Consider the following 72089-nt stretch of genomic DNA (forward strand, 5'->3'; position numbering starts at 1 on the left):
TGCAGTTATTGTTTTTGTTTGTTATATATATATATATATATATATATATATATATATATATATATATATATATATATATATATATAATAAAAAAAATCTTTTCTTTCCAGTCGGATTCTGAGGAAGATGAACCAAGCAAGAAGAAAAGTGCCAGTCAGGTAAGTTTGTATTTTCACTTTACTTTAGTGTAGCAAACAAGATGTATTGTGTATTCCCCCCCCGTTGTTTAATACAGAAATGTTGTTTACAGGCATCCAAGGAAGGGTTTGGATTGTCGTCCCTACTCCCTCAACCGAAAAATGCCTTTGGAGGAGATTCCAAACGTCAGCTCCTTCCCTACAGCTTCACAAAGAAATCGCCCGACACTCCCAGCGAAACAAAGGTGCCCAAGAAGATGGCAATGTCCAAACCCAAGCTCACCTCCAATCCCGAAGTATCAAACACCCCATCTCCGTCTGCCATCAAAGCAGCGGCAAAAAACGCAGCTCTGCAGGTCACCAAGCAGATAACACAGGAGGAGGACGAGGAAAGCGACGAGGAGTTCCAACAGGGCAACTTTTTCTCCTTGACGGAGAGCAACGACGTCCCTGCCGCTCCCGCAGAGATCTTCGTTTACCCTCTGCCCGCCGTGAATGATGACGGACCTCCCGGAGTCGATCCTATTGAGTTGCAGAATGATGCAGCAAACGCGCCGTTAGAATTCAAGACTGCAGCGGGTCCAAGCCCCAACCAGCAGTGGTCGGGGACGTCCAAAGAAGACTACAGCGACCAACCGTTCAATCAGTATCCTGAGTACTCCGACCCCGCTGGAGCCCCTTACTATCAGGTATGTGTGTACCATGACACCTGGTATTAAAATATAAATGTCTAGTGTATTAAAAATCTAGTAATGGCGCTGTGGCCATTTCCAGGAGCTTTGGCCATCTTTCCTGTTATTACTCTGTGTATGATTGTATAATAGTTTATTGACCTTGGGTGCTGATCTGTCTAATGGACATTTATCTAGTAACATGTCTGCTGTTAATTAACTCTCGTCCTTTCATCGTTGCGTTATTTACAGCAGGATTATTACAGCAGCAGTTATTACCCAGAATCGGAGCAGTCTCCTACCGCGCCTCGAGACATGTCAGCCAGCGACTCCTTCATGGATGATGAAGCGGTAAGGCTTGCAGACGGTTTTTACTTTCGGAAATGGGACAGACGGGGGTGACTTTGTTTTCTGCTCACGGGTTGGAGACTTTTAGTGGCTTTAGGCAACACCATCTTTTCTATACAATATAATTATTTATTCCTTTCATCCTTTAAGTAGAGAAGTGGCTTGAAAGTGGCAGGATCAGTCGTTCTAAGGAAACATTTAAAGTCTGTTACAAACCTGCCGAAGTTTCCTTAATTTTCAAATAGTAAATTCTATGTACTTTAACGTCTGTCGAGGCTTGTGAATAGTTTTTTCTATAAGCGTTTGCCACCGATTGACGACTTGTGAATCGCCCAAGAAATATGGCGGGTACAGGGACCCATTGAACTTTTTCGAAAATGGCTCTCGCACATTGTGAGCGGCCGTTAGCTGAAGAAACATTGCCGGAGCTGCTTTACAGTCGGCAGATATGTGGTTTGACGGTTGAAGCGTCCGCGACCAAATTGTAAACCGTACATTGTTTTTCTTTTATTGTTACAGTTCAAGCGTCTGCAGGGGAAACGCAACCGGGGGAGGGAAGAAATTAATTTTGTGGAGATTAAAGGTGACGACCAACTGAGCGGCAACCAGCAGTGGCTGACCAAGGCCCTGACGGAGGAGAAAAACATGAAGTCGTTCAGCAAGGTAAAGTCTTAAGAGCAATCGGCGAAAGCGTCGCTCTTTCCTTGTTTTTAGGGATTATTTTCAGGTTCATATAGGGTTGGGGAAATGACTGAAGGTACGACCTAGTAAGATGTATGGAGAGTCCTAAAAGTTTTGCATATAGACACCTCCGATTCCAGGAGTGGAAGGGGGACGTGGGTTAGGCAAGTGTCTCGTGTTTTCTGCAATCGGCCCTCAAACCTCATTAGCCAATTGACTCCAAAAACGTGTAATATGTCTTCTCTTATACCTAGCTCAGCGAGACAGGACAGAGAGAGGTTGAGTGTGAATAGAAACTAACTTTGTGAAACTTTCTTTTGCCTCCTAATTTTATGTCTTCTAGTCTGCAAAGTCAGTGATTTTGTCCCGTGGCTGTTTCGCTGGTAGTCACATTCCCGTGACTCATATCACCGAGATAGTAAATCCCTACAAAATAAGCCCGAATCTAATAAAAGCGATAAATAAAAAAAACAGACTTGGTACATCCCGGACATGTCCGCTTCACGACTGGTATATTTATCCATTGATGAAATGCCGGGACTTGGTATTGACATCCGTAATGTGCACAACAGTTACATTTACGAAATTAAAGCGGCAATACCATCACTAGCCGCATTTACCATCTAATTTAAAGGTTAGGGATAGAGATAGAATGTAGAATTTTTAATGTAATATTCCCATTCCTAATTAAATGCAAAAATGCAGCTAGTGATGGTATTGACGCTTCAATTCCGGACATTTCACTGGCGCGCACATTACGGACGTTTATACCAAGTCCCGGCATATCCTTCAATCGATTAAATCTAGCAGTCGTGAAGAGGACATTTCGGGATGTACTCTGTCTTTTTTAAGTTAAGTCTGAATTTTTTATTTATCGGGTTTATTAGATTCGGACTTATTTTGTAGGAATTTACTATGTCGGCGATGTCAGCATCGCTGAAACGAGGTTTTCGTACCTCTGATATGATGAAATAATTCTGGTCTAACGGAAGTGTCTTGAGAGAAGCATCTCCCAGATCTTTGAATACCTATGAAATCAGTGACGTTTAATTTTTATGTAAAACAAATAATTTCTGGTTTTTTTTTTTCTCTCAACATTCAGAAAAAAGGAGAACAGCCGACGGGACAGCAACGGCGAAAGCATCAAATCACCTACCTGATCCACCAGGTAAGTGTTTTAAAGACCATAACCCGCTAGTCGGCCTAGTCTTGGTGGTCACTACTGCTTCTCATTGTGAATTCTGTATGTTCTGGTCATTTGTTCTGTTCCCTGTTCACCCCCTATGGAAGGGAAGCTTCCTTGGAAATGAGATGGACAGATTCAGCAGACCTTTCACTGTTTGTAACAAAAAATCTGCCCGTTATTTAGATTTTAAACGAGCATTTAACCCTTTAATACCAGCATGGCCGTCCAAATTTAAAATGCTATTATAAATCATGCACCAGCAGACACCCACAATCACCAGTTTCTTGGCTACGACCAGAAGAACTTGGCTTACATTCAGGGTATTTCCATGTAGGCACAGAGATCTGGCTGTGCCGTAATCTTCTGCTGGGAAAAGCACGATGTAGGACATAGAGGTCCTTGGCCTTGTGAGACTCTGGTCATCTCTTCCACAGCGCCCCCTACTGTGAGAGTATATGTCAATATATTACGCAATAATTACAGAGAATGTCAGTCAGTCAAACTGCAGGAATAATAGCTGATACTGTCCTTCCTACACCTGATTAGTGCTTTTCGGTGGTTGTGGTTTTTTTTATTTTCTTGCAAGGAGGAAGAGTAGTAGTGAGCACTGGCCTTTATTATTTTTTTACATTACTTTGCACCTCAGTATCCACTTAGAGAGAGAGCTGAAGCGGTGCCCTAGTGTGTGGCAGGAGTACTGTGTACCCCCTCCATCCACCTGCTTTTCCACCACTGAATACTATAAATACTATGCTACGATATATACTATGCTATCAACCTTCCACCCCTGTTCGCGGGTTAAGCTGTGGGTCGGATGGACCCGCCGCCTGCCTAGGATTCAATAACATTCTCTGCTTTGGACGTTCCCGTCCCTCAACGAGTTCCTGCCACATGAGTGCTTTAAAACAGAGCGTACTGAACAGTAATTCAGGCAGTGGGATACGGAAAATATTTGGCATCTTGGACATCAAGAACAGATGTCTCCTCATCGGAGAGATCCAGCAGTGGTTTCTAAGGTTTGGCTTCCAGGGGCATCTTTCCAATTTCTAGCGCTCTTCTGTGGCCTGTGGTGTGCCCCATAGGTTCCTTCAAGAGTCGTGGCCTCCGTAGCAGCCGGTTGCACCTCCAGGGGGTGATGATCATGTCATACCTGGAGGACATTCTTTTGAAGGACCGTCTTAAACAAGCTATCCAGACCCTTAAAAGCCATTATTGGATTACAAAGAAGTCCAAGTCCCTTGTTCCATGGACACATCAGAAGGTGTTCTTTGCCCCAGGACTAGGTACACTCAGATGTTAATATACAGTCATCAGTCATGAACAACCTGTGCTCCACAATAAAGTATTGGATGAAAATGGTCAGGGCTATAGTCTCCACTTTGAGTAGTTCCATATATGGCCCCTGTATAATGATATATATATATATATATATATATATATATATATATATATATATATATATATATATATATATATATAATGGTATAATGGGTGGGTGGGATACAGTGCTTTTGCACCATTGGCTTTGGGGCCGTGGTCTCTCTAGGAAACCATTCTACCCACCAACGCCACCCTCTCCCCTCTGCTCCATCTATCCTGAGTTCTTCGGAAGGTCATGGTGGAAGGTTTTCCAGTACTTGTCTTTGTCCTAGGCTAGATTATAAGGTCCTGGTACACATCTGTTTCACCTGTCCATCGATCTGCATATCACGATGATGATCATTGAATGGGCTTGGACGCATTCTACAATACTATCTACTAATGGCTCCAAATGTCAATCATGTGACTTTGCGGTGGAGAACCAGTGCCATCTCGTTTTGGGGACATTTCATAGTGTCTTTGACCCACTACTACAGTAGTAGAACAGGATTGATTTATATTTTGTACTTACAAGTAAAACCTTTTTGTCTGATGCTTGTTGGAGGTCAGATCGGCCCACCCAGAAATGTACCTGCTGTTTTTTTAAAAAACAAAAACAAAACAAACAAACTTTATTTAAGTGTTCAAATATAACAAGACATAATCATATATACAATTATATAGAGAAAACCCAACCTTTGACCTAAAGTTTCCAATATGGATCGGAAATATCCATGAAAAGGAAAACCTGTGTACTGTGGAGAAGCATACCAATATGCAGGTTACACAACTGTAACTACCAAGTAAGGTCAGATTCCGCTTGTGGAATTTCAGTCAGTAAGGCATTATAATAGTACTATAGTTTGCATATTTGGGTACATTTGTGAGTTTTATTATTCAGGATATTGCAACGTTGATAATTTGAGGCAGCATCCAAGCCCTCGATCAGCAGCCCCAAGAGGAATGACCATGGATATTTTTTCTAGAGGTGGGAGTTAAGGTAACGTTGGTTATAAGGATGGCTATATTGTCCCAGAACGTTTCCGTCTTAGGGCATGGTCACCAGATGTGGGGGAAAGAGCCTCATTCACCGCATCCTCTCCAGCAGTGAGGAGAGGTCGTGTCAAACATTCTTTGGAGCTGAGTTAGAACGAAGTCTGACCTGTGATACATTTTATATATATATTCTCGTTAATAAGAGTGGAGAATTTTGAGACACTTTCCCTAATTATTGACCTTCGTCTGGAGGTCTGCCCAAATCATTTTCCCGATTGGTTTCATCTTTAGTGGTAGGTGATTGCTTAGCATTTACTAATAGATTATAAAGAAGAGATCTTTCTCTTTGAAAGGGGATGTATAGAACAACAGGCCCCAAGGCCTGGCAACTAATGTTTTAGGGAGAGAAAAGACGTCTGAGTGAATGTATCAAGCTGCCAGTTTCCGGCGGGTTTGAAAAGTGGAGATGTTGCCTATAGCAACCAATCAGATTGTAGCTGCTTTGTAGAATGTAGTAAATAAATGATAACTAGAATCGGGTTGCTATAGGCAACATCTCCACTTTTCAGACCCGTTGGAAACTTGCTGCTCAATACATTTACCCCCTAGGGGTAGATTCAGTTGTGTGCAATGTCCCTAAGAACATTGCGGAAGCGTTTTTTTTTTACTGTTGCCCACCTCGCGTGGATATTTTTAGAGTTGAATTCCCCCCTTCCCCCTAGTGCCTTAATTGTAGATATTCAAAGAATCTCACCAACCAAAGCCCATCTTTATGTCTCAGCATTTCTAAAGTAGCACAATTACCCTGGTTCAGAACGTCATGTACCACTCTGATGCCACTGGATGACCAATGCGTAAAATAGGTGGAGGATTGGCCTGGAACAAACTCAGGGGTTTTCCCAACGTGGAGGAAGAAGAGATGGGGCCAAAGTGGTATTAAAGCAAGTTTTGCAATTGTCCCAGATTCGGCAGGAGAAGTGAACTAATGAATGGGAGAGCGCTAATGGTGATCTACCTCCTAGGTGGTTCAGTCATAACCGCGTTTAAAGAAGCAACCTGATAAGAGCCAGCTTCTAGTGTAACCCACCTAGGAGGTTGGTTGGTAGCAAACCAGGCGACAGTCTGGTTTGAGTGAGAGGCAAAGTAAAAGAGGTATCTGGAAGGCCTCTGCCGCCTTTAATGGGGTGTTTCTCGGGTTCGAGAAGCTGGTTCTCCTGCCTTATTTTCCAGACAAATTGTGTTTCCCATTTATGCAGTTGGGTCAAGGTACATCTGGGGACGTGGGTGGGCAGAGTCTGAAAGAGGTGAATTAATCTAGACCGTATGTTTGTTTTGAGAGGCACAAGCCTTTCGAGCGAAGAGACAAACAACAATCGCCACCTGAACAGGTCAATTAGATAGTACGTATAACATAGGTGAAGTTCTCGCTACAGAGCAAATCATAGGGGCCAGTGATAAAACCCCCTAGATATTTTATTTTACGTCTCCATGGAAAGTTGTAATTGGTTTTGAGGAGATTAAGGATGGTAGGGGAGAAGCGGAGGGGGAAGAGCCTCTGTTTTGTAAAAAATTGATTTTGTATCCCACTAGATGACCATCAGAGTTGTAAAGCGCTACCGAATTTACTGGCGCTATATAAATAAATGATAATGAAGAGGATAAGACCTTGGAAAATTTGGGGAGTAATGCATGTGGTGATCTTAAGTTGAGCAAGACGTCAACGGCAAACAAGGAGGTTTTGTGTTTATCTGAGCCCATAGAGATGTCCTTAATGTCCGGGGAGAAACAAATTGTCGCGCTCAAGTGCTCTATGACAAGTGCAAAAATCGGGGGTCAAAGAGGACACCACTGCCTGGTGCAATTGGTTGCAAAGGTTTCAGTGCACCCCATTTATCCGAGACCCTGGCCGAGGGAACTGAATAAAGAGCCTGTTGTATCCCCTGCAAAAAAAAAATAATCTCCCCCGAACCCAAATTATCAAGCATAAAAGGTCAACCGATTCTATCGAATGCTGTTTTTATGTCGAGAGAAAGTGCTAGCGTAGGCGAAGCCGGAGAGTTTATGGTACAAATGAGGCCAACCATCCTCTTGGTGTTATCGCAGGCTTGTCTACCACGAACGAAGCCTATATGGCTGTTCCCTGTCTGAAGGTGGTTTTCCTAAGTGGGGAAAAAACGCATTCAGACGCTCCGCTAAGATTTTCGCCTAGAGATTGGCGTGTGTGTTCAGCAGAGAAATTGGGCGGGAGTTGGCGCAGTTGGACGGGTCTTTGCTCTCCTTCGGGATTACTATTAGCTTATAGTGTGTACCTGCGAGGTCGTGGGCAGGGAGGGGGAGGCTGTCCTGGTATTTCTCTTAAGTGTTGCTCTGTCTCAAGCCATTTCTTTTCCCCTCTGCAGGCCAAAGAGAGGGAGCTGGAACTGAAAAACACCTGGTCAGACAACAAGATGAGCCGACGGCAAACACAAGCGAAATATGGGTTTTGATACCCCTTTCCCAGCAGGGGGCGATATGGCTTAAACATCACGAGAGTCGGCTGCAGTTGAGAATCCAAACTTATCATTGCCAAGTGCACAAGGACAGACCGACCCTTGGACCGCCCACTCCCGCCTTGTGTTATTTAAGAACTTTGACTCCAGAAAAGCTTTTGACCTGTATTAATGTGATTAACGTTGACTCTGTCGATGCCAGTTGTTTTTTTGCAGGGGGGGGGGGGGAGGGGGTTTCATAAGACTGGTAATGAAGAGGTTTTCTTGTAAAACGTGTCAATGAAACGGCCCATCCTGGACAGTTAAAGGACTTGTACGTATACATTTTTTTTTATAGGCTTGTCTACTTAGCAGTTGTGTGGATTTTACGCCCGCGCCTTCCATCCTTGTCACTTCTTTTTCTATTAAAGTTGAGCTATGACCAACACGCAGTGGAGCAGCTATTTTGTGGATTCTGTTCGCTAGGAATGGCTTCCTCCACTGGGTGCCGGTGATCAATGCACTATACGGCGGAAACCGCCCAGCATACAGGCCTGTTCGTGGACACTATCGCAGCCAAACGTCTAGATCTAGAGGCCACGACGTTAAAGTGGATATTTAACTTTTTTTTTTTTTTTCCCCTGTATAAATGTCGGCTTCCCTCCCACCATCACCACGAGTGGGACAATTGGACTGTTTTGTAAACTTTGCCAGAGTTGGAGACAGTAAATGTGGCACAGGAAACAGCACCCGCTATAGGCACTGGACAGGTACTGCAAGCTGGGCACAGTCTTCAAAAAAAACCAAATTGAAAATTACACATTTTAATGAAATACATTAAAGTATGTTTAAAATTCATTTTACAAGTATAATTTAAGACAAACAAAAAAAATAAGGTACAAAAAATGTTTTTTGTAATATTTCTCCTCTAAACTAGGTTGTGAGCGACAATGTTGTGCCCTTTTCTAAGGCCACGTGCAACCTACTGTTTGTAGAATGTGTGACGGAATTGAATCATTTCTCATGGTTGGACTACTGTGACGGAGGAGATTCGCCTCTTGGTAATCTTAACTAAGAAATCCTTGTATCACCTCAAATCACCATTCATGGACGACGACAATATTCCTGGTCAACGTGTTCTTTCTACCACATCCATTGCAAGATAGCGGCTGCAGGCCGGCTTGGCGTTTGTAGAGCCGCCAAGTCTGGCCGGTACACGGCGAAGGTGAAAGGCGCAGATATGAAGGAACGTGCACAAGGCACAGCTGGGCTCCGTTTTCTTTTGTGATCTCTTCTCTTGTAAATAATGTAAACTGTATATATTTATATATATATATATATTTTGAGTTGAAATTGTTTTTCTTCCTTGTAGCTTTTGTCTAATACAGAGGGTTGAGTTTCTGAAACGTGTTGTGGCTTCAACGTTTACAATCCGCGTGTAGGGGGGATGTTCCGCTAATGAAGAGGTGCCGATATTTTTATTCCAGTGATTGACCCAGACTAGATCTTGGGCAATAAGTTGTTGGTACATCAGTGGAAGTGGGTGTCGTTTAACTTGATTGCTCAGCCAGCCGGATCCTGGCTGAAAGGCCTTGGGTGTACCTGTCTTTTTTGTGAATTTTTTTTCCTTTTTCCCCATTGCAGTCACTTCCCTTCTGCAGCGATATACTCTGGCTGAATTGTATTCTCATTCACTTCTGTATCCCCTCTACTGCCTCTTTATTTACCATTATGTGTTTCTCTCACTCCTGCTTATCCACCTTCCCTCCTGTTACTGACCTCCGACCTTTCTGGCTCTAGTTTAGCTCTGCTCCTCTTGTATCCTGTAGCGTTTCCGTGCCTCTGTGGTTCTGTTCTCCAGAGCTGAGGAGTCTGGGTACGTTCACCAGAGGTCAGCTGTTGGCCTGACCATTCAGTGCGTCCAATACAACGATGTCTGGAACTTGATCCTCGCTGGCCCTAGTGAAGGCTTGGTGGGAAGATCGAGATCTGAGCCTCTTTGACCGCTTTCGGGGTCCGCTAATGTCCACTTTATGATCAATTAATCTTACTGCCCAACCTGGCTCCCATAGTATCATGACACTTATATTTAACTTACATTTAATTTTATACCACAATACACATTTGCCAGGTGCTAGCTGTGCTGTTCGCTGCCACGGTTAATGAATCTGACACTGAGCCAGTAAGCCAGACAGAAACCCCAGTAGCTCAGCCTGTCCCTCCGGCCACTTAGTCTGCTGCTGGTCTGGGGGGGGGTGTACTCTACTTTCAGAGACGTCTGTTCTGCTGCTTTCCATGTGATGTCCTAGATATCACAGACTAGTTAGTAAAATCATGTCTCCTCTCTATCTAGCACCTGTATTCAATCATGGATGGTTACTAGGACTTTCGGGCTGTCAGTATGTGACTGTGGGAAGCAGAATCTGACCTCAGTCATGGTACCTGGTTACACAGTATAACGTCCGTAGCCTAGGGTCGGATGGGACCTGCTAGAACCCCTGCTGCTCTCTCCCCAAGCATTTGGTACTTCCACCCATTAATATTATCCACAGCTGGCTCAGTGACACAAACACCAAACAGTGCACGTCCTGAAGTCAAAGACTTGGGAGGTTGCTCAGCAGAATGAGAGATAAGGGGTGCCCAAAATCTGTTACCACTTTGAAAGCAAGAGAGTAACCTCATAACAATATACAGCATGTGCGTTGTAGAGATCGGCTGCAGTACGTTGGGTTATTCTACAAATAGGAAGCTGCACCTATATACTCTTTAAGAAAATAGAACTGGACGTGAGCCAGACAACCAACTTAAATACAGCATGTTGTGTTGTTAAGCAATCAGTAACAGCAGTTTGTTGTTAAGATGCAGGACTTTTTCAGCAGTGAGGAAAACACTTGTTTACAGGCGCGTTTCCATAGTTGTAAAACCACAAGCGTGATACATCCTCAATCGATTACATTATTGACGGTAGTAACCTAAATATGCCACTAGATGGCAATACAGATCCAATAATCACACATAGGAGCCCATTTGGTGTTGATATTAAAAGGCCTATTTATCAAAACACAGTGCTAAGAAATCTTCATTTTTAAAACACATATCGCCGTGATTTATCAAAAAGATATTGCCGCAGCCACTGAGCGATACTCTGCTACTCCAGTGACATTGGCCTGGCCTAAATACCATTATACATTGAAACATTACAGTTGTGGCCAAAAGTTTTGAGAATGACACCAATATTAGTTTACACAAAGTCGTCTGCCTCAGTTTTTATGATGGCAATTTGCATATACTTCAAAATGTTATGAAGAGTGAACAGATGAATTGCAATTAATTTCAAAGTCCCTCTTTGCCATGACAATGAACTTTATTCCAAAAACAACATTTCCACTGCATTTCAGCCCTGCCACAAAAGGACCAGCTGACATTAGGTGAGAGTGTTGATGAGGACAAGGCTGGAGATCACTCTGTCATGCTGATTGAGTTAGAATAACAGATTGAAAGCTTTAAAAGGAGGGTAGTGCTTAAAATCATTGTTCTTCCTCTGTTAGCCATGGTTGTCTGCAAGGAAACGTGCAGTCATCATTGCTTTGCACAAAAAGGGCTTCACAGTCTTCATATTGCTTCTAGTAAGATTGCACCTATATCAACCATTTATCAGATCATCAAGAATTTCAAGGAGAGAGGTTCAGCAGTTGGGAAGAAGGCTTCAGGGTGCCTAAGAACGTCCAGCAAGCGCCAGGACAGTCTCCTAAAGTTGATTCAGCTGCGGGACTGGGGCACCACCAGTGCAGAGCTTGCTCAGGAATGGCAGCAGGCAGGTGTGAGTGCATCTGCACGCACAGTGAGAAGACTTTTCCAGGATGACCTGGTGTCAAGAAGGCCAACAAAGCCACTTCTCTCCAGGAAAAACTGATGTTCTGCAAAAGGTACAGGGATTGGACTGCTGAGGACTGGGGTAAAGTCATTTTCTCTGAAGAATCTCCTTTCAGATTGTTTGGGGCATATGGAAAAACGCTTGACCAGAGAAGGAAAGGTGAGCGCTACCATCAGTCCTGTGTCATGCCAACAGTAAAACATTCTGAGACCATTCATATGTGGGGTTGCTTCTCAGCCAAGGGAGTGGGCTCACTTACAATTTTGCCTAAGAACACAGCCATGAATAAAGAATCGTACCAAGAGCAACTTCTCCCAACCATCCAATAATAGTTTGGTGATGAACAATGGCTTTTCCAGCATGATGGAGCACCTTCCCTTAAGGCAAGAGTTGCTTGGAATCTAAACATCGGAATTTTGGGTCCATGGCCAGGAAACACCCCAGACCTTAATCCCATTGAGAACTTGTGGTCAATCCTCAAGAGGCTGGTGGACCAACAAAAACCCACAAATTCTGACAAACTCCATGCATTGAGTACACAAGAATGGGCGGCCATCAGTCAGTATGTGGCCCAGAAGTTGATTGACAACATACCAGGGCGAATTGCAGAGGTCTTCAAAAAGAAGGGTCAACGCTGTAAATATTGACTCTTTGCATAAACTTAATGTAATTGTCAATAAAAGCCTTTGACACTTATGAAATGCTTGTAATGTTACTTCAGTATACCATAGCAACATCTGACAAAAAGGTCTAAAAACACTGAAGCAGCAAACTTTGTGAAAACCAATACTTGTGTCATTCTCAAAGCTTTTGTCTATGACTGTACTGTAATTATAAAGCATGTTTTCCATCTGTTTTCACCATCCTGAGACAGCGATAGCAGCAAATCCTGGATAAATAGGCTTTGCTAATTAACAGCCGAAAAGCACATTAACCAAAATATCTCAAAATTGATGTATGATTTGAGTAAAACAAAGTGATACATTTATAAACCCACCAAACGTACTGTGCAAAATCAAAGTGGTTGACAATGAATGGGCCATAATACTTAATTAGCAAAATGTTTCTTTACAAACAAGTACGTTTGTCAGACATTGCTTCATTTAAAATCATTGTACCTCTGGTGTCGGGTATTTAGCGTCTATGGATGCACCTATCAATAAAGTTAAGCAGGACATTAGGGACAAATGGCCACTATTATGGCTGGTTTGTAAAGCATTTGTAAAGGATCAACGTATGGAAGACATGTTATAATCACTAACACGCGTTATTTTTTTATGCCGTGTTACCCATTTTCCCAGCGCATATATATTTGAACAAGCCATAAGGTGCTATGAATTCTAAGATACATTTTTGTAAAAAAGCACTTATGGACAGGCATTTTGTGGGTTGAGCAAATATAAGAATTCAACCCATAAATTCCATAGGAATCACTGAGGCACTTGGATATTTGGGATTGTGGTGAATTTAGAGGCTGCATTCTTGTGAATATTTTTTTCACACCTACAAAATGGCCACCTCTACTGTGCATAGCTGACAGGTGCATTTTTAAAGTCTCTAAATATAATCCTTTAATGTGAAATAAATGACGATGTTCAATTATAAAGATCATATTCTTGGAGAGGGGGTTAATCCTAGGGAGACACTCATTTTTCGTTATTTTTTTCCAAGGTGCCGGAGATGGGGTGGTGAGAGGCCCTTCGGCTACCTCACCTTCACGACGCTCCCTTGCCTGAACCCCAGAAGCAGAGATTGATTTGAGGGTCCACATTCTATAGTAACCAGAGGTTAGGGGGATCTACGTTACTGTTTTCCCACCTAGAAAAATGCAGCGTTCTGAAGTTCTGTCTCCCTGTACGGAGAGAGCGTTTATAACATTGCATGACAGTGACAAAAACCTTGTTGTTCTCTAATTCCACACCCAATTAGACAGCATCTTATAAGTCAACCAAAGCCCTTTCAGTAAGGCTATGTGCACACAGGCATTGAGTAATTGCGAACAAGTCCTACATCGGCCTAAAGCCTCATTGTTAACCATTCATTTAATATGGGCCTCAACCGGTTAAGGCTTATCTTACTGATATTTAATGTAATAATCTTTCTGAATGTCTATAATAGTGTGATCAAGATGTTTGCTTCCTGCTAATCAATGTATAATATATAATAGTGTGGATTTACGGGCAAGGTTTATTGAATCACTAGTGTTTGTTTTTTTTGTTAGCATGTATGTGGGTTTAATTGATAATTTTAAAAGATATTAATATAAACTCCAGACAGATTATACAATAATTGACTCCCCTGTGTGGGTGCAGGGATAGGCTCACAATGTGGTGTTTTGTGATTGACTTTAGGAACTTGGAATACTGTGATAGTTGGTGGCAGGGACTGTATTTTGTCAGTTTATAGTGAACAGGTCTTTTTTTGACTTTCTGATTATGGTTGGGTGGGTCAGAGAAGAAGTTGTGTGTGTGGGGGCCAACTGGGGCAGACTAGGCTGGGCGCCAAGGACTCATCTGCCCCCCGTGCCAGTCAAGTTTTTTAGCTGCACCATGGGTCTGACTTCAAACACTAATAGTAACTCCTTTTTTATGCCTGATTCACAATGGCCTCTTGATGAAGACCTCATAATACCACCACAGAGCAGGTGGGCTTTGTAGCCGGTACTTGTTCTCTGATTGGATAACAATGACATTATGGCTGCTGGTCTTTCACTGAGATTCCTTCTTCTGGGAAGCGGCTATAATGTGAGCATTTTGCTAATTCTATCACTATAACTGGAACCCAGGGGTGGTGGTAATAAGTGGAAGCAACAAGTAGGCGAAGAGGACATCCTTGTATGAGAGATCCTGGAGCTACAGATCTGCACAGGTTCAGGTACCTGCTGGTTAGCCCAGTGGATCCCAAACTTTCTCAGTTCGAGGCACCCTTAGGGTCTCCATAATTTTTTCAAGGCACCCCTAAGCCAAAATATTTACCAAGAAGTACACTGCCGCTGTGGCACCCCAGGGAGCCACGGCACACAGTTTGGGTACCACCGGGTTAGCCAATTTGTGGTGCAGAGTTTGGGTGGAAATCTTCACCTGGAGAACAGCTGGTGAGTACCTGTGTTTACCACGAGAGTTGTGGAGGTCTGCACTCTATCACCACCAGAGATCTGGGGATCCACATGGTATCTACCGCTGTTGCCACAGATCAGTGGTCTGCAATGCCACCAGAGACCTGAAGATCTTCATTACACAGTGACCAGGGATTTGAGGTTCTTCATTGAATAGCCACCAAAGATTTGTGGGTTTCAACTGTGTACCCACCAGATATTTGTGGTCTATATTGTATTATATAGCCACTAAATTATCTCTGTGTTGCATATTGGTCACTAGAAAGCTCCTTGAATTGAGTATTGGTCATTATAATGCTCACAATATTATATATGGGTAACTCCAATACTGGTCAGGGGCTGTGTTTTATCTATTTATTATTCTGTAAAATATACCTTTATATATTTTATTGACTGTATAAAACCATGTCCGTGTATGAGGGTGAGTGTGTGAGTAATGCAGCAATGCATATTGTGCCAAGCAGTGTTGATGGCGTAGTATGCATGTAATCACTGGTGGGCACAGCCTGCATGCACAATGATACAAGGAGTATATTTTATTAGAAATGTAAACATAGATATGAACTATGCACAACACTTTTTTTTTTAATAAAGTGGTGGGCCCCGAAAGTAAATTCCTTTGGGGATCCGGTGTGTCCCTGTCTGACTTATCACTGACCTGTTTGTCGCCCTCTTACCCACAACAGATGAGTCGTTGCTAAGCTGATTACTTCTGGATTAGAAACAGCCAACATTGACCGATAACAATACAAACAGGAGTTCCCTGAGTTGTATTTGGTTGTCTATCCCAATAATATAGCAATTCAGGTAGATAGAGCCCAGATAACAATTGGCTGGATATCCTGGTCCACCTCCATGTGACTGCAAAGCCAGCCAGCTGCCCTTCAAATTCTCCAATAAAGTGTGGCACAGGTTGTGTGTACAGGTGGGTTGGACAACAGGTATAGGTTGAGATTTGTGCATTCTTCTAAAACCATAGTTGACTGGAAGACTTCTGAATTCTGGTGAGAGCTCCCGTACCCAAGAGAGAGCAGGCACTTCGTCTGCAAGGTTGCTTACCTGCCAGTATGTTGGGTTGGGTTGGGTCATGATGTCGCAAAACGAATCATTAAGCCATGTGCACCTCAGTGATCACTGAGTGTGGGCACGAGGGGTTTGATGATGCATCTTTATACATCTTTATACATCTTTCCCATGTCCACTGATGACATGAATGTCATCATCAAGCTGACCTCTTCCTCTCCTACCTCCTCATCTCTTCGGGGATAGGTATGAATAGTAGGCAATTATTCCTAAAACAGACCCACGTAGATCACTATAATATGGGGAACAATTGGGGTTTATTAGTTTGTTATTATATATTGAGATAAGCGTAGACAAATCCAACAAGACTGTCCCAAGGACTCAGTGGAACTGTAGTCTGAAATATGTCTTCTTTCTCCTGTCAGCTACTCGTTTCATTATCTAGCTTAAAACATTGTAACTTACCATATAGAATAATACCCTTACTCTCAACGGTTATGATAGCAAGTTGCTTCAATCATGGAACGAGGGCCTGATGCGGAGGTGGATGAACGCCCATTTTCATAGCATAAATTACGAATTTGCACCAAGCGTACCTACAAAGAGAGGACATGACACCTGTCATTTGTGCCTCCTTAGGACTATAGAGGTGGGATGGGGAGCCAGGCAGCAGTTTAATGTAGGCCAAGGTAGGTGGCTACAGGGCAGGTTTGAATACATGCTGTTGATTACGATGGTCGCCAGCATTAGCGAGTTGCTTCTGATTGGCTAATTGTGAATTCACCGCTGTTGATAGGTGTTGTCTGCACTGATTGACGTATGTGCATATATTGACGCATATGTAGATGCAGAACTGGACGCATTTTGAGATGCCTACGTCTTTTTGCGCCTATCATCTGTCCAACTCTGGCATCAGTCGATTCAGATCCATCTATCCGACCACCACCTCCTCTCTTTCTCTCTCTCCTCCCCTCCCGCTCCCCACCCCACGCCCCCCACTCCTGCTCAGTCCAGGCGCAACCTTGACGCCCTCGATCCGGCCACCCTGTCTGCTACTCTCGATACTCTCCTTTCCCCCCTTTCCTCCCAGGCCTGCCCCAACCTGGCGGTCTCCCTCTACAACCACGCTCTCACCTCCGCTCTTGACGCCATCGCCCCGGCCCACTCTGTCAACCCCCGTCGCTCCAAACCCCAACCCTGGCACTCCAAATTCACCCGCTTCCTCCAAAAATGCTCCCGCACGGCTGAACGATACTGGAGAAAATCCCGCTCCCTGGCTGATTTTCTCCATTTTAAGTTCATCCTCTCTTCCTATAGCTCCGCCCTCTCTCTAGCCAAACAATCTTTCTTTAAATCCCTCATCTCCTCCCAGTCCTCCAACCCCCGCCGCCTCTTCGCCACCTTCAACACCCTCCTGTCCCCACCCGCCCCTTCTCTCCCCTCCTCCCTTACCGCCACCGACTTTGCCTCCTTCTTCTCCTCGAAAATTGAGGCCATCCGACTCGAAATCACCTCCTCCCATCTTCCGCCCCCCCCCACACTTCCTCCCTCCCCCACCCCCCACCGCCCCCTCTTCTCCTTTCGCCCCACTACGGGCGAAGAAGTACACTCTCTTATTTCATCCTCCCCTCCGTCCTCCTGTCCCCTGGACCCCATCCCCTCCCACCTACTCCGCTCCCTCTCCCCCGCCACCTGCTCCCACCTCGCCCACCTCTTTAATCTCTCCCTCTCCGCCGGCATCTTCCCCTCCTCCTTCAAACACGCCCTTGTATCCCCCATTCTTAAGAAACCTAACCTTGACCCCACCTCTTTCTCTAACTATCGCCCCATCTCTCTTCTCCCCTTTGCCTCCAAACTACTTGAGAGGCTCGTCTGCAGCCGCCTCTCCACCTACCTCTCTGACCACTCCCTCCTTGACCCCCTTCAATCTGGCTTCCGCCCCCTCCACTCCACTGAAACTGCCCTGGCCACAGTCACTAATGATCTCCTCTCCGCGAAAGCCAGGGGCCACTTCTCCCTTCTCATTCTCTTGGATCTCTCAGCGGCCTTCGACACCGTTGACCACCCGCTCCTGCTCCTCACCCTTCAATCCTTTGGCCTCTCCGGCCCGGTCCTGTCATGGTTCACCTCCTACCTTGCTGACCGTTCCTTCTCTGTCTCCACCTCTGGATCCCTCTCCCCCCCCTCTTCCCTTCCAGTAGGGGTCCCCCAAGGCTCTGTTCTCGGACCCCTACTCTTCTCTCTTTACACCTCTTCCCTGGGGAAACTCATCAGCTCTTTTGGTCTCCAGTACCACCTTTATGCCGATGACACCCAACTCTACCTTTCCTCTCCCGATCTCTCTTCCTCCCTCCTCTCCAGGGTGTCTGCCTGCCTCTCTGCCATCTCCTCCTGGATGTCCTCCAGATTCCTTAAACTTAATCTCGCTAAAACCGAACTTATTGTTTTTCCTCCTGCTCATTCCCCCTCCCCTTCCGATCTTTCTATCTCTGTCCTCAACTCCTCTATTTCCCCTGTTCCTCAACTTCGCTGCCTCGGTGTCATCCTTGACTCCTCTCTCTCCTTTGCTCCTCACATTCTCTCTCTCGCCAAATCCTGCCGCTTCCAGCTGCGGAATATCGCACGCATTCGGCCCTTCCTCTCCCAAGAGGCCACTAAGGCTCTTGTCCACGCTCTTATCATCTCCCGCTTGGACTACTGCAACCTCCTCCTTACCGGCCTCCCCCGCGCTCATCTCGCTCCCCTTCGCTCTGTACTGAATGCAGCCGCTCGGCTCATTTTCCTTTCTCGCCGCTCCTCTTCTGTCTCCCCCCTATACCAATCCCTTCACTGGCTCCCCTTCCCCTACAGAATAGTGTTCAAGCTCCTTACACTTACCTTCAAGGCTCTCTCCAACTCCACTGCTCCCTACATCTCCAACCTTATTTCCATCCACGCTCCATCCCGCCCTCTGCGTTCGGCTAATGACCGTCGCCTCACCTCCCCCCTGGTCACCTCCTCCCATGCTCGCATCCAAGACTTCTCCCGCGCTGCCCCCCTTCACTGGAACCAGCTCCCCCGCTCCATCAGAACATCCCCCAACTTGTCCAGCTTCAAACGGGCCTTAAAAACCCACCTCTTCCTCAAAGCCTTCCAGTCCCCCACCTAACCGACCTCCTTCCAGCCTCCCACCTACCGCCGTCCCTATCCTGCCCTCCTCCTGCCTCCCTCCTCTTAATTCTCCTCTCCCCCCTCTCCCTCTCTCCGTTCTCCCCTTTTCCTCCTCCCACCCTTGTGTCTCTGTCCGTCCTACCCTCCCCTTAGATTGTACGCTCCTTTGAGCAGGGCCTCCTCTCCTCCTGTTCTCCACCACCTTAACTCTGCTCTCCAGCTCCTTGTCTCTTCCGTGGGGTCCTCCTGCCCCTCTAGCTTCACCGCAGGGGGCTCTCACCTTTCATCTAGCTGTACTTTGAGCTTCTGAGTTACTGTGCTTTTTGTTAACTGTACCGTGCTGTCTCACCCTGTATCGCGTCTCTGTATGTCCCTGTACGGCGCCACGGATACCTAGTGGCGCCTTATAAATAAAAATTAATAATAATAATAATAATAATCTGTTGGGATAGACTGTAAGAAGGAGCACACTACAAAGTATTCAAATAACTTCAGCTGGGATATGCCGTGTTTCTCAGATTGTGAGTCTAAAAAGCACCAAAAGCCAATCTGGGTGGTCAGTGCAAATGTTTGCATGTGTATAAATGGCCTTTTGAGGAAAATCTGGGGTATGCCACATAGGGCAGGAAGACTAAAATTTTGAATGAATTTTGTCCAGACTGAGCAGAAGAATTTGGTGGTTTGATCATCAAGATTTGTCTTTGCGGACTTGGACTGGAATTGTTTGAAAGTAAAACAGGTTTCTTGGTAATACATAGTGTGACACAGGCACCTCTTGGTGATGTACACATAATAATTGTTAATCACTAATAAACAGCACACTTTCCATCAGGATGACACCAGACGACCTAGCTCTGGCTAGACATAGTGCTTCTGTCTAGACGCCGGCCACTGTCTGGCATCGGTATATCTGCACATAAGTACAATACAGGGTTATATGCCCATATCGCCTCCCTTTGATCTAATTTCCTCATAAAATAGAGGTGGTATAATTATTTCCATTGTCACCTGAGGATTGGATTTGAGAAACACTGCTCTAGGATATCGCTACTTGTAATGTATAGAAGTAGGATTTCCAACTACATTTATAATTTTAGGCTAGTAATTGTTTTTCATAGTCCGGTATATGAATGGGTAGGGCCTCCGTCTTAGTATAGTTCATTTTATAACCTGACAAATGTGCATATGAATCTAAGATATTGAACCCATTTGGGACAGTAGTATGGGGGGGGGGGGGACGACGACAAAGTGAGCAGTACATCATCTGCAAATATAAAGTCTGTATTCTCTCCACCCCTTCTGTTCCTAATATATGTGTTCAGTCTCATTAACAGTTCTATGGTGTTGGACAACATCCCATTTATTTGAAGCTTGGCCAAGGGATTGGGATACAATCATCACACGCTGGACTTACGCGTTTCGCTCTCGGAGTCCAGGTCTTCTTCCTGGCGACGTCTACTGATGGCAGCCATCTTGCCCCCTGGGCATGAGTAGCGCCAAGTTAGGCTAGTTCTGGTTCTCTCTGCATTTACACCCTGATAATAATGATTTTATTCCTGTGAGTAAATGACCCCCCCGGCCAAATTTATTTGTGTTACAGATAAATGGCTAAAAGCTTTCTCTGTGACAAGCGGGAGAAGTAGAGATTGGGTTTCAGTTTAATTAATTTTATAGATGTCCAGTGGGTATTATTTCTTACCTGTTGGCCTGGTCCAAAACTCGACTGATCATAATGAATAATCTGGGGTAGTACCTGGTTTAATGTGGAGTCTAAGGGCTAGATTTACTAAACTGCGGGTTTGAAAAAGTGGGGATGTTGCCTATAGCAACCAAGCAGATTCTAGCTTTCATTTATTTAGTGCTTTCTACAAAATGACAGCTAGAATCTGATTGGTTGCTATAGGCAACATCTCCACTTTTTCAAACCTGCAGTTTAGTAAATCTAGCCCCAAGTCTAAACACAAACTATCACAGCTGTGGAGATAAAGTACAAATAGATCATTATAAAGCTTTGTGAGCATGCTGACCCTTCCAATGCATGATTTAACGCTATTATTTAACTCCTTTAGTCCCTTTGTTAATTCTTAATAAATTATGTATTAGTGAGGATAGTGTAGGTCTAAAAATAAAGCACAACTCCCTAGTTGACTGACAAAACTTTGCCTATTGTGTGTAAAACTTTCTTCTCAATCACCTTGGTATAATGAACTTGTATTATTTTGGAGATAACTGCAAAGTCTTATTGTCTACATAGTGATGTTCTCTCCTTAGGAAAATTGTCCTACACCCACAGGTTAGATATCTCGGGTCTGATTCATACTGAGCACAATCTGCATTTAGTATTAAATGCACTTATTTGGGCTTTGCAAACTCTTGAATTTATCAAGTCAAGAAGATTTTAATTGATTTGCAACTAACAAGCACACACTTGACTTATATTACAGACGTATATTTTACTGACGCAATTTTCAAAAAAGCATCCGTAGCCAGCATCCTGCTGGTTGAAAAACATCCCGGTTAATGTCCGTCGCTTTGTTTGTTTTGCATCTGTCATGAAACAGATGTTGTCTCTATGGAGTGTCATAAGGGCAGCACGTTGGCTCAGTGGTTAACACTTCTGCCTCACAGCACTGGGGTCATGAGTTTGATTCCCGACCATGGCCTTATCTGTGAGGAGTTTGTATGTTCTCCCTGTGTTTGCGTGGGTTTCCTCCGGGTGCTCCGGTTTCCTCCCACACTCCAAAAACATACTGGTAGGTTAATTGGCTGCTATTAAAATTGACCCAAGTCTGTCTGTGTGTATGTGTTAGGGAATTTAGACTGTAAGCTCCAATGGGGCAGGGACTGATATGAGTGAGTTCTCTGTACAGCGCTGTGAAATAAGTGGCGCTATATAAATAAATGATGATGATGATGATTGATGATGATGATGAGCATGCTCAAAACAAGGTTTGGTCCTCTGATGCTCCTCTCTAGTTAGTGACAGTGAGTGTGCGATGGACGAAAAGAATGACAGCGACATAGTTTGTGTCACTACCGTACTTTTAAGTGGGTACATGATATAGGAGAGCAAGTCCTGGGGGTCACGATCTGTGGGTTCCCTGCAGCAAATCCTGTCACTTTCAGAGGTCCCTGGTAAAAAAAAACGGTTCCAGTTTTGCTCCGCGCCACAGGTTAGGCAGCGCAAAGCATTAGCTACAAAAATAATAATACTATATAGATATATATAATATAATATAATATAATGCATACATTCATCTGGAGCATCCCTTTTCGCTCCAGACGCACCACTCCCCCCAAATCATCCATTTTCAATCTGGCAGCTGGCTCCAAGTGAAATATTTCTTCAATCCACAAAATGGCAGCCTCCGTGGTCTATAGGCGCTTCAAAAGCGTTTGTTTACTATATTTGTCCTCTAAGTGACCCAGTCTGTGATGTCTTGTAAAGACCCGCATTGCGTCTCGCATCAGCTATCCTTCCTGGCCGAACGGCTGTTTTTCGGCCTGGCCGGACAGTTTTCCGGAATCTTCTCATAGACGTTTTCCTGATCACCTAAATGCGGGAGGAAGAGTGGTGGATTTGCGTGACACAGGGAGCTCTTGCTGTACGCCGGGTCATCGAACTGTACAGCCGTCTGCGGTTTTGTCTGTAAGAAATTTTTTGGGGAAAAAAAATTAGATTTATTTTGCAGTCAAAATCCTATTTCGTACTTTGATCTCTGTCAGTAATCTGAGGCCTTGTGACAAGTTTATTCCACCAAAAATGCTCAATATATCTAGTTAGATAAAGATGGGGGAAACATCGTACTCACAGGGCTACCCCCTCGGCAAAGACCCTTAAATTCTCTATTATGTCATAGGTCCTTGGATCTTATCCACAGACCAATAGTGGACACAGTTTAAATACAAGCTGGACTTCTGCAGGGAAGTGTGCACTTTGACCGATATAATAAAGCGCTTCAAAACATACAAAAGTATAATAAAATATAATAAATAATATATTTATATAATATAATAAAATTAGTCCTGATGTTCCCTCACTTTCCTGATTAACACATACATCGAAAAGTATTTTAAGAGAAAAATAAATAAGAACATTTGCTGACCCGCAAAACTAGGAGCAGATTGATTTTACGGATGTGCTTTCAAAAAGAATGTGACAGAAGATTTAGTAGGCATACAAACAGAACCATTGTCTGAAAATGACCCTTGCTGAGGCGGAGGATTAAAATCTGCAGCGGAACTTTGCCGGCCACTTTAGCTTTTACGGGCATCGCTGTATATACTTTTCTGCAAATCACAGGGAGAATCTTTGGATCGTTACTTGGCCGAATTCAAGTTGAAACAGCGTTGGTCGGTTACAATGGTGCCCATATAATTAACAAGTAACACCGTAATTCTAAAGTCAGTTATGCTGTGACACGCAGCGGCTAGATTGATTTTTCGTGCAAACCGTTCTTCCTCTGCTGAACCACTCTGCAAGTCTCTACATTGGCTGCCTGTATTTCAATGAATCCGATATAAAATTCTATAAAAAACTAACATACAAGGCCGTCAACAAAATTGCACCGACATAATCTCCTCACTTGTCTCAAAATATCTCCCAACTCGACACCTCCGTTCTGCACAAGATCTGTGTTTCTCTTCAACTGTCATCACATCCTCCCATTCTCGGTTACAGGACTTTTTTCGTGCTGCACCCACTTTGTGGAATTCCCTCCCTCGCACAGTAAGACTTTCCTCTAGTCTTCAAACCTTCAAGCGTTCTCTGAAAACCCACCTCTTCAGACAAGCTTATAATATTCCTCAACCAGCATCTTAATCTCCCTAGGTTACCCTATTACCACCCTCTACACAGCTAACACAAGACAACAACCCTCTGACCAACATTGCTGTGTGACTGATGACACAGCCCACTCAGTACTTTTACCTTTGCATTCTAGCTGGTCCAGTGTACAACATGATGTAGCACATGCCCTTGTGTATCAAACTCCCATTGTCCCATAGATTGTAAGCCTGCGAGCAGGGCCCTCTTACCTCTCTGTCTGTATGTATTACCCAGTATTGTCTTATTAATGTTTGTTCCCAATTGTAAAGTGCTATGGAATTTGCTGGCGCTATATAGATAAATAATGATGATAAAGAGTATAGGAATTTATAACAAACTCTGATTAATATTAATGTATTTTTTCCCTTGGAGATACTAACAAATTGCCACATTAGAAAAAAAAATTATTCTTCTGAAATAGAGCAATTGTCCTTTAAGGGTTGACGTTGTTTCACAGTTAAATTACTTGGGACAGTTTTGAGTAATAAAGCCCACTGCCTGATACAACAGATGAATCAGAATTGAGTAGGAGGTTGGTTGGTTCCTTTTGCAGACAAACAGATGTGATCATAGAAAACAGCGTCAACACACACACACACACACACACGTTAAAGCCTTTCACAAACCAATCAACATTTATGATCAGAGACCGTATGTATCATTGCAGTTTCCCCATACAAGGTACACTGAATTTGTTTACGACATCCATTCAACCGAAAAATGGATTGCATCTAACGGAAATAATAAAAACTCGACAACACACAAGCAAATATTTTCCTGTTTAACAGTAAATGTAGGTTACAGAACACAATTCGGGATTAAAAAAAATCCCAATTTACACATTATGAATTCTGTTCAATCTGATTTCAGAATTTTGATTGAATTGGATGACATCCCGTCTTCTGCTGACCGAAACAAATCAATCAAATGCTATGACTAACGTGTATGTATACCGTAAGTACTTTATTTCCACCATACGGCAGCAGAACTAAGAATGAATGATCTACAAAGTAAGTTTTAATGAAATTAATGTAACAAATGAAAGAGTGTGGATTGAATGCACTCTACACTCCTTAATAGATTTAAAAAACGAAGAGATCCACAGAGAAAGGGAACAAATCGGATGGACAAAGGAATGCAATTCGCCGACAGGTACTGGGGCCTGATTCATTAAGGATCTTAACTTGAGAAACTTCTTATTTCAGTCTCCTGGACAAAACCATGTTACAATGCAAGGGGTGCAAATTAGTATTCTGTTTTGCACATAAGTTAAATACTGACTGTTTTTTCATGTAGCACACAAATATCAACTTTAAATTTCAGTGCACAAATAAGCTATCAAGTATTTGTGTGCTATATGAAAAAACAGTCAGTATTTAACTTATGTGCAAAACAGAATACTAATTTGCACCCTTTGCATTGTAACATGGTTTTGTGCAGGAGACTGAAATAAGAAGTTTCTCAAGTTAAGATCCTTAATGAATCAGGTCCCTGATTTGTAACTTGCTACACTGTACGCAGTGTAAGAGGGCGAAATCTCTGCCGGGGAAACGTTCTATTCTCTAACTAGAATGGTAGAATCCATTTGTTGGGCAGGCAGCTCTTAATTCAAGCAAACTAAACAAAATAAGTGTTTGGAGGGTTGACCAGGTACGTAAAGTGCCGAAATAATGAAAACAAAGGTGCCCCTCTCTGTGTATGAGTTAGATGGCTATGGGTAGTAGTACAGAGGTAAACTGACCTGATATGAATACTGATACTGGCTACGTTTCTTAAGTCAGTTATATGTACTTAGACAGCATCTGTGATTACACCCCTAGACTCCAATGCAGATACACTGTTACTGGTTATTTAAAAATAGGAGGTATCAAACTTGAAAAAATGTAATTATCCAAAGGATTTCAATTCAACCATTGAATGGAAATTGATTGGCCAATGTCATGTAACACAAACACTGGTATACTCTGACTATACACTCAATTACTACGTAGGTCAGTGGCTTGATGTATAGGACAGTGCTAATCAAATGTTCCTATTGGATAAGCAACGATACCTGTTCAGTTGGGTCAAATTAAGTGGCTTTCAGTTAATCCGACATTCCCAATGTACCGAGAATTGTTTATAAACTGTACAAAGCACTTACTTTTGATTTGGAGAAATGTTTGGAAGATATTCCTTCCTGTAGGGTTGGAGACCGGCTGTGCAAACGGATCGAAGAGTGAAAAGCTGAAGTTTTATGCTCAAAAGGCTTTCGTGATGGATGAGAAATAGTAGCGAACCCCTTATGATCCATACCTGCTCTGAGGTCACGCGGTGTCATGGAATGTATATCCACCTCACTATAAACGTTCTCCGTGTTATCACTGCAGGACCCCCGGCCCATAGCGTAAAAGGCTATGGGATCGTGCACACTGTCAACGATGTCCACCAGTGGTGTAGACCACAGGGCCGGCTCTGTGTACGTATGGAATTCTGGTGAGGTGTCTGGAAGTGTTCTGGGAGAAGACTGTTCGTCCTTGCCACCTTTATGATTTCTTGAGGGCTTGTTAACCGATGTGTAGGCAAATATTGAATCCTCGTGGACTTCTGGACTTGGCAATGGTTCTTTCCCAAGAAACACAGTTGCCTTCTCTACGAACGAAGATGAATCAATTTCCACCTATGGGAAAAAAATCTATGATGAGCCATTGTATTTTGATTATGACAACGAGAGGCCAACGAGAAGCCGAATACACTAAGACTTGTGTGTTTGTGCGAGTGTCATTCACTTACCCATTCGGGGTTACGTCACCTGCATTCCCAGCCAATAAGATCCACAGGGAGGGTCTTAGGCTTCTCTATATAATCTCCCTCAGTGGATGCTGGGTCCCTTTGTTTATTGCATCGAATACCTCCCTCCCGCCCTTCAAGTGTAACTGTTTTATTGCATTTCTGTTGGTGTTAACCAATGTTTTCACAGTAGGCAGGAGAGCATTGCAGTCAGCGACTAATTTATAAGCTGCTACCGCTGACTGCCCCCAGGTCATTGCCCCCTTTCGTTTGGAGGACCCTTTGACCTGCTTTGTGTGGGCACGTCATTGTGAGTCCAGAAGGGGTGTAGTCACTCTGACGCCAGATTTAGCCGTAAAGGATTACATCCTGGGACCAGTGGTGTTACGGCAATCTGACCTTCCACTGTCTGGTTTTGCTATTAGCTGTTAGCTGACTGTCATTGATCTCTCCGACACCAGTTTGTGTTTAATAAAACCATGACCTTTTGCCAAATTTACATTGGTGTCCGTGTGGTTATTTAGTTATTCACTTACAGTAATAGTAAGTCTGAGCATGCGAAGGCGGTTTGGGTGCAATGAAAGGGAGATATCAGCACTATGTAGTTTATGATTACTTCCCTGTTTCTGTTGACAAAGGTTTGGTTCACACTAGGACCGAGCATCTGCTTTGCACAGACCACTTGTAAACCGCACAGTGACCTAGAGATGATTGTTCCCAACAACTGTTCACACTACAGCTCGTGCTGTGTTTCTGGAGCGGTCATCTTTAGTGTACACTGTTATTTAAAAGGGGAGGCACAGTGCAGTCGGAATTTCCTGGCACTGCTTGTAAAGAGATAACTAAATCCTACTGTGAAGGATTCCTTAAGGCAATGTAAGGGTTATCAGTGTTCCAGAGTAAAATGTACGGAAATCTTTGTGTAATAAGGGATCTGCTATAACAGAAGAGTCAGAGCTAAGTAGGAGAAAGGGAGCCGTGAAAGTGCAGACTACTTTCTCATTTGATAAAAGTTGGTTGGAGCCTACTATAGATCAGCAACAGCATTAGCAAGTCCTTCATTTCCACCACAAGGCATTAAAAAAAATAGTAATGATCTACAGATGATACAAGTATACACTGAGGGTTATGTTAAAAAAGAAAATGTGTTGAACACTTTCTTATTATGAAAGCCTACCGTAAAAAATAAATGGATCTACTAGCGTGTCCTTGACATTTCTCAGTGGGGTGAGGAGAAAGGTCCACTTTAAACAAATGTCTAAACCCCAACAGAAAAGAGAAAGTTGACAACCCCCACTTTGTAACCTCCATGTGCCTGTTTAGCAGTCGTTCATTCTTGTAGTTTCCATATTTACCGGTACTGGCAAGATTAGACTTGCCTCCCGTTCAATCCAGGGTTACCACACTCCTCCAGTCCAAGATTTCCAAGGTTACATGGAGGTTGAGGTGATACGTACAGGACAGAGTTGTCCATAATTGGACAATACCTTTAAATTCTAATAACTAGGGGCCTGATTCATTAGTGATCTTATCGTGTACAAAAGTTAAGATGCTTATTTTAAGAAGAAACGGGGAGATAAGAGTGAAGTTAAGATGGATTTTCATCTCAACTTAAGAAATTCTTCACTTACACAGTGGATTTTGCTTCTTATCTCCCTTTTCTGGGCATGCACAGAGTGGATTTGCTTAATACAAGCAAAAAATGGCAGATAAGATCACTAATGAATCAGGCCCTAGAATTCCAAAAACATTTTAAATAAAAATGGTCATCACATACTGTACTTTGATTTCATCATATCTAATTGATCACTAAAAGACTTATCAATAGACTTTTACCGGCATTTGTCCTTCGGATAATCTTTTTTCCTTGTCTTTGGGGGATGTGGATAGCAGAGGGACTGTATCTGGTGACACTTTGGTGTGTTTGGTTATCCTGCCGTACATCTGCCCACCGGTGGCGGCATCTGAGGAGTTGTCTGACAGCCCAGTGGGAGAGTTGTGTTTCTGTAGATCACAAAACACATCCAGCTTGTATATAGACATATATTTTGTGGTTTTTTTCCTTCAGATGTGCCTTACGCTCCAATTGGTTGCCTAACAAATCAGGTAATCAACTATCATTTTTATTTTTTAAACGCCCCTGTCATTTTTCCTGCCCCATTGTCTACGCTCCCTTCCTAATGCTGCTCTGCAATAACAAACGCAAGTTATGAGGAGTACTTAGTAAATGTTGGCACTCAGCCCTTATGATTCTGCATAACGATCTTAAAGAGCAGTATAGATCTTATTTTGACATTTATATTCGCTGAAGTCTGTGTATTACTGAGCCCAATAAAATAGATGCAATAAAGTAATTGTTTATAATCAGTTAAATCTGTCCGCTACAATTTCTTTTACCCATTTGTGGCAAGCTGCCATGTAGTGAGGGAGGTTCTTCTGCATCTATGCAGGCAGAGAGTGAGTGACAGTTTTTCTGACTTGCTTTGCAGAAATGCTCTGGGTGGATTGGTGGATTCATATGCAGGGGCGGGGCCAGTCATGTCACAGCAGCTAAACTGACAAAAAAGGCCACAATTCTGTATCAGAACCCATTAGATCAGATATTATTATTATTCAAAGAATCACTCCGCAGTAGATATTAAGTCAGTAGCCACCTGTTTCAGAAGAGCCACGATTGGAGTACCTTAGAGCAGGGTGTTGTCAGCATCTCTTTGAATGGCTCCACCGGAAACATGGAGTAATGTTGGATGAGATCTTCTAGCTGAGGATGCGTGCTCTTCTCCCCTTCAATCAGATACTGCTCGTCTTCCTGTTGGTCGAGTTTGAAATGACGACAGCGCTCGGTGCCCCTACAAATGAAAGAAAATCCTTTAGGCTCTAAACCATTCACCCAAGCCAGAAACTTAAAGCCCAGTCCATCCATAGCGGCAACCTGACCCACCACGCTCTGGTTGGAAACGGTAGCGTGCAATATTACCAATAAATTAGGTAACTGGCATTCTTTAATGCCATGCTCTTAATTTTGCTGCCCCATCTCTAAGCCTGAGACAGGTGCCTCTGGTCGCCTTATCGTATATACATCTTAACGTAGACACAGTATACGGCTGTAGATGTCGGTTAGAAGAGGGCGCGTCTTACCTGTAAGACAGGACAAATCCTACGCGACTTTCACAGAAGCGGACGAGGAAACATCCCAGTGGTTTATCGTGCAACATCTCTTCTGCTCGGCTGTTTACGACAGTAAAGATATGTTATTGGGAAATAATCGTCTCAGACTGGATTAAGCAGGTACTTTTCTACCCCAGTAGCCCTTTTGTACCCTGATTTTGCTTCCCTCTCTTTTTTTCCATCACCACAGAGCTTCATGGTCCTAACGTTCCCCTCCTATCAATGAAATACGGGTAAGAAATAAGGGCATAGTTGGTGACACTCTCAAAATGTCCAGGAGACTACCAGGAAACTCTGGCCATCTCCGTGAATCTGGACCAGTCAGATAAATGGTAGGTGGGACCCAGTATAATAACGTGATTACAGTCCTCAGTTCCACCCACCGCTGTGTGATAATGCAGTTGTGCTATGGTAGGCGAAATTTCTAGTTTTTTGACGCTGGCACACGTCGCTAGGGAGATAACGGGGTAAGATGATGGCACGAGGGGCATCATGCCACCACTGTCGTCCGGCTGCCCTCTGCCTGGTCCTGTGTGGCCTCTCCACAAATCCAGGCCTATGCATAAGCATTAAACGAGGGAAAGGTCATTTTAGATTATTCTAAAGTTCTGTCAAACCCATATTGTTGTCATGCTCAATACTTTTTACATTAATTAATCTTGTTCAGCCATCCTCTCACGATACAATAGTTCATGGGCATGGTCTAGCAGTAAGGGATAGGCGTGACATCACTGGGGCGGGACATGTGTGACATCATTGGGGCGGGACATGTGTGACATCACTGGGGCGGGACATGTGTGACATCATTGGGGCGGGACATGTGTGACATCACTGGGCGGGACATGTGTGACATCACTGGGGCGGGACATGTGTGACATCATTGGGGCGGGACATGTATGACATCACTGGGGCGGGACATGTGTGACATCACTGGGGCGGGACATGTGTGACATCATTGGGGCGGGACATGTGTGACATCACTGGGGCGGGACATGTGTGACATCACTGGGGCGGGACATGTGTGACATCACTGGGGCGGGACATGTGTGACATCATTGGGGCGGGGCATGTGTGACATCACGGGGCGGGACATGTGTGACATGACTGGGGCGGGATAGGCATGACATAACTGGGGCGGGTTATGGCTGACATCATTGGGGCGGATATGGGTGGCATCACTAAGATGGGACATGTGTAACATCATTGGTGCGGGATATGGGTGACATAATTGGAGTGGGGCATGTGTGACATCATTGTTGCCTATATTAACCAATCAGATTCTAGCTCTCATTTTGTAGAATGTACTAAATAAATGATAATTACAATCTGACTGGTTGCTATAGGCAACATCTCCACTTTTTCAAACCCACAGTTTAGTAAATATACCCCTAGAGTTTATTTAAATTAACAAATCAATCAATCTGTATTAAATCTATACAAAGGCTATCTATATTACAGAACATCTGGTAGTTATACTGAGACAATCTATTGTTTAAAAAAGTTTCACAAGTTTAGAACAGATACTATGACTTAGTACCAAGTAGCATGAAGGCTTTGGTGTAGAAGTTCATGGGAGGGGGGCAAAACACAGTCTTTGCCCACCCAACAGAAATCACGGGGGGCAACTGCAACCTTTGCCCCCCCACAATTTCTACTCCTCTGGGGGTATGTACATTTAGCTTTGTGCTAGACATAATTAAACACAGAAAATATTAACGTTATAATTGGAAGAGAGTAGTCTATGTGAAAACATATATACCTAATAAGTAATAATATAGGTGTTGATGCAATCTATTCAGTGGATGCAAATAAAAATCTATCTCTTTTCTTTAGCTTATATTCTTTAATAACATAAATTCCTAAATACCTTCCTTTGGTGAATCTGCATCTAATTACATTAATGATACTTCTGCAATCTTCACCACAACTTCCCTAGACATTCTGTACACAGGGTCCCTCGGTGTTCTGAACGTAACCCCTACACTGTTTTTAGAAACCTTTGACAACCAGGGTCACATCCTGTTGAAGCAACTGCTGCAGCTCTATTCTGGGTAAGTAAAACAAAGATTGACGTTCGCCCCAGCGACCGCTTCCAGGATATGCAAATTCCTCGCCTTTTGATTTCAAGACAAAAATAATCACCTTTACACCTAGGACTCCACAGACACCAACAACTCCACCTCCTTCTATCTGCGGCAAACGCACTCTAACGGAATAGAAAATATACCCCAAAAAACTTTCTGCGACGCACAATATTCACAAAGCCAGCAAAAAAAAAAGGTTTTCCGTTCCAAAAGTTTTATCTTTGTGGAAGTTTCAAGGTCACAATTCTAGAAAGTTCATTGAAGAAGATCTTTTGCCAAATTGCTTCTCTGTCAAGTTTATCCCCATTGTGTTGTTGTTTTTTTATAAATAGGGCTAAAGATGAGTTCCGATGAATAAAGCTGTCAAAATAACAACATTTTCAGTCCAGATTAGCGACAGTTAATCGCCAAATTCAAGAAACGCCTTTTCTGTCTTATATGAATTGGTTGCAGACTAAGGTGAGATGATGAGGGTGTTAAGGGCATAGAGGAAAGGTTGACAGGAGAGAGAGAGGACCCAGAGGAAAGGTAGAGAGTAGAGATGCTCAGGCTCGGTTTTCTGAAAACCGAACCCACCCGAACTTAGGGGATCTGAGTAGGCTCGCTAGCCAGCTCGGTGCTTTCGCGCGTTCTCGGATCTGAATCGAGGCAAAACGTCACTGTTGCGTTGTCGATCTCGGGGCTTTTGGATTCCATAAGTACCTCCCTCCCCAGGAGATCCAGCGCCATTGCTCACACAAACAGGAGGGATAGCTGTGTTCTTGTCACTCTCCATTCTCCAGGGACATTGCTCAGTGCCATTGCTCACACAGAAACAGGAGAGGTAGCTGTGTTCTTATCACTCTCCATTCTCCAGTGACATTGCTCAGTGCCATTACTCACACAGAAACAGGGGTAGCAGTGTTCTTGTCACTCTCCATTCTCCAGTGACATTGCTGAGTGCCATTGCTCACACAGAAATAGGGGTAGCAGTGATCTTGTCACTCTCCATTCTCCAGTGACATTGCTCAGTGCCATTGCTCACACAGAAACAGGGGTAGCAGTGTTCTTGTCACTCTCCAGTCTCCAGTGACATTGCTCAGTGCCATTGCTCACACAGAAACAAGGGTAGCAGTGTTCTTGTCACTCTCCATTCTCCAATGACATTGCTCAGTACCATTGCTCACACAGAAACAGGGGTAGCAGTGTTCTTGTCACTCTCCATTCTCCAATGACATTGCTCAGTACCATTGCTCACACAGAAACAGGGGTAGCAGTGTTCTTGTCACTCTCCAGTCTCCAGTGACATTGCTCAGTGCCATTGCTCACACAGAAACAAGGGTAGCAGTGTTCTTGTCACTCTCCATTCTCCAATGACATTGCTCAGTACCATTGCTCACACAGAAACAAGGGTAGCAGTGTTCTTGTCACTCTCCATTCTCCAATGACATTGCTCAGTACCATTGCTCACACAGAAACAGGGGTAGCAGTGATCTTGTCACTCTCCAGTCTCCAGTGACATTGCTCAGTGCCATTGCTCATACAGAAACAGGAGGGGTAGCAGTGTTGTCACTCACCACACTGTGAGTGCCATTTCCCGTGTATTCAGGAACCGTGGCCGTCCGCCATCCTGAGGGTCTGCGCATGTGCAGCCCTTATCAAGCCTTCAGTACCTGTTGCTATTAATTGATTGGATGATCAGGCAACCCTCCCTATTTAAACCACCTGTGATCTTCACCTGGTTGCCTGATCTTGGAGTCTCATTTCCCATGAGCCTCTGAAGGTGTTCCTGTGTTCCTCGTGTATTCAGCTCCTGCTGATTCCTGTTGACTGCTATTGTGGTTTCCAGACCACTTCAACTCTCCTGTGTTCCTCGTGTCTGCACTCAGCTGATTCCTATCCGCTGCCTTCGTTACTACTACAGAGTTCCTGTTCACTTCAACTCTCCTGTGTTCATTGTACCTGCATTCAGCAGATTCCTATCCGCTGCCTCCGTTACTACTACAGAGTTCCTGCTCACTTCAACTCTCCTGTGTTCATCGTACCTGCGCTCAGCTGATTCCTATCCGCTGCCTCCGTTACTACTACAGAGTTCCTGTTTACTTCAAACTCTCCTGTGTTCATCGTGCCTGCACTCAGCTGATTCCTATCCGCTGCCTCCGTTACTACTGCAGAGTTCCTGATCGTCTCATCTCTCCAGGGGTTATCGTGTCAGCTCTCCGCTGCCTCCACCTCTACTACTGGATACCAGACATCCTCAACTCTCCGGTGTTCTTCATGTTTCCAGTTCCACTTACTACTGCTTCCTGAGTATTGCTTCATTGATTCTGGATTACCTGCGTGCGCTGCACCAACCTGACTACCGCTTCCACCCTCCAGTGGTCTCTCCTCCTGCCGGCCTCCAGCCGTACAGGTATCCCTGCACGTCTCTCTGACAGCCTGCTCTTCTGAACCGCGGTATGCATACCTTCCATTGACTTTGCTTATGTATTGCATATCCATCTGGACTGAGTTGTGTTCTCCTCAGGAGCCTCCTATCCATTGAAGCTATTGTTACCATTGACTTTGTTTACTATTGCCGGGATAGCTATTGTGACTTTGTATATTTCAAGCAGTGCTTGTCAGTTATCGTTGTATTGTGGATATCATCGTGGGATCAAGTACTCTGTGCCCCGTGTATACTCTGCTTTACATTCATCTCCTCATGCCCCTCCTCACATATATATAGCAGTGGTACAACTTGCTGACGCAGACCACTGACTCCTGTTCCCTGTGACACCAGCTTCAAGTATCCTCTCACATAAGCAGGGGTACAACTTGCTATACGCAGACCACTGACTTCCCCGTTACCTACTTTCACCTGGATTCCATTCCTTCACTATTGACAGCGGTACAACTTGCTATACGCAGACCGCTGACTCTCACTACCTCCTCGCTACTCCTGGACATTCCTCCTCACTATAGCAGTGGTACAACTTGCTATACGCAGACCACTGACTCTCCTCACGTTTCCTTGTCCATCTGGTTCCTCGTGTACATTCATCTACTCATTACCAGTTGCTGCTAGTCATAGACTTTCCTCGAGCATTCTCTCACCATCTGCTGTTTCTCCTGTTCCGTTGTCACCCTGCTACCAGAGAACCATAGTACCAACTATATCACTCTGGTAAGTCCATCATCTGGTGATATCCTGGGCAAAGACTCCTAGTGCCCGTGACAAGTGTTCTTCTCACTCTTCAGTCTCCAGTGACATTGCTCAGTGCCATTGCTCATACAGAAACAGGAGGGGTAGCAGTGTTCTTGTCACTTGACAAATATTGACTGGAAATGACTGAAAATTAATGTTATTGAGGTTAATAATAATGTAGGAACAAAAAAGGAGCCAAATTATGTGATTTTAGCCCCCCCCCCCCAAAAAAAAGGGATTTTAGAAAAAAAATAGGGATCCAAAACCAAAACATGGGGGTCAGTGAACATCTCTAGTAGAGAGGGGATCTTCCACACTCTTTACACTCCCGCAAGAGTGGAGGTGGCAGGGACTTGCTTATGTGACCGTGAAAAAGTCCATGAATGCTGGGAGAGTGGGACCCTGACTGGAAATCAGATTTCGGGCTTTTTTTGGTTTTAACCAAGAACTAGAATTCCCCAATTATTTGGAATAAGGCACCCTATCTTGTAATTTATTACCGACACTAGACGTCACCTCTGGTTTCCGTGGCCGGAATAAAAGAACTGTGAGCCCTGAGGCGACTTCTAATACCTTTATTATGGAATGGAGTAATTGAGTAAGTTTTCTTAATGCCTGTTTTTTCATGTAGCACACAAATACTTGATAGCTTATTTGTGCACTGAAATTTAAAGTTGATATTTGTGTGCTACATGAAAAAACAGTCAGTATTTAACTTATGTGCAAAACAGAAAACTCATTTGCACCCTTTGCATTGTAACATGGTTTTGTCCAGGAGACTGAAATTAGAAGTTTCTCAAGTTAAGATCCTTAATGAATCAGGCCAGTAGTCGGCATTATACGAGTTAGTATTTTCAGCTGAACCAGAACAGTATAAATCGGATCGGTTGCTTTGGGTAACACCAGCTTTTCTGCACCGTTACCAGAGGAACAGTATTTATACAGGTCCACCATTGTATTCCACATAGTCCCTGCACTATCTTTAATGTCATAATAAGAAGTCGTAGTTGTAGTATCTTATTTATCGAATCATTATAATCCATTTTATTTGCATTCTGACGAGGTTACTTACGTCCGTGTGACAAATCCATGGAACCAGTCTGGAAACTGTCCCTTCCTGACCAGTTTACGCCTCTGAGTTTTTTCGAACCATTGGTACGTTTGATCTTTCAGCGTGGTTCCGGGTTTCCTTGGTATCTCCTTGGGTACGGCAGAGTTGGTGGAGGACGCGGGTATATCCTAAGACAAGAGTTACAAATTTACAAACGGTGTGAAACTGACAAACTGCTCCCACCAATCACACACCTGTCAACATATCCGACGGGAAAGTCGTATCGAAAGAGGCCGCATTGTTGATCCATCCAAACCAGACCCAGATGCAACTAAACCAAACTCATATCTGGTAAGACAAGCAGGGCGTGCCCCTTTGGCTGCTGAATATCAAGACTTAGGGGTATATTTGCTAAACTGCGGGTTTGAAAAAGTGGAGATGTTGCCTATAGCAACCAATCAGATTCTAGCTGTCATTTTGTAGAATGTACTAAATAAATGACAGCTAGAATCTGATTGGTTGCTATAGGCAACATCTCCACTTGTTCAAACCCGCAGTAAAACCCCTAGGTGGGAAATGCAGGATTTTGGGCAGGTATGCAGTCTTATGTGCTTAGTAATGTACTATAATGCACACAGTGGTACTGATACCTGAGTAATGTAATATAATGCACACAGCAGTACTGATACCTGAGTAATGATATAGATATATATATATATATATATATATATATCTTACAGCACATGGTTACTCATTGTATCATAATATGAAATAACCTCCCATGTGTTGCAGTCAGGGCCAGATAACCCATAGGGCTAACTGGGCTACAGCCCAGGGGCCTATGGCATCCAGGGGGCCCTTGAAAGTGCTCAGCAGCAGTATTGATCGGTCGGGGGTGCCCCCGGCGCGATCAGTGCTGCTGAGCACTTTCCCTGCAGTCCTTCCCCGGCGCGCTGTAGTCTCCTTGCTGAGGAGATCTCGTGAGTCTCACTCTCACGAGATCTCCTCAGTAAAGAGAGCACAGCGCGCCGGGGAAGAAGGTAAGTGCCAGGGGGGGGGGGGGGGGGCGCGCGGGCAGCTCCGATCACGGGGGGGGGGGGGGGGGGGGGCCCTCACGGGAGAATAGAGGCCCCCTTAGCCCAGGGGCCTCCATTCCCTTAATCCGGCTCTGGTTGCAGTTATATTGAAGGAAGAATGTGAAATTGGGCTTTCTCTGCAGGGGTAGAAGGTAACAGGTTATAACCTTATTCTTGGAGCAGGGGTCCATCTTTGGTTCTGCAGGGGGACTGAGCTCTGCATGGCATAGTGTGGGATTTTCAGGCGTTTCCTCGTTCGGAGGAACAGGTTTGAATGTTCTGAACTGGACGGTTGGGAAGTCTGCGAAGGAGAAGGTATGAACAGGTCTGGTTACAATATTATATTCAAAATTTATTGTAATTTGTTGGAACACATAAACAGCAACAAAATAAAATGGCAGATTATATATCAGAGTCATCCATTTTTAAAACATGTTTTCAAAATTAACATTTTTCGACACCTAATCAATCCATCAACCGGTTCTGACACTTTCCTATCTTGGGCAGCCATTTTGTATCCTGAAACAATAGTCAAAATGAGCAGCCAAAATAATAATGAACAGAATAGAAGAGAAGGTGGGTGGTTTTTGACCAAATATGCCCGTGTGGGTGGAGTTTGGTAGTAACTGGGAAGAATTTGGGCAGTACGTGGGTGGGGCTTGTTATGTACCACTTTCGGGGTTCTGAATGTTGGGAGCTATGCACCCTCAAGTGGACGGGGCAAGATGTAGCGACGTAGCAGTAAATCTTACTGTAGCATAAATATACTGAGCTCAAACAAAAGTTGATATGCCCCCTTATTCTATATATAAGATGCAACTCTCAGTAACCATTTTTATTTTCTACGGTTGGTTACTCAGATTTTCAATTTAGAAAAAATTAGATACTTATGTTTGGCGACCATGTTATGTTGTAGATTATCACACACGAATTACCATCTGTAACGTACTTTTATGTACCTGTTCAACGACAAAAAACGGGGGGGGGGGGGGGGGGGGGGCGACAACAGAAACTGCCAGTATGTTCTGCATAGGAAGCGTGCACAGCAGGAAGAAGCCACAAGAAAATCTATTATGCGGCATGGGGAGAAGAATCTCTGTCCTTACCTTTAGATTGCAAGCTCTTACGACCGCTTCTTCCCCAATTGCTTCCCACCCCTCCTATGTCTCTGTCTGCCTTTGTCTAGGCTTGACATCCTTGTAATTGCCCAGGAGTTGCCTTTTATAATATGAAGTGATTTACGCATACTTGCCAACCTTTGAAAAGCGAATTCTGGGAAAATCCCAGGCAGGGGGCGTGGTTGGGGGCGGGGCGCAGTCAGTCGCGTAATTTTGGCCCCACCCCCGCTACAAAACCGATATTTTGTCACGGGGTGGGGCCAAAATGACACGATTCACCGCAAATCCCGTCATTTTGGCAAGTAAATTCCAGTATGTAGGATACTTACCTGCTCTCCCAGGAGCCCGGGAGAGCTACCCGGATTTCGGGAGTCTACCGGACATTCCGGGAGAGTTGGCAAGTATGGATTTACGTTATGCCTTTTGTATTACTATTTGATTTGTTACCCAGACTTTTTGTGAACTTTTGTTTGTTTCTTAATGTCTATTTATCTGTACTACCAACGTGGACGGTGTTGATAAATAAACACTAATATATATATATAATACCCTTTCACAAAACTATGTCCATATCATATGTGTGTGCAATTTTGCATCTTGGCAAAACCATTTTGCCCCGCAGAAGAGGGGGGTAGTTTTTAGAATGTGCGGACAGATGTTGGCAATGGGGAATGTACTATTCAGTCCTATTAAGTACTAAACCGCAATGCTAAAGTAAAGCCGCTGATTATTTGTGCAGACAGTATTTTCCATATATGCAAATAAAATTATATTTGCAGGGGCGCACGGAGGATTGTCGGGGGGGAGCGGGGTTTCTCCCCGCCGACCCAAAAAAAAAAACCCAAAAAAAAACGAGAGAGAGAGAGAGCTCGCATGCGCAGCAGCTCCGTTTCGCCAGCGCTGTCCTATACAGCAGCCGCGGCGCTGTCTAAGAAGCGTCTGCGGCGGTGCTGTATACAATACAGCACCGCTGCGGACGCTTCTTTGACAGCGCCGCGGCTGCTGTATAGGACAGTGGCCACTTAGTTAGCGCAGGGGGGGGGTTTCTGGAGACTCAGAAACCCCCCCTGAGTGCGCCACTGATTTGCACCCCTTGCATCGCATCATGGTTTGTTCAGGTGCCCCAACTTTTATTGCAATCACCACCACATTTTTAAGAGGTGGCTTCCCCAAGCAAAAATCCCCCCCTTCCCCCATGGAAACTTTCAGTCTCTGACAATCATTGCTGCTCTGTGGCAAATATGAGATCTGAGGCAACGCCTACGAGTGATACAGTAGAAAATGTTTCATCTATTTTTGATGATTGATGTTCTGTAAGGTTAATTCTGTTTTGTTGAATCACGATTAGTCCCCACACATTGTGACCACACAACATGTATCTGTAAATGAAAAATATTGAGCAGTGATATGCAAGCAAGACCTTAACTGATTTCAATGCTGCCGAGGGTAGATTTGAAACATAATGTGACTGCTGACATTTCAACACGGGTCACAAGCATTAGTAAGCCCCACTGAAGGAAATCATGAGAAAACTAATTATAATTATAAATATATATATATATTTTAGGGATAGTGGGTAAGTATGATAATATTATATTATATTGAATTGGCCTCTAAGGGGGGTATTCAATTGACGTCGGGATCGCCGAAAATCCCGCGCTCGAAAATTATTACCATTAATACGGTAATCCTGCGCGTACATACCGTTAATACGGTAATTTACTCGCTGGATTTCAGCTCACAGCTCAGGGAGCTGCGAGCTGAAATCCAGCGATATATTACTGTATTAACGGTAATATTTTTCGAGCGCGGGATTTTCGGCGATCCCGCCGTCAATTGAGTACCCCTCTAAATGTACAGATGGACAGCGCTCCAGAGAAAAAATAGGTCTTCTCGAGTGATGTTAATTTGTACATTTAAGGCTCAATTTGAAAAAAAACAGAAATATATGACCCAATATGGGCACATTATGGTACATCCCATTAGCAGAAGCGCAGTGAAGTGTCGGGTGACTTATCATATATAAGCAAATGTGTGTAACTAAGACTGCATTTTATTTATAAATAGACAGTTTAATAAAAAGTCTGTTCTACTGGTGGACAAAAGTGTAAACCAGTATATCTACCGATCAACCACAACTATAAAACCACCTGCCTAATATTGTGTAGGTCCTCATCGTGCCACCAAACCAGCTCTGACCCATCGAGGCATGGACTCCACAAGGCCTCTGAGGGTGTCCTGTGGTATCTGGCACCAAGACGTTGGCAGCAGATCCTATAAGTCCTGTAAGGTGCGAGGTGGGGCCTCCATGGCTCGGACTTGTTTATCCTGCACATCCCACAGATGCTCGATGGGATTGAGATCTGGGGAATTTAGAGACCAAGTCAACACCTTGATCTCTTTGTCATGTTCCTCAAACCATTCCTGAACTATTTTTGCAGTGTGCTAGGGTGCTGAAAGAGGCCACTGCCATCAGGGAATACCGTTGCCATGAAGGGGTGTACTTGGTCTGCACCAATGTTTAGGTAGGTGGTACGTGTCAAAGTAACACCCACATGAATGCCAGGACCCAAGGTTTCCCAGCAGAACATTGCCCAGAGCATCACACTGTCTCCTCAGGCTTGCCTTCTTCCCATAGTGCATCCTGGTGCCATCTCTTCCCCAGGTAAATGACGCACACGCACCCGGCCGTCCACATGATGTAAAAGAAAATATGATTTGTCAGACCACCTTCTTCCATTGCTCCATGGACCAGTTCTGGCGCTCATATACCCATTGTAGGCGCTTTTGGCAGCTGACAGGGGTCAGCTGGGCTCTCTGAGCGGTCTGCGGCTCCGCAGCTCCATACGCAGCAAGCTGTGATACACTGTGTGTTCTGACAGAGATTAGTTTGAGAAGGGGGTAGTTGAAATCTAGACAACAGTTAAAATTTGTTTCAGTTGATCAATCAATCATTTTATAAATACGTTTAAGCCCCCAATACAAGCCCTTGCCTTTACCTACAATTATTCATTAGTCTGTTTCCTGTGGATCCTATTGCTGATGTGAATGAACCGTAGATTAATAATCTGCTTTCTTTTCTTTCCATACATTTTATTTGAATCAAATCCAAAAGGAGAAACTTTTCTATTTATGCATTTAAACTTCCTTACTTGCTGACATTTCCCATTTTCAAACACAGATGCTGGCTCTTTTTTCCCTGCAATTATTCAGTCATTGGTTTTCTCGGGAACCTATTGCTGATGGAAGTGACCCACTAACCAGTTATCCGCTTTCTAATCTCGGGAACAGATTTATTTGAATCCCCCAATTAAATCCCTGGTATTCTGACAGGACTTCGATAAATTATACTGGTGTATTTCAGGCATTGAGCACGGGAATCATTTTGTTTGGTTCCGAAACAGCCGATTGTAAAAAACAAAACACAGCGCTGAGTGTGAGGTAAAATTTGTACTAATATAATATTTTCATTGGATTGGTTTATACTTGTTCAATAGTATGTAAATCACTAACTGACATTATTATTTTTTAAAAAGCTGTATATGTGACTACCCCGGGTATCACGATTAGTCCAGTGCCCTGAACGCTTGCTGTTTTTTCATGTAACACACAAATACTTGATAGCTTAATTTTACACTGAAATTTAAAGTTGATCTAGGACATGCCCAACCCCAACTATAAATCTGTCATCACATTTTTAATTTACCTCCCCCTCCAATGCAACATGGTTTTGCCTTACTTACTTTTGCTTATTTTTTTTCCTTATCTTGCAATTCATATAGGTTGGATTTTCTTTGCATAAAATACACATACTGCACAGAAAAAATATGTTTGCTTGCCTCCCTATGCACACTAGGGGATATTATTTACTAAACTGCGGTTTTGGAGATGTTGCCTATAGCAACCAATCAGATTCTAGTTATCATTTATTTACTACATTCTACAAAATGACAGCTAGAATCTGATTGGTTGCCATTGGCAACATCTCCACTTTTTCAAACCCGCAGTTTAGTAAATATACCCCTATGTGCGTCACTGTGTACCTCTTCAGTGACTGGATTTTAAATGTTAACCAATTATTTATGATTTTGCAGATTTCTTTGGATAATATTATATGAGTTTAGCTCGTTAATATAATTTTTGGAATCCAACCCAGCGGACTGCTGTAGTTACTGAGGCATTGATAAATGACAGCTTCCTTTTTAAAGAAATGTCTGCAGCTGTCATGCACTGTGTACTTACAGTCCCACTCAGTCAATAATATCTGAATTCTTTCCAATTTACTCAAATCCTTCACTTAGCTAAATATGTTCAGGTATATTGTCTGAAGACGACGGACAAAATATATGGTGACACTCCTAAGTTCCTCTATTTGGTTTATTGAATAATGTTGGCTTTTCAGCTTGGTTATTATCTTGGTGAGAAGGGAACGGATACCATGTGATATCTCACATTACATTGTATATATCACACATACGTCATTTAGGGCACCGTGAGAACTCATGTAGCATCATGGCATCTTATATATTACGGAGCTGAATAATAAACATGAAATAACTGGAGAGTTTATACACAACTAAATATTTCCACCATGCTCTCTTTCAGTCCTCTGCTGCCACCAGGCAATCTTTCACCCCTCTACTGCTACCACTGTACTCTCTCTCACTCCTCTGCAGCAGATTGCCTTGTTAAACAGAGCAGACTATGAGTGACTGACAGTTTTTCAGTCTTTCTTTGCAGAAATGCACACTGCAGATCGATGGATTCCTGCACAGGGGTGGGAAGAGTGATTTCACAGTGACTCATATCACCTTAAACTCATTTTTTTCATTTGAAACCAGTGGCGGAACAGCCGCCACTGCGAGGTGCAGCCTCTCAGGGGCCCAAAGTGGGCTCTGCTTTTCTGTGTTTCTGTTGGTCATCTTTCTGTAATGGAGCAGGTGCTAAAATGTTACTTTACTTTAATAGAGCTGCAGTGGAATTTGAGGTTAACGATAAGCAGTACAAGTAAAATACATTGTTAGTATATGAAAAATGTAACTTTTGGGGTTGCGTTGTCTTTGCAGTAACACATATGCACATAGGTGTAAAAATAAAAATATATGAAAATAACTGGAAACTGCCAGTACGCTTGCTTTTGTCTAAGAAGACTTAAATATTTGTTCACAAACTGCAATAAAACAGTGCCCCCAGTGGCCGGGTAATCACTTAACATGAAAACAGGCTTAGCTTTAGCATTTGCATAGATCAACTTCCCCAACAAAAATGGTAAGCAATACCTTATTATATACATTTTATTTCTATTATCAGCACAATGCACCTTGTGTATATTGCTGTAAATTAAGAACATGTATTTAGGTACTAACATGTCTGAGGCAGGACAGCTCACAGTGTTTGTCTATTTCTTTGTCACAGTATATGGTATGTTAGTGGAACATCTGGTCTGAGCCCAGATAGGGGGATGGTGTAACATTGACCACAACATTCTTTTGAGTGTTCTGTGGGAAGTCTCCTTTCTCGTGATAGAATAACAGTGGAAACGGTCATAATGATGAACTATTCAGGGGAGAAATGAACTTGTGTTATCAGGTATTATGTTCTGCCACTTTGAAATTGACAACCCAATGCAAATACCTTCTATACTGTGTCTGGAGCTAGCTATAATTATAAATTGAATGTATGACAGTGGTTATTCTCATAAATGTCTAACATGTTATATAGTTAAATACTTATAAAGTTAGTTACATAGTTACCTTATACTTGCCTACTCTCCCAGAAGGTCCTGGAGACTCCAGAATTCCAGGTAGGTCTCCTGTACTCTTGGAAGAGCAGGCCATTGTCCCGCATCTGGGAGCCTCCATGACAAAGATTCAGGGCCAAAATGTCACTATTCGCTGCGCCCCACCCGTCATCACCCTTCACACCTCCTCTACGGGAGTTACCTAGCTTCATTGTTAGTAAGGTCCATCAAGTTTAACTTTGCAATTCTAATTGCTTAGATCCAGAGGAAGGCAAAACAAACCCCGTATTGTGACTGTTTTCAATTAAGCTTCACAGTGGGGGAAAATAAAATCCTTCCTGACCCCAAAAATTGATAATCTCCCTGGATTAATCATTCCTATAATGTCCTCTACTAATTATAACGAGATATACCACTTCTTGTAAGAAAGGAGTCCAATCCATTAAAATGCTGATGTATCTCACTGCACTTAAATCTCTTAAAAACATATTTAACTTATTTGAATAATTAATATATAAGGAGTTTATTTTCAAACCTAATGTGCTGGGACTGGCTACAGACAACCAGAGAACAGCCCGACAAGCCATAGCAGGCACGGAGGTCCATCCAAATCAGGAAGGGTGGGCGGGCAACATCCTGTAACTCCAGAGAATGATTTATTCTCCGCCCATCACTTTTATAGACTATTCCTTAGTCCTCTCCTATGACATCAGATGGGCGTACACATCCCCAGTTACATTTTTTACCTTAGATGGATAAATTTAGTGACATGACACAGCCTCGGCTTTTAATTTCCTTCATGCTTACTTCAGCCCTCAGTTCTTACTCTAAAACTTCTTAGTGACCGATCACCACCTTTCTTTGTTGTATTCGCTACTGATGACCCCTGTATGGTCATTGGTATGAAAAGTTCATTACACAAATCTTTTTATTATACTTTATATTAAGCAGGCCACCTCTAGTGAGCCTTTGTTTCCAAAATAAACAAACTTAATATTTCTAACTTACTTTTATTTGTAAAGGGAACAGAAGGGTAAATTATAGAGTTGTCCCATGTCTTTCCATGTTCTTCCTACAGCTGCGCACCAAGTTTATGATGAGGTTGATCTAGGGGCAGTGGTAAATACAATGATTGCATCATTTATCCCACTTTTTAGGCATCCCAAGATTGTATTTGCCTTTCTGGCCACTGCCTGACACTGTTGGAATCCATTTAATGTTTAATTAGGGTATTTACAGCCACAACCTAGGTGTATAACGCTGCATTTATCCTGCCCAGTTTTGTACAAATCTTTCTCTAGCAACTTACTATCCAGCTCTGAGCTAACGATCCTACAAAGCTTAGTGTCATCAGAAAATATAGATACCTTGTTAATAAAAAGTTGGCCTAATACTGATCCCTGTGGTATACCAACAACAACAAGAAACAGGGGCCCAGCAAGTACTACATTTAGGCTTTTTTAGCACATGTGGGTGCATGCCATCTGTACCACGTCCTTATCTCTCTTAATCTTGTTTAGATATAACCGCAAGTTCTACTGCATTAGACAAGTAACAATTCTGTTACACAATCTATTTCCTGGCATTTTTCACTTCTGCAAATACAGACATTTGAGAAACATTTTGTGATTAGACCTGCAAAGTATATCAAGTAAGGCTGGGGGCACACTAGATTAACGGGCCAATCACACGATAAACAACCGTTAAGTTCGATATTGCAATAGTGTATACGTTCCCACGATCATGTTTTATCGTACCAAAGCACATTGTATTGTTTGATTTTATAAACAGACTAAAAATCTCTATAAATGATGGAACAATGTCGTTCCAATCCTGCAGTGTGTAAGCACTCAGGACCGGCAGTGTCCATAGATCTCTATGGAGGGTGCAGAGTCACCATCTTTTCAGCCAATGGTTATGACAGATGAAGAGCACAGATCTGACGGTAAATCTTGTAAAATGTGTATAGTGTGTACACAGGAATCGGCTTCTGATCGGGACTTTCGGTAAAATCGTTAACGATATCGCGTCGGGAGAAATCTTCTGTAGTGTGTACCCAGCTTAAGAATGCAGAGATCTGATCACATGTAACATACACAGTTGAATCTCAACAATATCACAAAGCAACATTTAAAAAAAATCTTATAAACTTTTTAAACTCTAATAATCCTACACCTGTGTTTAAGCAGGTATTGCTAAGTCACAGCCAAAGCCCATCATCATCATTTATTTATATAGCGCCACTGCTTCCGCAGCGCTGTACAGATAACTCACATCAGTCCCTGCCCCATTGGAGCTTACAGTCTAAATTCCCTAACACACACACAGGCAGAGAGAGAGAGAGACAGACTAGGGTCAATTTTGATAGCAGCCAATTAACCTACTAGTATATTTTTTTGAAGTGTGGGAGGAAACCGGAGCACCCGGAGGAAACCCACGCAAACACAGGGAGAACATACAAACTCCTCACAGATAAGGCCATGGTCAGGAATTGAACTCATGACCCCAGTGCTGTGAGGCAGAAGTGCTAACCACTGAGCCACTGTGCTGCTCAGTATTATGATTATGATTTTCGTTAACATAGGAACTGGCCAAAAGAAGGATGACCTGTCCTATGTAGCTTAACACAGGCATAAAGATGGAATGTTAACAAAACGGCATTCCGTGAATCTCATGCAATAATCCTATCAGGGACCACTGGCTATGTTCTGCTTTCCTTGTCTCCCCATCTAGTTGTCTCCACGCTGCTCCATTAATATTACTAGGAAAAATAGACTGGAAAATGAACTAGAAATTGTCACAATCAGTAACTACATAATCCTTGTGTCTAAACCTCAGACTAATCTGTCTGACACAGACATCATCTTCTATTTTAAGGCGGCACAAGGCGCCGAACAAAGAGCGTTATAAACATACAAAATAAAACACGAGCACTACACTAAAGTCAAACAAGTTTAAATGTCACATAAACTAGAACATGACAGGTAGACCAAAGAAAGGATTTGTGGACAAGAGACAGAAGGGAAGAGATCTTAGTTTAGATTCTAGAGGTATAAATAACACAGACAGTTTAGTCTTTTGGGGATACCTATATTTGGGGTCTGTGTGGTGTGGTTAAGCTGCCGTTAATTCATACAACAGTATGTGGGTATTACCTCCTACACTTAATACCACAGGAACTCTCTTCTGCCCTTTGTGTGTTGTAAGAAGTGAAACGTCTATGTACCATACTTATTTTTTTTTCTATTTGAGACAGGTACCTAATAGTACCGGTAGACTGTAGTCTCCTTTAATCAGTGTTTTATGAGAAAGGATGTTCTTATTTCTATCTATATTGTGCGCTCTAACATTAAACCATTAGGCTGCGGTCTACGCTTGTCAGTCTCTTAACATTTCATCCTCATCCTCAGCTATTTATATAGCGCCACTAATTCCGCAGCGCTGTACAGAGAACTCACTCACATCAGTCCCTGCCCCATTGGAGCTCACAGTCTAAATTCCCTAACATTTACACGAATATATTAAACAAGCGATGTAGCTGCACTCCTGTAAATTATATCTTTATAATCAGTCAGTCCTGATCTCATTGCTTATAAATCGGTGAGTTCTGATGTTATAACTTCAGTGTATTATAAGGAATAGTGTACTCCTGCCTGTAAAGCGTTACGGATACTGGAAATCACCTAAAAAGTCTGTGATCTGTGGAGCAGCCCTGTGGCATTGTCCCTATTTATGGTGACTTAACTCCATGGAGACTTATAATATCCTTATAATTTACGGGTAAATTATTCCATTTATATTGATTTCAGTGAGAAAGGATCTCCCGTCATACAAAAGGTTATAAACTGTTTTGGAAGCTGTCCAGTCTACCAATATGACAGTCAAATCTGACATTATTAATATTTAGATTGTAAGCTTATTGGAACAGAATTGTCCCTTCATAATTTAGACTCACTTTTAGTTTTACCTCTTGAAAAAAACCTCAATTCTTTATACAAGGTCTCTTTTCTTCTTTATGTTAAAGATTTAGATTAGAGTTAGATTTATATACTCTTTAGTCAACATTGTTTTGTATTTGTGATATGTGATTATTTGTGTTATTATATTGGCAATAATATTAAACTATTAATGGAAAATGTTTACCCCATAACTAATGTCCTTTATATATAAGTAGTACTTTTTGTGTGTGTTTATTATCAGCTTGGTATTCCTTCACCATTTGACGTTGCAATATATAGTCTACATCTTGTCAAGTTAATTACTGCACATTAACGTTAAGCTACATACTAGATTTCAAGCAAAAATAGCATATAAACCATTCAGCAATACCTGTGCCATTGTTTTTCTCTTTTATCGAGATGTAATGAATATTTACCAATCTTTTAAAATAACTTGCCACCCAAAATATGCAGATTGCTTATTGACATTTAAGTTTCTCAAGAGGTTCTGTAAAATTTCCATAGCAGAAAGTAACAATCACATATTCTACTCTCGCATGTTAACGCTCAGCAGAACTCGCGATCCTGGTCTGCGATGCAAACCCATGCGTGTCCCATTAAAATTGGATGCGTTTTCCTAAACATAGGCATCTATCGTCGCAAAAGAGGATTTGCACCGGAGTTATATATAAATTAGCTCAATAGCAATAAATTACTTTAAACAAAAAACACAATATTTCTTGGCACAAAATATTGAAATATTAAAATGACCCTGAAAAGTAAAGGCATTTCAAGGTAAGTGTTGTAGATGATTGTCTGCAGGCTGATAGATTTTTGCATTACCTTGTTGGTAGTAAAACGCCATTGCCCCCGATTCTGGTGCACTATGAGCCGTTGGTGGCACGGACCGAGTGTGAGAACATTGTTCTTATGCACTGACATGCAGGAAATAAACCTAAGCCACAGAACAGAGCAAGAAGCTGTGTTAAGCAGAAAAACGTACACTTACCAACGTCATGGAAACGGTGCTCACTGCTGCTGAGGTTTTCAGTTGTGAGAAACACTCAGATGAGCGTCCTGTTTGATGCACCAAGTTAGACATTAGTCCTGTACTTGGTGAATATATATTCCTCTGAAGCTGTTATTCACACCTCCCAGTCACTAGGACCCATAAGCCTAGTATGAGCAGATCAGAACCTGTGTAGGCTGAGAGTGACAGCCAGGGACCAGTGATGGAGGAGAGGAAGTACCGGCATCCCCTGGCAATCTGGGGAGCAGGTCCTTGGCCTGCTTCCACAAGGGTCAAAGTACATCATGCCAGAGAGAATATGAGTGAAATAGGACAGATTTGAGGCAAAAATGACCTCAGAATGTGGCTGTATGATAGAGAGGAGAGCTCAGTCAGGGGGAATATATCGCATTATCTCAGAATATAACGGTATGACTGAGAGACATAGCATCTGAGTGAGTGAACCAAGAGACATCATGCTCGGAGCAGAGGCAGACAACATGTGAAGTGTCACCCCCACAGGAGCTGGGTCGAAAGAGCACCAGAAACAGTGCCAAAGCTGAGTGAGTGATGTTCAGAGCCATAACTAGATATTTCAGTTCCCTGGGCAAGAAAGTAGTCTGGCGCTCCCACCCTACTGGAAGTAGATGCTGCCTCTCAGAGTTGGCACAGTGCTGGGGAGACATTGCCATCCTAATGTCGGGTCGCGCCTAGCCCTCTAAAAGCGCAAAACCGTTCTCTAACCCTGTGCTGCATTCTCCTACCTGATCTTGTAGCTTTGAAGACCTGGTGCTGCCGCCAGTGTCTTAAGCTCAGTTGCTGTTCGGCCGGATCCTGGAACGTTGGGGCCCTGTTTGGAAAAGAGAGAGTTATTATTCACCTCCTGGAAAGCCGAGCAGCGAGCGAAAAATCTAGGCCTCCCTCCCCTCAACCAGTCACACATTAAATCAGTAGTTTGTTTTGTTTAATAAGCTCCAGAATATAACTGAAAGCATTCACATTTACTAAATATGAATATTAATAGCACCCTTGTTTAATAATTAGGACTTCCCCTTAACCGGCCCGGCATTAAATGAATAGTATTTACATTTAACAAACAAGCCTCCTTCCCCCCCCCAACCAGCCACAATTTTAAATTAATAGCATTCCCATTTAATAAACCAACATATTCCCCCGCCACCAGCAGCCCCAACAGCAAATTAATAACATTCCCATTTAATAAACCAACATATTCCCCCGTCACCAGCAGCCCGAACAGCAAATTAATAACATTCCCATTTAATAAAAAGGCCCATTTCCCTGCGAAACCCCAAAATCAAATTAACAGATTTCCCCCACATTTAATAGAGGCCATTATTGCTAATAAAGACATCACGGCCTTTTGAATATATTACGAATTTAGTTATATTTACTTATTATGTTTGATAGTATTTATGTAGCATATATTTATGTACCGGAAAGAAGACCCCCCTCCCCTCTTCTCCAACCCCCAGACCCCTGAAGCCCCACCTGTTCTCTCCAGCGACCCTGTTCAATCCAGACTCCTATCCCTTTATTTTCTCTCCAGCAACCTCTACCTCCCTCCCCTTTTTCTAAAGCCACCTCTCCCCCGTTTTCTACCCCCCCCATTTCTCCAGACACCCCCTCTCCACCAACAGCCGTTTGTCTGTTGTCCTTCAGGTGCTGAAAAGTGGTGCTACCCCTTGGCAGCACCACAATCCTATGCACCTGGGGTCTGAACTATGGGCACGTAGTGGGCAGGCTTTGAGCACACAGGAGTTTGCGTCACGGGCGATCGCACCACCTGCACTGTGTAGAAGGAGGCAGGTGATATCTACAGCTATTTTATTACCTGCAACCCAAGTACGGTGCTGGAGGAGGAGGCATGTAAATAAAGAGTTTATCTGGTGGTCTGGTGCTCAACTTACTGCGACAGCTATTGCACTGCACCATCACACACCACCACCTGTGTCCACACCTAACAGGTATTACTGTAACACCCACATGTTCCGGAAGCCCCTGGTTACTTGTGCCCACACCCAAGAGCTACCCAGGACAGAGAAGAGAAAGGTGTTTTACCCACCTATGCAGCCCCAGAACCACACACACATTTATATTATTGGTTTTAAGCAAAAAAAAAAAATCATTAAAATGATTTGAGGTATGTAAAATCATTTAGAATGTAAGTTTGTTGCTAAGAATGAGAAAAATTGGTTCATTTGGCTGTGGTCACCAATAGTTCAATTCTAATACACTACAAGAGGACACACACACACATATATATATATATATATATATATATATATACACAAGTAAAATCTCCCCACTGCCTCCAGTCCCTTAATGTATGATTGTTAACATTTAATACGGGAGGATCCTTTGTGCTCACTGCCATGTTCCAGTCCAGAAAAGGATATTTACAGTAAATCTGAATATAGTATTCTTGGTCCATTGCCAATGGTAACTATGGCAACTACCAAACAGTGAATATGAGGAAGGTACTGACACTGAATGCTGCTGTCACATTTTGATTAAGGCGTGTAGGATGCACAGAGGACTTTATGTTCAAAGTAGGAACAGATTAGGCTGATAATGTTCTTGTTTTTTTTAAAAAGGTGTAGTTCCATACCAAAGTTAGAAACCGCCTTTCTTTACAACCCTTATCCACTGTCTAAACGCTTTGTCTGTGTCAGACATCCACAGTTGGCCTGATTTCTACTTTATATTCAGAGCTCACTCTCTCTTACAAACACTAGGATTTGTCGGATCCTCTTGGTCCAATCCAGAGGCGCTGAGTCCAACAAGGTAGATGGATTTTGCCAGGGACCCCCACAAGGAGGTATAGACTTTGCGGCTTCTACCCCACAGGTCGCGGCCCTCCGTGTGGGTGCTAGATGAAACCGGTGGGAGAACCTAGAAACTGGAGTGATCCGTCGCCCCAGGTAAGAAGAAGAAACAAGTGGACAGCTAGGAAGCTACTGGATTCTATGGAGCGATAGTCTGCGACTGCAGTATTAACCACTGTGAATAGCTTGAAGCTTACTGAATACTGCGGAGCGATGATCTGCGGCAGCAGTAACAGAGAGCCTCTGGGAGCCACGTCTGAGCAGGGTGTAGACTCAAAGAACAGGCACCATAGAGCTGTAGTAGGTGCTTTAAATATCCTGCAGCTAATGAATGAGGCTTCAATGAAAGAGAGGAGGAGGTGATAAAAAGATCAGGTCTGTGCATGCACAGACCCAAAACCAATATGGTGGGCGCTAGAAGGGAGCCGCGGCGCTCAGCGCTGAAGAGGATGAAGGAGCCGGGCAGGTAAGCGTGCCGGACACTGGTCCAGCATGTGACACTCTAATACGGATACGCGCGATCGCCATGAATCGGCCAGGGAGCGGGATTTAGGAGAGGCCCTGAATGATGAGGACTGGGCTGAGATCCAGGAAAATGCCAACTCCAGCTCAGTTTGTTTGAAGATAAAAGAGAATGTGTACAAAATTTTATTTTGATGGTATTTCATCCCAACACGACTTAAAAAGATGCTCCTGACAGATGCTGGCAAGGATGTTCCTTAAAAGGACCGTCCTTTCATTTATGGTGGTATTGCCCAAAGCTCACCCGTATCTGGGTGGGCACTAAGAACTTAGTGTAAAATAAAAACCCCAGTGACGCTTATGGAAGCGTCACTGCGGGTTTGAAAAAGTGTAGATGTTGCCTATAGCAACCAATCAGATTCTAGCTGTTATTTATTCAGTGCATTCTACAAAATGATAGCTAGAATCTGATTGGTTGCTATAGGCAACATCTCCACTTTTTCAAACCCGCAGTTTAGTAAATATACCCCTTGGTGTGTTGTAGTTAAGAAAAATAATTGAGGCATCATTGTATCATTTACATGCAAGATGGACCACAAATTTTTTGTCAGACCTTATTCTGAGAGAAAATTATGTAAGGTTCAGAGGATTTAAATGTCTGAATCTCACCGATCCTCTTGACCGAGGAACGAGCCACTAACGATGTAGTCTTCCAAGTTAATCCATCAGTGGTATAGAATGTAGAGGTTTAAAAGTCTGTAGATCTGGTGTAAGATCCCTCAGGGGATGCGATCTTCTACTGGTGGCTTCAACCTTTTCTGTGCCTGTAGAAACCAGATAACCAGTGGGTCCTTCATCCAGGGTAGACAAAGCAGAACCCACAGTGTTGTTGCTTATCCCTTGCACAGGTCTGAAGAAACTACTATAATTTACAAAGAAGGTTGGCAAATGTAATAGGTCGTAGAATTACACCAAAGCCAAAACGTCTCCCCAATTTGAGATCAATATTCTATTTACAGCCATAAGTGTTTCCATATTAAGGCCTCTCGTTAGCATCATTGACCTTTCAAGATCCATTAAAGCTACTCTGGACGGATTGTGGTGGAACACTGGACTCAGGCTCAGAAGATGGAGAGGTCAGAGGAGGCTGAACGGGACATCTTCTGCCATTCTGAAAATCTGGGCAAACCAATTTCTTCCTTGAGACGACGGATCTTATTATTCTGGATTTGTTGCCTTAAATTTTCTTCAGTACCTTTGGTATCAAAGCCCAAGGTGGACGCGGAGAAACCAAGCTGAATTTCCACTAAATGGAGCAAGCAACGACCCAGACCAATCCAGACATCAGGAACAGAATTTCGGGACATTCGGACTCACCGTGTATCCATGGGGTTTATTTTTGATGTTCCCTATGTCTTCTGAATAATGCTGTACAACTCCTTGTGCAGGACAAGAATTACAGTTCCTCCCTGGTAATTCAAGTATACGACTACTATTGTAGTGACTTTTGTTTTGTTTTGTTTTTAATTCTTTATTTAAAGAGGAAATAAAATGGAGAATACAAACATCACAGTAAGCACAAAATATATGAGTATACAAGATCTTTCCTCTAAGTCTTATGCAGTAAATCAATGGGAAGCGGGTAGAGGAGAAGGATTAGGGGAGAAGGGGGGTAAGTAAAGACACTAACAGCATCAAAAACATTGCTAAGAACACTATGTGCAATGCATAATAATAAAATAAAATTGTAGATTAAACATCAACACAAACGAGATTCTTACCCACTGCACCCAGCCCAGGGGATCCGGAAGCGGCCCAAGGACTATGTTCCATCTGCAGAAGGGGGAGCCAAACTGGATAGGCAACTACGGCTTGTGAGTACCACTAGGTCCACACCTTGTCGAATTTATGTGATACGTTTTGGAGGTAGCATGTAATACTCTATGCTTGCGACATGGCAAATGTAATTCCATAGTTTCTGCATAGAGGGAGGATTAGGGTCTTTCCAATGCTTGGCTATTAGGGATTTAGCTGCTGCTAGGATATGAGATATAATCTTGTTGGGAGGGGCGCTCTTTTCAGGTATGGGGCGAGAGAGAAGCAATGACCAAGGATCCATATCAGCCTGTTGTTCTGACACTGAGTTTATAAACACAAGGACCATGCTCCAGAAAGGGACTATATATGTAGCATCGTACCCCTCTGGCCACATTCCCGCCAACAGCTTGGCGTGGTCGTGGGACACATTCCTGACAGCTTGTCTGGGGTATAGTACCACCGATAGTACAATTTGTAAGCAGTTTCCTTAATTGGTGGAGATCGACCTCTTGGCAATCCCTTGGTAATCCCCTTTCCTCCTTCCACATTTGGAGGGGGCCTAGATCGTTTCTTCCATTTCCGCTCGTGTCGGTCTGGCACGTCAAAGGTGGCCTCTACGAGCCAAATATAAATCCCAGAAACCATCCCTTTAGTTATTGTAGACACATATGCTCAAAAAAGTGAGGGTCCGGAGAGCTGCAAGGGGGAAAGGGGGGGTAAGGACATGTTGAACCTGGAAATATTCAAAGACAAGCGGGCGAAAAGATTCAAACTTGCGGTAAAGATCCGATATAGAGGCCCAAGTTCCATTGACAATAACGTCCGAAACATCCGTATTCCCGCTCGTAACCAGTACTTAAAATTGCTGTGATGGGTTACCGGGAGGAAAGCACGAGTTGCTACAGAGGGGGGTCAGGGGGGAACAGGAGGACAATTTGTGCTTAAGCCAACATGAGTCCCATAGACACAGACAAAATTTGAGAGATTGGAGGAAGCCTCTGGTGGTCTGTCTGCATTAGGAAAGCCCCGGAGTGATGCCAGGGTAGTATGACATATTGCCATGGTAAAGGCTGAAGGGGCCCTATGGGCGTATTACCCTAGGGTGTGCTGGATACTTAATCAGGCCCTGAGCTGTGGAGACCACACACTGATTTTTTCACCTACCCTGTGAGCTGCCACCTCCAACATTTGTGTATGTAATTGAAACAAACACATTATATATTTTATATATAAACACACACACACACACACACACACACACACACACACTATGGGCCTGAGTCATTAAGGAGAGCAAAGCATAAACAAGGAGTAACTTTGCACCTGGGCAAAACCATGTTGCATTAGAGGGGGGAGGTAATATAAAAAGGTGGGGACAGATTTATAGTTGGGGTATGGCATGTCCTAGATCAACTTTAAATTTCACTGTAACAATAAAGCTATTAAGTATTTTTGCGCTACATGAACAAACAGCCAGTATTTAACTTGTGTGTAAAATAATAAACTAATTTACACCCATTGCATTGTAACGTGGTTTGTCCCAGAGAATATTTACTCCTTTTTTTGCCTTACTTTCCTTAATGACTCAGGCCCTAATATATATATATATATATCTATCTATCTCTCATACTTGCCAACTCTCCTGGAATGTCCGGGAGACTCCCGCATTTTGCGAGAGTCTCCCGGACTCCCGGGTGAGTGTGGCAATCTCCCGAATTCTGCCCACTTCACTAGGAAGTGCCCCACTTCCTAGTGAAGTGGGCAGAATTAGATCCCAAACGCCGCGAGTCCCGGTGAATCGCAAGGTTTGGCCCCGGGACCGAGATGACGCAATTTCGGCCACCCCGCCCCCTCACACCCACCTCCACTGGCTGGCTCCCGGAAGAGAGCTGAAGAAAGTAGGCAAGTATGATATATATATATATATATATCTTGTGCATTTCCAGCTCATTATTCTGGACACTTCTCATGCATCTCTGTCCACATCTAGGTTATTGGAAGATTTACAGTTCCCTCTTTCATCTATTCCTACTCTCCTGTAAACAGTGTGCTGTACATAAATAACACAGACATACGTGTGATATATACCACATATTAGTCAGCTGGTTGAATCATATGTGTCCTACATCTCCGTTGTACTGTGTGCTACTACACTGATAGGGCCTGATTAGTTTAGGAAAGTAGCTAAAAAAAAAAAAAAAGTAGTACATTTTCCCCTGGACAAACCATATAGAGAGGAAAATTGTCGACATGTTTGTTCAGCTGGCATAATATTTAAAGTATACATATATGTATATATATATATATATATATATATATATATACACACACACACATACACATATCTATATTTATATACTTTAAATATTATGCCAGCTGAACAAACAGGTCGACAATTTTCCTCTCTGTACACTAGAGGGCGCTCAATGCAAGAAGTTTGCTCATGATAATGAACCTGGTATGATAAGAATGACAATTCCCCCCTTTGAAGGGTATAGTATTATCCCACAGATCTTATTTGTTGTTGCAGATCTCTTCAGCGCTGCTATGTTGCAGCTGTACATTACGCCAGTTGATTTCAAGCCAGCCATCAGGGATCCCGATAGATCCGACAGACCAGGGGGTATATTTACTAAACTGCGGTTTTGAAAAAGTGGAGATGTTGCCTATAGCAACCAATCAGATTCTAGCTGTCATTTTGTAGAATGCACTAAATAAATGATAACTAGAATCTGATTGGTTGCTATAGGCAACATCTCCACTTTTTCAAAACCACAGTTTAGTAAATCTAGCCCCAGATCTTTAGAGTGGTGGATGGATATCTTATTTTTTCCTACATAAGATAGAAGAGGATGAGTGGAATAGGGAAGGGACCCCGATCATAGGCCGAGTGCAATAAGGGTATGTTCATGTCATTGTGACCCAATTAAGTGTGGACCCCTACACAGACAAACTTTCAGGGGACATATGTCTTGCGGGTGTGTGAGGATTGGTGCAAATAGAAGCAATAGCACGTAGTGGTACTGTGTGACCTCTATTGATTGCGGATTGACCTTGCCAGCTGTAATAGGTCAAGTCATTGCTGTCTATTGACAATACTTAATTATCATTTCCATACAGGCTAGCGCAGATAATTGCCATTTCATTTTTAAAAGGGATAAACAATGAAGGTGAAGGCGTTGTATTTCATTTTTAATTTTTTTAATATGGTGAATTTGATTTTCGCTTTTATTAATTAGACATTATTCTCTCTTGTGCATCTGACCGCATCTCCAAATTTGTTTAGAATATAGTAACTTATTAAAATTGATTTATTACATTTTTAGGCTGTGCACACGCAGGGCATAGCATATGCCCAACGCTCGTGAATGGTACGCTTCTCTCAGGCCTACAGGCAAACACTGGTGCACACAGAAAGGTTTGACAGCCTTATATCAAATTACTTCAGTTCTGACAAGTTCCTGAAATGTTTGGATGTCTGTTATTAGCAGCTACTTCATATCAAAGGATATGAATTTTAGATGGCCTCCAGTAATATTAAAATACAAAATCTGTGTGACAATAATATTTATTTTTAGTATATAATCGCCCCAATAACTTATTGGCAAATGTAACAACATTATTAGAGGTTTTTACCTCAAATTTATTTAATCCTCTTCTCTAATCCATTTTTAGACAATTTGCCAACATTTCAGACTGCTATATTTTCGAACTCACTCGATACATGTCAGCTGAATTCTCTAGCTCAGATGTAGCATAGACAAACCGAGGGGGGGGGGGGGTTCCTAGTGCCTGGAAGCCCCCCTCCAAGCCGGACGTACTGTATAATTGAGGTGGCTGGACCCTGCCCCCGCTTTACACGGCTCTGCTCGAAAAGAGAGAGCTGCGTGCACCTAACAGTAGTGCACGCAGCATTGCCCATGTATATTATGGGGATAGGAAGAGTTGGAGAGTAACCAAGCACTGTCTAAAATTATAGCCATGCCCCCATGCATGCTGGCCACGCCCACTGGCAGCGTGGTGTGGAAACCCCCCTCTACAAATCCTGTGTTTGCCCCTGGGGAAGTAGGATAGAAACAAAGTTAACATGTTTATTTTCTAGAAGAAAACAGCATAAAGTTTTATAACGATAGATGGCTAATTATGAATTGATAGAGGACAGTTCTGGGAAATCTGAGGCACAATGGAGCACTGTTCCCTCTAGGAGAGCTCCCCCCAGTGGTAGCTCCACGCACGCTCTATCAATGCAGTTGTGCCATGGATTTCCAGGTTCACACATACATTGGCACTGAGCGCCATCACCCCTGTAGCCTATTACAATAGGGGGCAGGGGCCAACGAAGTCGCCAGGATCCGGGAGGTTGCCCTGCTCTCTGGAGTCTGGAAGGACACCCAGAAATTCTGGAGTCTCCCGGACATTTGGGTAGAGTAGGCAAATATGTTCTAGAGTGACGCTACAGAAACCACGTCCGCATGGGCATGCTGGCTTCTAGATTTTCTCAAGGCTTGCCTTAAGGTATCTGCATGTATAGAAAAAACACACTTATGGAAGTTTCTGGTCCAAGGGCCCATCACAGTTCAGGTCTGGGGCCCCCATATACAAAAATTATGGACATGTTGGCTAGAATTCAATGTGTAAATGCTCAACATAGCCCTTCAGGGTTAATTTCTCATAAGATTAAGCGTTTAAACTGTTCATTTCCAGATGACTCAGCCCAGAGGGAACAGAGGAGAGCAGTCTGTCTTTTTCATTTTGATGCTTTAAATAGGTGAAGGTCAGGGTTAAGTTGAGTCTCCCAAGTGTTGGTTGACCCCACTCACCACAAACATTCCTTCACCCTTGCTCCATATTGGATGTCAGCACCTGCTTTAAGTAACCACGAGCAGCCCACAATGCGTGATTGGGGCCGTTCTCAAATGATGGGGTTGTATTGTAAATCAACAGAAGACATCCCGTGCATGGTGTCACATCAGACCGCAGTAAGTGGGATCTGTCTTTCGTCTAAAAGCAGATAGATTCTTCTATAGAGAACTAGAGTTTTCACCAGACTATTTTCTGCTAAATTAAACAACACCCGTAGGGGGAGATGAAATTGCTGGCGCTGTGGAGGGCGGAAATCACCGCGATGTCCGGCTGCGCAGTTTGCCAGCCATTACGGTAGGAACCTCCGCTCATTTTTCTGCACATCTCTACGGGGTGCGCGTAAAAATGAACGTAGATTCCTGCCATAACATTTGCGCGATCTGTCTCCGGAGAAATCTTGCGACAAATTGAATCCCGCCATAGACTCTAATCTATTTCTCTAAAAATATTTCCACTGTCATTTATTGCTTTGTGTGCATTTTTCTAAATACATTGCATATCATCCAAATATGTACTAGCCGCGAGTTTCCGTAGAAACCTTACGCAATGTGTAACCGCGCAGAAATGCCGCAATTACGCTACCGGAAACATTTTTTATCATTAACAGAAGCATCCCGCTGAGACGCATCGCGCAAGACTCATACGGGACCTCCCGGCTAATTGAATCTAGTGTCTGTCACCCAATGGGGTGTGGTCTACTGGAAAGGCAGTGATCTCATTATATAGAGGAGGCGTGGCTTGGGTAATCAGAAGAGGTGTGGCTTTGTTTTGACTTTCCATTCTGGCACCAAAACTTGCGTGAACTTTGGTTCTATGGTGCTCGTGCTGCTGCGAATAAAAAAGGGGCATGGTCACAGCACAAATGGGCGTGGCCGTATTGCTATGGGGCGTGGCCACACACCGGGGAGTGCCTAGCCCTTCCGAAGCGCTAGGCCACCACATACCACCTCTTATTACCTCCCATGTATTGCTGTGTACACCAGGGGCAGGTGCGTACTGTTAGTTGCTGTTGATGCCTGCAATCATGGCCGGATTAACCCGAGGTCTAACTGGGCTACAGCCCAGGGGCCTCGGGCATCCAGGGGGCCCTTGACAGAGTTCAGCAGAGGTATTGATCGGGACGGGGGCAGGGCCGCCCCTGGCCCGATCAATGCTGAGCTCTGTCACTGCAGTCCTCCTTCTCCGGCGCTCAGTAATCTCCTTACTGAGGAGATCTCACGAGAGTGTCACGAGATCTCCTCAGTAAGGAGCTTACAGCGCGCTGCGGAAGGAGGACTGCAGTGACAGGAGAGGAGAAGGTAAGCGCTTGGAGGAGGGGAGTGGAGGGGGGGGGGGGTGGTCGGTCGGCTAACAGGGGGGCCAGGCTGCTAATGGGGGGGCTCATGGGGGAATGGGGGCACCATTAGCCCAGGGGCCTCCATTCCGTTAATCCGGCCCTGCCTGCAATACCATATTTCACCACTGTGTGGTGCTACAGTGCAGTTGTGCAGCCTCATGTAAAACGCGTTGCTTTATGTTTGTTCTTCAGTCTAGTAAAAAGTGTTTTACAGCCTGCATAGCACAGCTTCTGGTCTCCATGTTCTGCTTGAATGAATGAGCACATACACAGACACTACACGTACAGCACTCGTTCAATTGCTGTGCAGAGCAGCGATGAATGAGATATAAAGATGGTCCCCTCCTATTGCGATGGTTCCACCTAAATAAGGACAATGTGTCGCTTAGGACTTTACATCAAATTGAAACATAACTCACAACTTTTAGATGTCCCTAATCAGGACACTGTCGCGGCTTCTTGGATGAGCGTGCACAGGAAGGGGGCATGTTCATGCTATTTGGGGGCCCCATTCTTCTCCTCTAAACACAACCCTTCAATGCAGCACGTGTCCTTGGCCCGCTTGGCGTTGAAGTGGCACCTAGCAGCGACAACTATCTGCCACCTGTCGCGGAATCGGGATAAAAGCCCTGACCTGTAGAACAACGGAACAGTCCCCTCCAATCAGGTCTGTCCTGCTTAAATCGGACAGTCGGGAGGTAGTGGAAGGTTAGCGTTGTAAATTCAGTGAGCAACGACCTATGTCTTTCAGCACTGATATAGCATTTGGAATGAAGGCCTGGGGGTAAATGTATCAAGCTGAGAGTTTTCTGGCGGGTTTGAAAAGTGGAGATGTTGCCTATAGCAACCAATCAGATTCGAGCTGTCATTTTGTAGAATGTACTAAATAAATAATAGCTAGAATCTGATTGGTTTTTCAAACCCGCCGGAAAACTCTCAGCTTGATACATTTACCCCCTGGTGGGAGAAAGTGTCTTTCTGCAAATTCCTGCTTGCAGTAAAATGGAAGGGTGGATGCAACAACTGCAATTATATTATGTTTTAATGCTTATCAGAAAATAATCAAATTATTCACACAATCATCATCAGCTATTTATATAGCGCCACTAATTCCGCAGCGCTGTACAGAGATCTCACTCACATCAGTCCCTGCCCCATTGGAGCTTACAGTCTAAATCCCCAAACACACACACACAGAAAGAGACTAAGGTCAATTTGATAGCAGCCAATTAACCTACCAGTATGTTTTTGGAATGTGGGAGGAAACCGGAGCACCCGGAGGAAACCCACGCAAACACAGAGGCAGAGTTGTTTAGCTTTGATGTCCAGGAATATGTATTAAAAACAGAGGACGACTAACCAGCAAGCCCCTAAAAATACCAATTCCTAACAATATTCAGGATTAGCCCTGCGCCCACAGGCCATAGCAACCCGTCAACAATAAGCAGCTTTGATTAGTCCACTCGACTAATGAAAATAAATATCTGATGGGTGACTGTATGTTTTAGGCATCTTAGTAAATCCCCCTCTCTGTTTGTGATTGTGTAAGACCATCATTTTGGAAGGGGGGAGTGCGGAGGTTCCATCTGTAACCGAGCCAGTCCAGCACTTGGCTCACACATGTTAATGAACACAAATATGCAGAAACAGATTCATGCCAAACCTCAATACTGGAATACTTAGGGCGACGTCAGCCCGTATTAGTGGATGAGTATTTTTCATTTTGATTTACATGTATTAAAGTTCATTAAAACTTCTTGTACGTTTCGCATTCCAGTGCTTTATTTTGTCTCGCTGGATGAGCGTTGTCTCCTGGGTCAGACCGTGACCTCTCGTTTGTAATTTGTGTCCCTTGCACTTTATTAGCTGCCTCTCTGTACTTGAAACAGGATCTGACCGTGTTTATGAAGGTAGCAGTGTGTACATGATTAATCCCTGCAAACAGAAGCAAAATTATAACCGCAGAGAAGTCTACAACAATTGTATAAGAATGTGTTTTTATGCCTCACCCATAATAATATTTTGATGTATTTTGTTTTATTGCAAGCAGTGGGCAGAAAAGAAGTTACTACCTTACAAATGGTACGCATCATCATCGCCAGTTATTTATATAGCGCCACTAATTCCGCAGCGCTGTACAACTCAATCACATTGGTCCCTACCCCATTGCAGAGCTTACAGTCTAAATTCTCTAACATACACAGAGCGAGAGAGAGAGACTAGGGTCAATTTGATAGCAGCCAATTAACCTACCAGTATGTTTTTGGAGTGTGGGAGGAAACCGGAGCACCCGGAGGAAACCCACGCAAACACAGGGAGAACATACAAACTCCTCACAGGTAAGGCCATGGTTGGGAATCGAACTCTTGACCCCAGTGCTGTGAGACAGAAGTGCTAACCACTGAGCCACCGTGCATTTAGAGCCTATTCAATAAACAGTGAAAACTAACCTTCTTATCCAAGTCCATATTAAAATAAAATAAACCCGATCTTTTTCTTTGGTCCATCATAAAATCCAAAAATAGATCCACAAATAGTTTGAATGATTGCAATCAATCCCCGTTTTTCATTATCCTAAAAAAAAAGATGAAACGAGTAGTATTAGGACTAATTTAGTAAACATGGGAAACCAGATTTATCACCCGGTACCATCTGCATGTGTCAAATCACTACCACATGTATACCAAAAAACGTGGCACACTTAACGTGAGGTCTATCTGTAAGAGACAACGCATGAAAAATAAACACTCCAACGTAAAAGGGATTTCATGTCTCTTTCATGACGTTTCTCATAAACAATGAAAAACAGAAAAACATAATTTTTATTTCTGTAGTTTTAGTTCTAGTAAATGAGCCCTAGATAGTTGTGAGGTTATCTCACTGCCTAGGGGTACTATCCTATCCTACTTTAGGGGCCTATTTAACACTTAGCTGCTTTCTGCCTCTTAAGTATCATCTATCATCGCACCCATGACAGATAATAACTTGTCAACTTGCTATGGAAGTCATATCAGGATAACGCATCCAGGGGCAAACGCAGGATTTGCAGAGGGGGGTTTCCACACTACGCCGCCAGTGGGCGTGACCAGCATGCATGTGGGCGTGGCTAAAATTTTAGACAGTGCTTGGCTGCTCTCCAATTCTTCCTATCCCCATGATATACATGGGCAATGCTGCATGCACTACTGTTAGGTGCACGCAGCTCTCCCTTTTCAAGCAGAGCCGTGTGAAGTGGGGGCAGGGTCCACCCACCTCAATTATACAGTGCCCTAGGCTTGGAGGGGAGTTTCCAGGCACTAGGAACCCCCCCCCCCCTCAGTTTGATATGGCATCCGATAGAACGCGGTCCCTGCAATGACTTTATACTAACGAAGACCCCAGGTTCTGTCCCACATGGTTTAGGGCTTCCTAAATAGTCCCCTTAGTGGTATCCTGGCTTAGCCGGCATCCTTAGTGCAGAAATGTAGTAGAAATCTTAGCTCACACTGAGATTGATGAAAAATAAATGTGTTTATTTTATCCCTGAGAGGTTCATAGCAACTAAGACAACAATCCTAGAAATAGAAAAGGTTCATGGTAACATATAAGAGAAACTCATAGACAACAAAAGAGTAATATAATGGCTTTAGTCCTGGTTCTGTAATTTGATCTTGCAGAGGGCGTAGAATGACACAAATACAGAATACAAAATCCCCCAGCAACACTGAGGTAAACTAGTAATAGGGCCTCCTTTCTACTTGTACATAAAAATGCAGAAGTCTCAGTTACACACATTTGCAAATGTATGATATGCCACCCGCCACGTCACGGCGCTTATTCTTATAGGGTGGTCCTAACTCTAAACAATGAGAGTCCCTATATACTGGGCAATACATTCATGTGTTTTTAAGTTGAGAGTTAACTTACCAAGAGGTAGCTCAAACCTGCCTATCAAACAACAATACAGAAATGGAAGTTGCTCAATCATATTATAGGTTCACAGTAGGGGCTTGAAAGGGTGGGTGTGACAGGACGGTCCGCCTATTCCACCCTGTTGCTGCTGGGAACCAGCTGGGCTTACTTTGCCACCAGTCCCTTTCTTTATCCCAAATGTGCCCTCTAACCGCAGTAGGAGGGGCTTAAGCTGCTGCCACCACTGGACTCCTTACCGGCATCCAGAACCGCATTCCTTGTGGGTAACTGTTGCTACCCCGTTGCTGATGTACCTGGGCTGGTACCCCTGACCTCTTCCTATAGATCAGTGTTGCTGAGGATAGATCCCCCCTGGCCTATCAAACTGGCCAAAGCTGCTTGGCAGAGCGGTGGTACTGAAAAGCTAGGTCCTCAGAAACAGCCGGGAACGGATTAGAGTTGGGTCTAATCTGTAGGTCACAGGAATTTCAGCATGGAAGAAGTTGGCAAGCAGGTCTTTGAAGCAAGTGATGTTTATTTGCTCAAGTGTCATGACAAGGACAGAACTGTCGAAGTCAGTAAATTGGATAAAGTCATTTCAATTAAAGTCTAGCAAACTTGGTTGTCTTTGTCTGAAAAGATGCGTACGGTACGCTATGACGTACAAGGGCACGCTACGGCGTGAAAGGGCGTATGCATCCACTACACGTGGCAGCAACAGTAATTGGTCTTTTACCATACATTTGCACAAACACGCATACTTATAAAATAGTACACATTATTGGTAGTAGCAACACATAGTCTGTTATGTCGAAATATAGTAGTATTTATATGTTATATCAAAGCTACATGCATATTAGTGAAATACACAGAACGGGTTAAAGGAATAACATCATGAGTGGTATCATAATGAACCTTGTTACATATCCTATTGTTTGGTGCGCTCTGCGAGGGAATCGCAGAGTGCATGCACAAGTTATGAATGATAGGGAATTATGAACTACTTAAGACTAAGGAATTCTGGCGGGAAGAGCAGAGCATACCCCCTGCAGAGATGACCCCCTCCTTTGGATTCCTTAGGATGAACCAGCCAATGATTGACAACCCCTTGGACATTCCTGAGACCCGGACCAATAGATGCAAGCCATACCATCTTCATTGTATTACTGTACTTGATTGTGTATATAAGCAGCAGCTTGTGATCCAGAGTGCAGACATCTTGTCCCCAGACTTCAGGATTGAATGACTGCACTGGATCCAGAGCGCCTGCGATAAGTAACGGCTGTATTTACTATTACATCGCTTGAGCATATTTTTTCCACTTATTACGAATAAATCTTTGTGCGTTGGAAACACAAATCGAGGTTCGACAATCGTTATTGGTTAGCGACAATACGCACATTACAGTTCACACGGGTTTAAGGTACCAGTGATCAAGAGGTCAGAAGAAACAAGAATGATACATTTCAGTACAAACCAGTGCTGTTTTATACAGTTTTGGACACAGACTCACAGGGTAAGCCAGCCCCCTGAAGTCCGAGTTATGTTTAGCATCAGGATGCAATAGGTTTCCCCAAACATGGAATTAAATGCAGTTTATACTTAACAAAATGTAAACTTATCTGCAATATCCGAAAAAAAAAACAAGTCTAATTAAACCTATCTGTGCCTTCAGGTGCTGGACCCGCACACATCAAAAGGTCTAATTAACATGAGATTAACATGGGGTCCTTTCTTCAGACAGTTGCAGAATACACATTTCCTCCCTTGGCATATGCATCAGAAATAAATACATTTTCTCCACTCTATTGCTAACTTGGAAATTCCCAAAGAAAAGTTACAACCCCAAACAAGACATTTCCAATACAAAACACATCCCAATGTAACATGATAAGTGCATTTGTAATTATATACATTGGTGCCTATACCACTAATTGAAATACATTTCTACAATAAATTATTTCTACATGATCTACAGTGGGGTTATCCAGAAAAGCACACATATAGAATGTTAGTACAATGGTCTAATGCTTCCACAGGTAGACAACACGACTCAGGGTTCCTACCCCCCACCCCCATTGCTGCGAATAGCAGGCAGCACCAGGTTTAAGAGTCTCCCTGCTTTTGGTAGGCCCATTCCATTTACCTAGGTAAAATAGAACCAGTGTGGCAGCGACCAAGCTGTCCACAGTTTTTCTCATATGAAAACAGCCACATGGAAACCTCTGTATTGAGCCTTTGCTTACCCAAAATCATCTAAGCCCTAACGGGCATGTGAAACTACCCCCTCCCCTCCACTATGGCTAAGATGGAGACCTGGGGACATTAACACATCTTATGAAGGTACAAAGCGCCAGAAAAACCCCTCTCCGAATTATGTGCTTTAGTCCCACTTTCCTATAAAAAGCCCGACCAAACACTCTTTGAACCAATTGAACTAAAAACAAAACAGGGATTCAATTTCTGGCTTTACATCTAGTGCAAACGAGGTCCCTGGTGAATTTAACCCTTACTGACATTTTCTGAGCACCCACTTTTTGTTGCTGTCATGCAAGATACTAACCCCAGGAGCTTACATTCTACCATGAGGTTTTCTTTATAAACAGACTACTGGAAGGCAAAGCACTTTATACCAACCTGAAGTATTTCACACTGATAATATTCTGCTCACGTTTTCCCTCCTATTCTCTCACTACAATACTCTGGGCTTAATTAGATCATTAATCTTTCTCTCGCTAATTAACTCAGCCAACGTTATTTCAATGATATAGCACAGGAAAAGGGGAGCAGGATATTATAATCTGCTATGACTGGGCTATAGGATTATTTTAATGCTGTTCCTTTAAGAGCAGATCGCCTTCCTGGTTGATTCATACCGTCACCATGCAGTTCCCCCAGCAAAATATTGCATTGAACTCTGCGCTACTATCTGGCTTTGCAGCTTCCTGACTCCATGAGAGGCTCCAGCGCTGGACAAGGATATGATATATAAACCATCTCTGTCTGATCAGAAGACAAACTTCACAGTAGAGGAGGATTGCTGGTTTTTCTCTATGTCTGCAGCCTACAATGAATCATGTCCTGTAAGACCAGTCTGCAGACAACTGCAACGCTGAAGGAGAGCAGTGCCTGCGCAAACTGGAGGAGGGTAGGTCCCTATCAATCCCCAATCTGTACACAGGGTGCACATTGTTAACACCTTGCAGCTATACCTGCATTGCAAAGCCCTGCCTCCCAGGAAGAGAGATTGGGGGCTTGTATTATTCTACAACACACAAGAGACCTTCAAAAAAAAAAAGTGGGCCACCCTACCCCCCTCCCTCTCTCCTAATTTGGAGGCTGGATACATGAAAAGTTTAACCAACAGAGATTAGGAGGAGGTAGTTTAGTCCGAGGACTGTGGAGAATGCACTGAGTGTAAAGGAGGGGAGAAGAGGAGATAGGCACCCCCTTAGCACTGAGGAATTTAGGTGGGGGTCTGTGCTACAGATAGATCCAGCACCTTCTCAAACCTGGTGAGTACAATCATTCTTGTTTTGGCTGTTTTATGTTTTGCAATCAATATTTTCTTCCTGAGTCCAGGATGTGTGTACAGTGTTTGCTGTGTGTAATTACTTGAAGCTGAATTTAACTGTTTAGTTGTTGTCCTAAATACTTGGCACTAAAATACAAGTTATTATTCCCTGTTATATAGCAAAATTAAAATGTTTTTGTATTATGGTTGGGCTTGTTTTTGTAAATGTTGACAAGAAATTATTAAAAAAAAACAAAGTTAAAAAGACATAGAGGCTGCCACATCTAAATGAAGGGTAGGGGATAGAGTTGCAAATGAGGTTTTATAGGTCATTCATTTTTAAGTGACGTGTAACCTTTACTGTGAGCGATGAACTTCTAAAAAAATAATAATTAAACAAATCACTGTTTAGATAAAGTTTGATTAAACAGAGGGCTGTCTTCTTGTACAATCTGGTCGCCTGCGTGCACTCATTGAACAAGCCACACCCATTTGTGTCAAAATGTATTTATTTTGTTAATGTGTTGTCGTGCAAGGAAGTAATGGATTGCGTAAGAGAATTCCAATAGTCAAACCATTTATATAGGAGGCATCCTAACACTACCCTCTGAAATGGGGAGATATATATATATATACATATATATATATTACCAATTGTAAAGCGCTACGGAATTTGCTGGCGCTATATAAAAAAATGACAATGATGAGATATATTTTTTTTTTTTGGGGGGGGGGGGGGGATTTTATACCGTAGTTTATATATTGCTTTACTTAACAGTTTAGCAAGAAATATAATATATCTTATTCATTTATTTATAGTGAATAAGAATATGAATAATGGAGTTTTTCCCCCCTTATTATGTTCACATAAAGCATTTTGGGACGTGGTGGGTAGATGTGAATTCTGGTGTCACAGAATCAATCAATGAATCAATTTATTTATCTCGGCGAACACAGAGCAAGCTAATTTACAAGCCAGGCCTGAATTAAGTAACATTAAATTTATACGCAGACAAATAGACCATAGGTTAAAGAGGGCAACAGAACAGACTGACCCGCAGTAGTCAGGATATCTAAAAAAAATCATTTGTATTCAGGTAATAAACAGTCTGTAAGATAATGCCTAACATTGATCGCTGTGTCCAGACAATAGTAATTATCTGGAGAAAAAAGATAACAGGGGACTTTATTTGTATAATGGATATATGTTGTTTGATCCCCATCTCTCATAACCATCTGCTGGTAAGATCTTGACTCTGTACACTCTACAGATATCTGCCAAAGCTGCTGGTCGTGAGTGTGTACACACTTCCATATTTGCCTGACATCGTTCCACCACTGATTGTGGGTTTTATGAAGTTTATACAACTAAATCAAACGATGCAGTGTGCTTTGGTATTATAAAACCTGATTGTGGGAGCGTACACACTCTTGCAATATCTGAACAAACGGTCGTGTATCTCGTGTGCTCTCCACCACAATTACATCAGTGTGTACCCAGCTTAAAGGAATTGCACATTTTTCAAGCTCCCTTGAGTCAAAGGGAGCTTGAAAATTTACTCAAATTTACTAAACTGCGGGTTTGAAAAAGTGGAGATGTTGCCTACAGCAACCAATCAGATTCTAGCTTTCATTTATTTAGTACTTTCTACTGACAGCTAGAATCTGTTTGGTTGCTATAGGCAACATCTCCACTTTTTCAAACCCGCAGTTTAGTAAATATACCCCAAAATATTTTTTTTTATTTTTTTTTATACCCCGTAGCTATGTGCCGGCTCTGGAAAATCAGCACTAAAATGGCCAATAAATTTTAATCTCTTTCCAGCTATGTAGGAATGTCTGAAAAATGTCGATCAGCTGGTTGAAACTTTTAGAACCAAATAAAAGCCAGTCTTTAGTTTTCGTGCCACTGCAGACATAGTAATGGTTTGATGCAATGATGTAGGACTAAGCCCTAATTCCAAATGGTTTGTACTTTCTCTTTATATTGAAATGGTCACTAAGCAGGACCCCGCTGTAGAATCTATATAAACAACCGTTCGGCCCAATATCGCCTTAGTGTGTGCGTTGCAACGATCAACAATTTATCACAAAAGCACATTGTATCATTTCATTGATTTATAACCGGACTAAAAATCTCATTCAACGACGGAACAATGTCGTTCCAATCCTGCAGTGTGTACGCACTCACGATCAGGATCTCCATCGAGTTTAAGGTCCAGATCTTTTCAGCCGATGGTTATGACAGATGAAGATCACAGATCTGACGGTAAATCGTGTAAGTCATGCATAGTGTGTACACATGAATCGGCTGCTGATCGGGACTTTCAGTCGTTGGTAAAATCCTTAACAATATCGCATCGGGAGAAATTTTCTGTAGTGTGAACTCAGCCTAAGAAGCGAATCCGGGAATTGTGAATTGAAGAAGGGGTTAAAAATATCTGCTTTTAGAGTCGCCATGACATAGACTGATTGCGCCGATCCCCGCCTGAATCCTAATATAGATCATTCATCCCACTGCACTCCCAGCAAATTATCCGTGGAATTCTGCTCGCTGTTGGCCAAGTTCTGAACGACAGAAATAGTCATTTTTTTTCTCCCATTTTGGCACGTTGGATTGCAGGCTGCCGGTGTCATGAGAGACCCATTGTTCCATTATGAGTGATGGAGTAGATCTGTAACTTTACTTTTTTCTTTTAAGCAGTGTTTTACGCTCTAGCTGGAGGTTAATGTGTACCCGTGAAAGCTTGCAATGACTACCGCTGTAGTTAGCTATTAAAGATATCTCCCTTTAAAGGACTTCTATTTTATTTCAAAAGTATTCCGCTTTCCCATCTGTTAATAACTTGCAAATCTTCCATATCCAGATATAAATTCACATTTGCTGTTTCTTCTTGGTGCTGTGATAAGCCTGTCTGGACCAATCTTGTGGCTCTTCAGGTGTTTGTGAAACTACAAGTCCTAGCATACACTGCCAGCTATCAACTGGTAAATTACTGGCAAAGCATGCTGGGGCTTGTAGTTTTCCATCACCCGGAAAGCTACAGGTGATTACTATATAGTATAATGCATTCCTAATTTATGTTGATATTGGTCATGACTGGGGATGTTCTTGGCCACAAGGTCATTGACTCATCATCTTTACCATTTATTTATATAGCGCCACTAATTCTGCAGCGCTGTACAGAGAACTCGCTCACATCAGTCCCTGCCCCATTGAAGCTTACAGTCTAAATTCCCTAATAGATAGACAGTCAGACAGACAGAGAGACTAGGGTTAATTTGTAGCAGCCAATTAACCTACCAGTATGTTTTTGGAGTGTGGGAGGAAACCGGAGCACCCGGAGGAAACCCACGCAAACACGGGGAGAACATACAAACTCCTCACAGATAAGGCCACGGTCTGGAATCGAACTTATGACCCCAGTGCTGTAAGGCAGAAGTGCTAACCACTGAGTCACTGTGCTGCCCCTATAAAGGTCACAGAGGTGATGTCACTTCTAATATGTACCACAGTTTACAGTAAGGGTGTGTTATTCCTCATATTACACACGTTTTCTAATGATGACTACAGAAAATGTACCAGAAATCACTTTTTATATAGATATTTACAGGAGATTATACATATATTAGCATAACCTGTGTATTATATATGGGATAGCTACTGTGAAGTGTATGGATTTTTTAAGTTGCCTTGGAATTTGCTGATCATGTCTAAAGTATGATGCCAGAAGGCTCGATTACTGAGGTAACTTTAGATTGTAATCTGAAACGAGCAGAATCCTCCTTAATCTTGTAGCCTATCCCTTCCCCACTTCCTGCCCTCCCCTTGTCACCTTCAGCTACTCTCGCCAACCTTGTAATTACCTTATGTCATATGAATTGATGTCGGATACCCCGCTTGTACTACTACTTATATTTGTTACAGCGCTTTGCAGTGCTACTTGTGCTATGACTATTTTGCGAGCTGTTGTTTATGTCAACTACGTCTACCTTGTCTGCACTACCGCTCTGTACGGCGCTGTGGAACTTTGTAGTTGTGCTATAAATAAATGATAATATTAATAATAAGTTACTTCTAATATCCATGATCATTTAAAGTAGAGGGTACATTATTCCTTAGAAAACAAACCTTTTGATTTAAAAAATCTTTTCCTTACCACAAAAATCCAATCCAACCCATAGGGGGGATCCGGTCAGCCGCAAAGTGTCTCAGACGTTCCAGAGGCGCTTCGCGGCACAGATTTCATAATGTCTGCTCGTTTTTTTTGGGTGCCAGGGGAAAAATAAGCAGAGATTTCTACCGTAACTGTCGGCAGTGTGCGCGTCGAAATGTTGGCATGTGACATCGATGGCATTTGAATCCCCCCATCCCCTGTTGATTGTCACTGACAGAGATTAACA

The 72089-nt window shown here is 43.1% G+C and overlaps 3 protein-coding genes across 8 annotated transcripts in view; 2 read left to right on the forward strand and 1 right to left on the reverse strand.

Annotated features, from left to right (window-relative positions):
• Positions 1-8294, forward strand: part of PRCC (proline rich mitotic checkpoint control factor) — a 12395-nt gene extending 4101 nt beyond the window's left edge. Inside the window, exons 2-7 of the mRNA XM_075192471.1 lie at positions 111-158; positions 251-826; positions 1061-1159; positions 1676-1819; positions 2940-3005; positions 7778-8294. Coding sequence (XP_075048572.1) covers positions 111-158; positions 251-826; positions 1061-1159; positions 1676-1819; positions 2940-3005; positions 7778-7864 — 1020 coding nt within the window. The 3' untranslated portion in view covers positions 7865-8294. The remainder of the gene's footprint in view (positions 1-110; positions 159-250; positions 827-1060; positions 1160-1675; positions 1820-2939; positions 3006-7777) is intronic.
• A 13087-nt stretch (positions 8295-21381) lies between these two features.
• Positions 21382-48896, reverse strand: SH2D2A (SH2 domain containing 2A). Of its 2 annotated transcripts, XM_075193337.1 has the most exons (9): positions 48790-48896; positions 37318-37451; positions 36096-36262; positions 29744-29833; positions 29289-29454; positions 28442-28609; positions 25980-26495; positions 24676-24738; positions 22570-22655 (listed from the first exon to the last, which is right to left on the reverse strand). In XM_075193337.1, exons 1-8 carry the CDS (start codon positions 48809-48811, stop codon positions 24703-24705), a joined length of 1299 nt encoding a protein of 432 aa, XP_075049438.1. In that variant the 5' UTR covers positions 48812-48896; the 3' UTR covers positions 22570-22655; positions 24676-24702. The 2 variants fall into 2 exon arrangements, with proteins under 2 accessions (XP_075049436.1, XP_075049438.1); XM_075193335.1 differs by lacking the exon at positions 24676-24738 and having other exon boundaries at positions 21382-22655.
• Positions 48897-67052: 18156 nt separating this feature from the next.
• LOC142108855 (death-associated protein kinase 2-like) overlaps positions 67053-72089 on the forward strand; it is an 89832-nt gene continuing 84795 nt past the window's right edge. For 4 of the 5 annotated variants that reach the window (XM_075192784.1, XM_075192783.1, XM_075192787.1 and 1 more), the window contains exon 1: positions 67326-67686. The gene's annotated coding sequence lies outside the window, so the exon portion shown is untranslated. The other variant, XM_075192785.1, reaches the window with a different exon arrangement.

Source organism: Mixophyes fleayi, chromosome 12, assembly GCF_038048845.1.
Source record: "Mixophyes fleayi isolate aMixFle1 chromosome 12, aMixFle1.hap1, whole genome shotgun sequence".
In the NCBI taxonomy this organism is placed as follows: Eukaryota; Metazoa; Chordata; class Amphibia; order Anura; family Limnodynastidae; genus Mixophyes; species Mixophyes fleayi.

What these genes read in the sequence shown, in the direction of transcription:
- SH2D2A (XM_075193335.1), bottom strand. Translation starts at nt 48,811, where the DNA reads ATGGCGTTTTACTACCAACAAG. An exon ending in ACCCCTGCTCCAAGAATAAG is followed by an intron (nt 36,263 to 37,317) that starts GTTATAACCTGT and finishes CTCTTGTCTTAG; the next exon opens with GATATACCCGCGTCCTCCAC. An exon ending in GGATTTGTCCTGTCTTACAG is followed by an intron (nt 29,455 to 29,743) that starts GTAAGACGCGCC and finishes TTTCATTTGTAG; the next exon opens with GGGCACCGAGCGCTGTCGTC.